Source organism: Lissotriton vulgaris, chromosome 1_1 (assembly GCF_964263255.1).
Source record: "Lissotriton vulgaris chromosome 1_1, aLisVul1.2, whole genome shotgun sequence".
Taxonomy (NCBI): Eukaryota; Metazoa; Chordata; class Amphibia; order Caudata; family Salamandridae; genus Lissotriton; species Lissotriton vulgaris.
In genome coordinates, this window is record NC_141685.1 from 860,550,175 (window position 1) to 860,622,263 (window position 72,089).

The window sequence follows — 72,089 nt, forward strand, 5'->3', positions numbered from 1 at the left end:
CGGGCTGGGCTGTGCAGGGCTGAGCTGGGCTGGGCTGGGCTGGGCTGGGCTGGGCTGGGCTGGGCTGGGCCTGCCCTGGCACTGTGAATTTAATCACCCACCTTCTTCCTTTGAGGAACGCTCACGAACGCCCACGAACGCCCTTGTTCTGTATACAGGCTGACAGCAGGCAATTTAGGACCCTGCTAAATGAGGGTGATGTCCCCATGTGCTTCCTTTGAGTGGCAAAATCCTTCGTCTAAGGCAGGTGGGCTTTTTTAAAATTTGGTTGAAGACCATATGTTGGAGGTGGTATCACGGCACAAGCCGCCGACCGTCTCAGAAGAAAGTGTGCATGGGAGGATATTATTTGCATAGGACAGCCCTCTTCTCAGTCCCATTCTTATGCTGCAGTTGCCATGAAGTGTTACTAGAGGGCAGCAGTATGAACAAAAGAGCACACTGAGGCTTTTCTTCTGCTTGCTGACATGATTCTTGTTCATGGTGGTCTTGCAGGGCCTAAAGAGTGAAGGACTGCGTTGACTGAGGGGATGAGGAATGGCAGGCCTGTATTTGTGGTGAAGGGGGAATAATTAGAAGGTAAACAGCAATATGAAAACGTCAAAGCATATATGTTTGCTGAGTGATTGAGTCTGTGTGTCGCGTGTCTCTTTGAAGGGAGATGTGAGAAAGGAATAGCAGCACCGTAGACTTCAGATGGGAGAGAGCAAGCAAGGATGAATATTACCCTCAAATCCAAATACTTACAGTACCTCAAAGATGACAAGTGCGATATGATGTTCTGCAATTGTAAGGATTTGCCATGTGTGGTACATAAATATGCATGGTTAGTGAGGTTTTTCCCAGAATGTGAGTATCGTTAGGCTGGCAAATGTCAGGCACTCCTTTGGGAGTATGAGGCCAAGAAAAAATTTGGGAAGTTTGCTACAGTCATCTGTAGGATCGAAAGACACTGGGGAATCCTTACAGAGGGAGCCAGGCTGCACAAAATGTGATAACAGTTGGACAGAAATCTTTAGCAGGGACTTTTGTCTACCCCCAATGTGGGACCAGGACCGCAGTACCTCTGTGTCTCTGAAACATATGTTGACCTCTGCACACCACCATCTCAATACCCCTCAAATGTTCCCTCCTGGTACCCCAGCTTTGGTAGTGCATCAACCAGGTTTCAATCATTTGAGTGACCACAAGCACCCTTCCTATGTGCCTTCCATTTACATTCAGTCAGTAACCTAGCTGCTTCGTTCGCTGTTCAATCTCAAGTGACAGTTGGATGCACATCGCAGGGGTATACAGACATTTACCGTACTGTACAGCCCCTCTCAGTACAGCCAGACTACACTTCTTAAAATCATGAAACATGTTTTGCCCAACAGTAAGGCCAGGCCTTTCCTCTGTAGTTCATAGCCAACGTAAGGAGGAAAAAATCAACTGAAGAGCATGCCAAAATTCTCTACAGACACTGCCAATCCTCACACTTCTGCCTATTTGCATGCCGAGGTTATTCACTATGACCCACCAAACCAATTGCCAACAGTAGCCTCTCCCTGCCTCATTCGTATGCTCCGATGCCACCTTTATTTAGCAAGTGTTAGTGCTCTCGGATTTTGTAGTGCGATTCGCTATAGCCTCTGTTTTCAACAGAAATGTCCTAAAGGTACCTATACCAATCTGCCGGGTGGGGAGGAAGGGGGCTGCTGCTGCTGGCAGTAACATTTTGGGGCACCCGACCTGCAAAAATACAGCCACATGCTCCTTGTTTTACCTTTCAATACCATAACTGCAGAAGAATCGTATGGTGACCCCTGTTGGTAATAGAAACTGTCAAACAGCATCTTGCCTCCCCCCCGTTGCCCCTAACCATTTGGGGTACACCCCATGAGGGAGGATCAGAGCAATAAAAACTAATGGTAGCCCCCCCAAAAAGTACCTGGAAGCCATGCCATTCTGTGCACCTCATCGCCTTCACGTTGCGCCCAAGCACCTTTTAATACTGAACCCCCCATTTTTGACTGCCCCCTCCCAACAGAAATCAGAGAGTATAGGGGGGTGCAGTAAAAAAGTATTTGCACTTTCCCACAATAAGTCAGGATCCTACTCCACCTATTCCTCTGCTCTCTGACCCCACCCATATACCCCTCCTCTCTGACCCCACCCACTCTGACTAGGCTGCTCCTGAACCCCTCCTCTCTGACCCCACCGACTCTGACTTGGCTCCTCCTATACCCCTCCTCTCCGACCGAGCTCCTCCTATACCCCTCCTCTCTCACCCAGCTCCTCCTATACCCCTCCTCTCTGACCCCACCCACTCTGACTAGGCTCCTCCTATACCCCTCCTATCCGACCCAGCTCCTCCTATACCCCTCCTCTCCGACCCAGCTCCTCCTACACCCCTCCTCTCTGACCCCACCCACTCTGACTAGGCTGCTCCTGAACCCCTCATCTCTGACCCCACCCACTCTGACTAGGCTCCTCCTATACCCCTCCTCTCCGACCGAGCTCCTCCTATACCCCTCCTCTCTCACCCAGCTCCTCCTATACCCCTCCCCTCTGACCCCACCCACTCACTACTTACCAACCAACCTGCAATCCCTCATTCACTACGCATGATTCCACTCTTACACAACACACAGACACATTTTACTTACCAATTGGCCCTTTAGGCCCACCTCCAACTTACCTCTGCTCTGCCACCATCAGTCACCTGGTGCCGAACCCGGGATTTGAACCCTGGTTGCCTGGATGGAAGGCAGGCACTTACCCACTGGACCACACTGGTTTCCATGTAAGTAGCCTATCAAATTGTCCTTATGTCATGGTCATCCTTTTCATGTGCAATGGATGCCGCAGGGAAGGACACCAAGGCCTGTATGTTGCTTATAGTTACTTCTGCAATCCTCTAGACCACCAAGGAGCTATAGCTCAAAGGTAAGTCTTGTACCTTTGGTGGGGACAGCCCTCACAGGCCAGGGTTCGAATCTTGCCAATGCTGTAGAAGTATCCCAAGGTGGAAATTTTCAAAAAGTGAATAGTTTTTTTTTTTTGCAAATTTTTTTTTTACTTGGTAACAGAGGAGAAAAGTGGACACTCTTTTTGGCATGTGTGTCCCGAAATTTCAAATGTTTGCCCTCATGACCTTCTACCAACCGCCCTATCTCTCAAGTAGGTGCAATAGGGACAAGGCCTTATCTTCCTTTATCAATGTCTTCATTCTTTGTCCTTTAAGTTTGGTGAATTGCAGAGTGCAATTGTGGTATTGGGGGTTATAACTGAGCACAAGAATAAGAGGAAGGGGCTACACTTGTTGTAAAATAGGTTGGATGATGGTGATTTTTTATTTTGGTGTGAGCCACTTGCTCAAATCAGGGGTTTTGTGTCAGTGAGCTTGGATAGAAATAAAGGTCAAGTATGAGCTCTGGCTAATGAAATGATGGGTCAAGTTTGAGGCAAGCTAGAGTCCATTTATTAGGTGCAATAAGAAGCTACAAAGATTGTTTCCTTTAAGAGACAGACAAGGGCAGAGTCAAGCCTTTGCTCTAATAGGTCTGCATCATGCCTGCTGCAGGATGTGAAGGAATGGACCTCCACAGCAGTGCGCTGTGCCGGGCTGGGCTGTGCAGGGCTGAGCTGGGCTGGGCAGGGCTTGGCTGGGCCTGCCCTGGCACTGTGAATTTAATCACCCACCTCCTTCCTTTGAGGAACGCTCACGAACGCCCACGAACGCCCTTGTTCTGTATACAGGCTGACAGCAGGCAATTTAGGACCCTGCTAAATGAGGGTGATGTCCCCATGTGCTTCCTTTGAGTGGCAAAATCCTTCGTCTAAGGCAGGTGGGCTTTTTTAAAATTTGGTTGAAGACCATATGTTGGAGGTGGTATCACGGCACAAGCCGCCGACCGTCTCAGAAGAAAGTGTGCATGGGAGGATATTATTTGCATAGGACAGCCCTCTTCTCAGTCCCATTCTTATGCTGCAGTTGCCATGAAGTGTTACTAGAGGGCAGCAGTATGAACAAAAGAGCACACTGAGGCTTTTCTTCTGCTTGCTGACATGATTCTTGTTCATGGTGGTCTTGCAGGGCCTAAAGAGTGAAGGACTGCGTTGACTGAGGGGATGAGGAATGGCAGGCCTGTATTTGTGGTGAAGGGGGAATAATTAGAAGGTAAACAGCAATATGAAAACGTCAAAGCATATATGTTTGCTGAGTGATTGAGTCTGTGTGTCGCGTGTCTCTTTGAAGGGAGATGTGAGAAAGGAATAGCAGCACCGTAGACTTCAGATGGGAGAGAGCAAGCAAGGATGAATATTACCCTCAAATCCAAATACTTACAGTACCTCAAAGATGACAAGTGCGATATGATGTTCTGCAATTGTAAGGATTTGCCATGTGTGGTACATAAATATGCATGGTTAGTGAGGTTTTTCCCAGAATGTGAGTATCGTTAGGCTGGCAAATGTCAGGCACTCCTTTGGGAGTATGAGGCCAAGAAAAAATTTGGGAAGTTTGCTACAGTCATCTGTAGGATCGAAAGACACTGGGGAATCCTTACAGAGGGAGCCAGGCTGCACAAAATGTGATAACAGTTGGACAGAAATCTTTAGCAGGGACTTTTGTCTACCCCCAATGTGGGACCAGGACCGCAGTACCTCTGTGTCTCTGAAACATATGTTGACCTCTGCACACCACCATCTCAATACCCCTCAAATGTTCCCTCCTGGTACCCCAGCTTTGGTAGTGCATCAACCGGGTTTCAATCATTTGAGTGACCACAAGCACCCTTCCTATGTGCCTTCCATTTACATTCAGTCAGTAACCCAGCTGCTTCGTTCGCTGTTCAATCTCAAGTGACAGTTGGATGCACATCGCAGGGGTATACAGACATTTACCGTACTGTACAGCCCCTCTCAGTACAGCCAGACTACACTTCTTAAAATCATGAAACATGTTTTGCCCAACAGTAAGGCCAGGCCTTTCCTCTGTAGTTCATAGCCAACGTAAGGAGGAAAAAATCAACTGAAGAGCATGCCAAAATTCTCTACAGACACTGCCAATCCTCACACTTCTGCCTATTTGCATGCCGAGGTTATTCACTATGACCCACCAAACCAATTGCCAACAGTAGCCTCTCCCTGCCTCATTCGTATGCTCCGATGCCACCTTTATTTAGCAAGTGTTAGTGCTCTCGGATTTTGTAGTGCGATTCGCTATAGCCTCTGTTTTCAACAGAAATGTCCTAAAGGTACCTATACCAATCTGCCGGGTGGGGAGGAAGGGGGCTGCTGCTGCTGGCAGTAACATTTTGGGGCACCCGACCTGCAAAAATACAGCCACATGCTCCTTGTTTTACCTTTCAATACCATAACTGCAGAAGAATCGTATGGTGACCCCTGTTGGTAATAGAAACTGTCAAACAGCATCTTGCCTCCCCCCCCGTTGCCCCTAACCATTTGGGGTACACCCCATGAGGGAGGATCAGAGCAATAAAAACTAATGGTAGCCCCCCCAAAAAGTACCTGGAAGCCATGCCATTCTGTGCACCTCATCGCCTTCACGTTGCGCCCAAGCACCTTTTAATACTGAACCCCCCATTTTTGACTGCCCCCTCCCAACAGAAATCAGAGAGTATAGGGGGGTGCAGTAAAAAAGTATTTGCACTTTCCCACAATAAGTCAGGATCCTACTCCACCTATTCCTCTGCTCTCTGACCCCACCCATATACCCCTCCTCTCTGACCCCACCCACTCTGACTAGGCTGCTCCTGAACCCCTCCTCTCTGACCCCACCCACTCTGACTTGGCTCCTCCTATACCCCTCCTCTCCGACCGAGCTCCTCCTATACCCCTCCTCTCTGACCCAGCTCCTCCTACACCCCTCCTCTCTGACCCCACCCACTCTGACTAGGCTCCTCCTATACCCCTCCTATCCGACCCAGCTCCTCCTATACCCCTCCTCTCTGACCCAGCTCCTCCTACACCCCTCCTCTCTGACCCCACCCACTCTGACTAGGCTGCTCCTGAACCCCTCATCTCTGACCCCACCCACTCTGACTAGGCTCCTCCTATACCCCTCCTCTCCGACCGAGCTCCTCCTATACCCCTCCTCTCTCACCCAGCTCCTCCTATACCCCTCCCCTCTGACCCCACCCACTCACTACTTACCAACCAACCTGCAATCCCTCATTCACTAGGCATGATTCCACTCTTACACAACACACAGACACATTTTACTTACCAATTGGCCCTTTAGGCCCACCTCCAACTTACCTCTGCTCTGCCACCATCAGTCACCTGGTGCCGAACCCGGGATTTGAACCCTGGTTGCCTGGATGGAAGGCAGGCACTTACCCACTGGACCACACTGGTTTCCATGTAAGTAGCCTATCAAATTGTCCTTATGTCATGGTCATCCTTTTCATGTGCAATGGATGCCGCAGGGAAGGACACCAAGGCCTGTATGTTGCTTATAGTTACTACTGCAATCCTCTAGACCACCAAGGAGCTATAGTTCAAAGGTAAGTCTTGTACCTTTGGTGGGGACAGCCCTCACAGGCCAGGGTTCGAATCCTGCCAATGCTGTAGAAGTATCCCAAGGTGGAAATTTTCAAAAAGTGAATAGTTTTTTTTTTTTGCAAATTTTTTTTTTACTTGGTAACAGAGGAGAAAAGTGGACACTCTTTTTGGCATGTGTGTCCCGAAATTTCAAATGTTTTCCCTCATGACCTTCTACCAACCGCCCTATCTCTCAAGTAGGTGCAATAGGGACAAGGCCTTATCTTCCTTTATCAATGTCTTCATTCTTTGTCCTTTAAGTTTGGTGAATTGCACAGTGCAATTGTGGTATTGGGGGTTATAACTGAGCACAAGAATAAGAGGAAGGGGCTACACTTGTTGTAAAATAGGTTGGATGATGGTGATGTTTTATTTTGGTGTGAGCCACTTGCTCAAATCAGGGGTTTTGTGTCAGTGAGCTTGGATAGAAATAAAGGTCAAGAATGAGCTCTGGCTAATGAAATGATGGGTCAAGTTTGAGGCAAGCTAGAGTCCATTTATTAGGTGCAATAAGAAGCTACAAAGATTGTTTCCTATAAGAGACAAATAAAGGGCAGAGTCAAGCCTTTGCTCTAATAGGTCTGCATCATGCCTGCTGCAGGATGTGAAGGAATGGACCTCCACAGCAGTGCGCTGTGCCGGGCTGGGCTGTGCAGGGCTGAGCTGGGCTGGGCTGGGCTTGGCTGGGCCTGCCCTGGCACTGTGAATTTAATCACCCACCTCCTTCCTTTGAGGAACGCTCACGAACGCCCACGAACGCCCTTGTTCTGTATACAGGCTGACAGCAGGCAATTTAGGACCCTGCTAAATGAGGGTGATGTCCCCATGTGCTTCCTTTGAGTGGCAAAATCCTTCGTCTAAGGCAGGTGGGCTTTTTTAAAATTTGGTTGAAGACCATATGTTGGAGGTGGTATCACGGCACAAGCCGCCGACCGTCTCAGAAGAAAGTGTGCATGGGAGGATATTATTTGCATAGGACAGCCCTCTTCTCAGTCCCATTCTTATGCTGCAGTTGCCATGAAGTGTTACTAGAGGGCAGCAGTATGAACAAAAGAGCACACTGAGGCTTTTCTTCTGCTTGCTGACATGATTCTTGTTCATGGTGGTCTTGCAGGGCCTAAAGAGTGAAGGACTGCGTTGACTGAGGGGATGAGGAATGGCAGGCCTGTATTTGTGGTGAAGGGGGAATAATTAGAAGGTAAACAGCAATATGAAAACGTCAAAGCATATATGTTTGCTGAGTGATTGAGTCTGTGTGTCGCGTGTCTCTTTGAAGGGAGATGTGAGAAAGGAATAGCAGCACCGTAGACTTCAGATGGGAGAGAGCAAGCAAGGATGAATATTACCCTCAAATCCAAATACTTACAGTACCTCAAAGATGACAAGTGCGATATGATGTTCTGCAATTGTAAGGATTTGCCATGTGTGGTACATAAATATGCATGGTTAGTGAGGTTTTTCCCAGAATGTGAGTATCGTTAGGCTGGCAAATGTCAGGCACTCCTTTGGGAGTATGAGGCCAAGAAAAAATTTGGGAAGTTTGCTACAGTCATCTGTAGGATCGAAAGACACTGGGGAATCCTTACAGAGGGAGCCAGGCTGCACAAAATGTGATAACAGTTGGACAGAAATCTTTAGCAGGGACTTTTGTCTACCCCCAATGTGGGACCAGGACCGCAGTACCTCTGTGTCTCTGAAACATATGTTGACCTCTGCACACCACCATCTCAATACCCCTCAAATGTTCCCTCCTGGTACCCCAGCTTTGGTAGTGCATCAACCGGGTTTCAATCATTTGAGTGACCACAAGCACCCTTCCTATGTGCCTTCCATTTACATTCAGTCAGTAACCCAGCTGCTTCGTTCGCTGTTCAATCTCAAGTGACAGTTGGATGCACATCGCAGGGGTATACAGACATTTACCGTACTGTACAGCCCCTCTCAGTACAGCCAGACTACACTTCTTAAAATCATGAAACATGTTTTGCCCAACAGTAAGGCCAGGCCTTTCCTCTGTAGTTCATAGCCAACGTAAGGAGGAAAAAATCAACTGAAGAGCATGCCAAAATTCTCTACAGACACTGCCAATCCTCACACTTCTGCCTATTTGCATGCCGAGGTTATTCACTATGACCCACCAAACCAATTGCCAACAGTAGCCTCTCCCTGCCTCATTCGTATGCTCCGATGCCACCTTTATTTAGCAAGTGTTAGTGCTCTCGGATTTTGTAGTGCGATTCGCTATAGCCTCTGTTTTCAACAGAAATGTCCTAAAGGTACCTATACCAATCTGCCGGGTGGGGAGGAAGGGGGCTGCTGCTGCTGGCAGTAACATTTTGGGGCACCCGACCTGCAAAAATACAGCCACATGCTCCTTGTTTTACCTTTCAATACCATAACTGCAGAAGAATCGTATGGTGACCCCTGTTGGTAATAGAAACTGTCAAACAGCATCTTGCCTCCCCCCCCGTTGCCCCTAACCATTTGGGGTACACCCCATGAGGGAGGATCAGAGCAATAAAAACTAATGGTAGCCCCCCCAAAAAGTACCTGGAAGCCATGCCATTCTGTGCACCTCATCGCCTTCACGTTGCGCCCAAGCACCTTTTAATACTGAACCCCCCATTTTTGACTGCCCCCTCCCAACAGAAATCAGAGAGTATAGGGGGGTGCAGTAAAAAAGTATTTGCACTTTCCCACAATAAGTCAGGATCCTACTCCACCTATTCCTCTGCTCTCTGACCCCACCCATATACCCCTCCTCTCTGACCCCACCCACTCTGACTAGGCTGCTCCTGAACCCCTCCTCTCTGACCCCACCCACTCTGACTTGGCTCCTCCTATACCCCTCCTCTCCAACCGAGCTCCTCCTATACCCCTCCTCTCTCACCCAGCTCCTCCTATACCCCTCCTCTCTGACCCCACCCACTCTGACTAGGCTCCTCCTATACCCCTCCTATCCGACCCAGCTCCTCCTATACCCCTCCTCTCTGACCCAGCTCCTCCTACACCCCTCCTCTCTGACCCCACCCACTCTGACTAGGCTGCTCCTGAACCCCTCATCTCTGACCCCACCCACTCTGACTAGGCTCCTCCTATACCCCTCCTCTCCGACCGAGCTCCTCCTATACCCCTCCTCTCTCACCCAGCTCCTCCTATACCCCTCCCCTCTGACCCCACCCACTCACTACTTACCAACCAACCTGCAATCCCTCATTCACTAGGCATGATTCCACTCTTACACAACACACAGACACATTTTACTTACCAATTGGCCCTTTAGGCCCACCTCCAACTTACCTCTGCTCTGCCACCATCAGTCACCTGGTGCCGAACCCGGGATTTGAACCCTGGTTGCCTGGATGGAAGGCAGGCACTTACCCACTGGACCACACTGGTTTCCATGTAAGTAGCCTATCAAATTGTCCTTATGTCATGGTCATCCTTTTCATGTGCAATGGATGCCGCAGGGAAGGACACCAAGGCCTGTATGTTGCTTATAGTTACTACTGCAATCCTCTAGACCACCAAGGAGCTATAGCTCAAAGGTAAGTCTTGTACCTTTGGTGGGGACAGCCCTCACAGGCCAGGGTTCGAATCCTGCCAATGCTGTAGAAGTATCCCAAGGTGGAAATTTTCAAAAAGTGAATAGTTTTTTTTTTTTGCAAATTTTTTTTTTACTTGGTAACAGAGGAGAAAAGTGGACACTCTTTTTGGCATGTGTGTCCCGAAATTTCAAATGTTTTCCCTCATGACCTTCTACCAACCGCCCTATCTCTCAAGTAGGTGCAATAGGGACAAGGCCTTATCTTCCTTTATCAATGTCTTCATTCTTTGTCCTTTAAGTTTGGTGAATTGCACAGTGCAATTGTGGTATTGGGGGTTATAACTGAGCACAAGAATAAGAGGAAGGGGCTACACTTGTTGTAAAATAGGTTGGATGATGGTGATGTTTTATTTTGGTGTGAGCCACTTGCTCAAATCAGGGGTTTTGTGTCAGTGAGCTTGGATAGAAATAAAGGTCAAGTATGAGCTCTGGCTAATGAAATGATGGGTCAAGTTTGAGGCAAGCTAGAGTCCATTTATTAGGTGCAATAAGAAGCTACAAAGATTGTTTCCTATAAGAGACAAATAAAGGGCAGAGTCAAGCCTTTGCTCTAATAGGTCTGCATCATGCCTGCTGCAGGATGTGAAGGAATGGACCTCCACAGCAGTGCGCTGTGCCGGGCTGGGCTGTGCAGGGCTGAGCTGGGCTGGGCTGGGCTGGGCTGGGCTGGGCTGGGCTGGGCCTGCCCTGGCACTGTGAATTTAATCACCCACCTCCTTCCTTTGAGGAACGCTCACGAACGCCCACGAACGCCCTTGTTCTGTATACAGGCTGACAGCAGGCAATTTAGGACCCTGCTAAATGAGGGTGATGTCCCCATGTGCTTCCTTTGAGTGGCAAAATCCTTCGTCTAAGGCAGGTGGGCTTTTTTAAAATTTGGTTGAAGACCATATGTTGGAGGTGGTATCACGGCACAAGCCGCCGACCGTCTCAGAAGAAAGTGTGCATGGGAGGATATTATTTGCATAGGACAGCCCTCTTCTCAGTCCCATTCTTATGCTGCAGTTGCCATGAAGTGTTACTAGAGGGCAGCAGTATGAACAAAAGAGCACACTGAGGCTTTTCTTCTGCTTGCTGACATGATTCTTGTTCATGGTGGTCTTGCAGGGCCTAAAGAGTGAAGGACTGCGTTGACTGAGGGGATGAGGAATGGCAGGCCTGTATTTGTGGTGAAGGGGGAATAATTAGAAGGTAAACAGCAATATGAAAACGTCAAAGCATATATGTTTGCTGAGTGATTGAGTCTGTGTGTCGCGTGTCTCTTTGAAGGGAGATGTGAGAAAGGAATAGCAGCACCGTAGACTTCAGATGGGAGAGAGCAAGCAAGGATGAATATTACCCTCAAATCCAAATACTTACAGTACCTCAAAGATGACAAGTGCGATATGATGTTCTGCAATTGTAAGGATTTGCCATGTGTGGTACATAAATATGCATGGTTAGTGAGGTTTTTCCCAGAATGTGAGTATCGTTAGGCTGGCAAATGTCAGGCACTCCTTTGGGAGTATGAGGCCAAGAAAAAATTTGGGAAGTTTGCTACAGTCATCTGTAGGATCGAAAGACACTGGGGAATCCTTACAGAGGGAGCCAGGCTGCACAAAATGTGATAACAGTTGGACAGAAATCTTTAGCAGGGACTTTTGTCTACCCCCAATGTGGGACCAGGACCGCAGTACCTCTGTGTCTCTGAAACATATGTTGACCTCTGCACACCACCATCTCAATACCCCTCAAATGTTCCCTCCTGGTACCCCAGCTTTGGTAGTGCATCAACCAGGTTTCAATCATTTGAGTGACCACAAGCACCCTTCCTATGTGCCTTCCATTTACATTCAGTCAGTAACCTAGCTGCTTCGTTCGCTGTTCAATCTCAAGTGACAGTTGGATGCACATCGCAGGGGTATACAGACATTTACCGTACTGTACAGCCCCTCTCAGTACAGCCAGACTACACTTCTTAAAATCATGAAACATGTTTTGCCCAACAGTAAGGCCAGGCCTTTCCTCTGTAGTTCATAGCCAACGTAAGGAGGAAAAAATCAACTGAAGAGCATGCCAAAATTCTCTACAGACACTGCCAATCCTCACACTTCTGCCTATTTGCATGCCGAGGTTATTCACTATGACCCACCAAACCAATTGCCAACAGTAGCCTCTCCCTGCCTCATTCGTATGCTCCGATGCCACCTTTATTTAGAAAGTGTTAGTGCTCTCGGATTTTGTAGTGCGATTCGCTATAGCCTCTGTTTTCAACAGAAATGTCCTAAAGGTACCTATACCAATCTGCCGGGTGGGGAGGAAGGGGGCTGCTGCTGCTGGCAGTAACATTTTGGGGCACCCGACCTGCAAAAATACAGCCACATGCTCCTTGTTTTACCTTTCAATACCATAACTGCAGAAGAATCGTATGGTGACCCCTGTTGGTAATAGAAACTGTCAAACAGCATCTTGCCTCCCCCCCCCGTTGCCCCTAACCATTTGGGGTACACCCCATGAGGGAGGATCAGAGCAATAAAAACTAATGGTAGCCCCCCCAAAAAGTACCTGGAAGCCATGCCATTCTGTGCACCTCATCGCCTTCACGTTGCGCCCAAGCACCTTTTAATACTGAACCCCCCATTTTTGACTGCCCCCTCCCAACAGAAATCAGAGAGTATAGGGGGGTGCAGTAAAAAAGTATTTGCACTTTCCCACAATAAGTCAGGATCCTACTCCACCTATTCCTCTGCTCTCTGACCCCACCCATATACCCCTCCTCTCTGACCCCACCCACTCTGACTAGGCTGCTCCTGAACCCCTCCTCTCTGACCCCACCAACTCTGACTTGGCTCCTCCTATACCCCTCCTCTCCGACCGAGCTCCTCCTATACCCCTCCTCTCTCACCCAGCTCCTCCTATACCCCTCCTCTCTGACCCCACCCACTCTGACTAGGCTCCTCCTATACCCCTCCTATCCGACCCAGCTCCTCCTATACCCCTCCTCTCTGACCCAGCTCCTCCTACACCCCTCCTCTCTGACCCCACCCACTCTGACTAGGCTGCTCCTGAACCCCTCATCTCTGACCCCACCCACTCTGACTAGGCTCCTCCTATACCCCTCCTCTCCGACCGAGCTCCTCCTATACCCCTCCTCTCTCACCCAGCTCCTCCTATACCCCTCATCTCTGACCCCACCCACTCTGACTAGGCTCCTCCTATACCCCTCCTCTCCGACCGAGCTCCTCCTATACCCCTCCTCTCTCACCCAGCTCCTCCTATACCCCTCCCCTCTGACCCCACCCACTCACTACTTACCAACCAACCTGCAATCCCTCATTCACTACGCATGATTCCACTCTTACACAACACACAGACACATTTTACTTACCAATTGGCCCTTTAGGCCCACCTCCAACTTACCTCTGCTCTGCCACCATCAGTCACCTGGTGCCGAACCCGGGATTTGAACCCTGGTTGCCTGGATGGAAGGCAGGCACTTACCCACTGGACCACACTGGTTTCCATGTAAGTAGCCTATCAAATTGTCCTTATGTCATGGTCATCCTTTTCATGTGCAATGGATGCCGCAGGGAAGGACACCAAGGCCTGTATGTTGCTTATAGTTACTACTGCAATCCTCTAGACCACCAGGGAGCTATAGCTCAAAGGTAAGTCTTGTACCTTTGGTGGGGACAGCCCTCACAGGCCAGGGTTCGAATCTTGCCAATGCTGTAGAAGTATCCCAAGGTGGAAATTTTCAAAAAGTGAATAGTTTTTTTTTTTTGCAAATTTTTTTTTTACTTGGTAACAGAGGAGAAAAGTGGACACTCTTTTTGGCATGTGTGTCCCGAAATTTCAAATGTTTGCCCTCATGACCTTCTACCAACCGCCCTATCTCTCAAGTAGGTGCAATAGGGACAAGGCCTTATCTTCCTTTATCAATGTCTTCATTCTTTGTCCTTTAAGTTTGGTGAATTGCAGAGTGCAATTGTGGTATTGGGGGTTATAACTGAGCACAAGAATAAGAGGAAGGGGCTACACTTGTTGTAAAATAGGTTGGATGATGGTGATTTTTTATTTTGGTGTGAGCCACTTGCTCAAATCAGGGGTTTTGTGTCAGTGAGCTTGGATAGAAATAAAGGTCAAGTATGAGCTCTGGCTAATGAAATGATGGGTCAAGTTTGAGGCAAGCTAGAGTCCATTTATTAGGTGCAATAAGAAGCTACAAAGATTGTTTCCTTTAAGAGACAGACAAGGGCAGAGTCAAGCCTTTGCTCTAATAGGTCTGCATCATGCCTGCTGCAGGATGTGAAGGAATGGACCTCCACAGCAGTGCGCTGTGCCGGGCTGTGCAGGGCTGAGCTGGGCTGGGCTGGGCTTGGCTGGGCCTGCCCTGGCACTGTGAATTTAATCACCCACCTCCTTCCTTTGAGGAACGCTCACGAACGCCCTTGTTCTGTATACAGGCTGACAGCAGGCAATTTAGGACCCTGCTAAATGAGGGTGATGTCCCCATGTGCTTCCTTTGAGTGGCAAAATCCTTCGTCTAAGGCAGGTGGGCTTTTTTAAAATTTGGTTGAAGACCATATGTTGGAGGTGGTATCACGGCACAAGCCGCCGACCGTCTCAGAAGAAAGTGTGCATGGGAGGATATTATTTGCATAGGACAGCCCTCTTCTCAGTCCCATTCTTATGCTGCAGTTGCCATGAAGTGTTACTAGAGGGCAGCAGTATGAACAAAAGAGCACACTGAGGCTTTTCTTCTGCTTGCTGACATGATTCTTGTTCATGGTGGTCTTGCAGGGCCTAAAGAGTGAAGGACTGCGTTGACTGAGGGGATGAGGAATGGCAGGCCTGTATTTGTGGTGAAGGGGGAATAATTAGAAGGTAAACAGCAATATGAAAACGTCAAAGCATATATGTTTGCTGAGTGATTGAGTCTGTGTGTCGCGTGTCTCTTTGAAGGGAGATGTGAGAAAGGAATAGCAGCACCGTAGACTTCAGATGGGAGAGAGCAAGCAAGGATGAATATTACCCTCAAATCCAAATACTTACAGTACCTCAAAGATGACAAGTGCGATATGATGTTCTGCAATTGTAAGGATTTGCCATGTGTGGTACATAAATATGCATGGTTAGTGAGGTTTTTCCCAGAATGTGAGTATCGTTAGGCTGGCAAATGTCAGGCACTCCTTTGGGAGTATGAGGCCAAGAAAAAATTTGGGAAGTTTGCTACAGTCATCTGTAGGATCGAAAGACACTGGGGAATCCTTACAGAGGGAGCCAGGCTGCACAAAATGTGATAACAGTTGGACAGAAATCTTTAGCAGGGACTTTTGTCTACCCCCAATGTGGGACCAGGACCGCAGTACCTCTGTGTCTCTGAAACATATGTTGACCTCTGCACACCACCATCTCAATACCCCTCAAATGTTCCCTCCTGGTACCCCAGCTTTGGTAGTGCATCAACCAGGTTTCAATCATTTGAGTGACCACAAGCACCCTTCCTATGTGCCTTCCATTTACATTCAGTCAGTAACCTAGCTGCTTCGTTCGCTGTTCAATCTCAAGTGACAGTTGGATGCACATCGCAGGGGTATACAGACATTTACCGTACTGTACAGCCCCTCTCAGTACAGCCAGACTACACTTCTTAAAATCATGAAACATGTTTTGCCCAACAGTAAGGCCAGGCCTTTCCTCTGTAGTTCATAGCCAACGTAAGGAGGAAAAAATCAACTGAAGAGCATGCCAAAATTCTCTACAGACACTGCCAATCCTCACACTTCTGCCTATTTGCATGCCGAGGTTATTCACTATGACCCACCAAACCAATTGCCAACAGTAGCCTCTCCCTGCCTCATTCGTATGCTCCGATGCCAACTTTATTTAGCAAGTGTTAGTGCTCTCGGATTTTGTAGTGCGATTCGCTATAGCCTCTGTTTTCAACAGAAATGTCCTAAAGGTACCTATACCAATCTGCCGGGTGGGGAGGAAGGGGGCTGCTGCTGCTGGCAGTAACATTTTGGGGCACCCGACCTGCAAAAATACAGCCACATGCTCCTTGTTTTACCTTTCAATACCATAACTGCAGAAGAATCGTATGGTGACCCCTGTTGGTAATAGAAACTGTCAAACAGCATCTTGCCTCCCCCCCCGTTGCCCCTAACCATTTGGGGTACACCCCATGAGGGAGGATCAGAGCAATAAAAACTAATGGTAGCCCCCCCAAAAAGTACCTGGAAGCCATGCCATTCTGTGCACCTCATCGCCTTCACGTTGCGCCCAAGCACCTTTTAATACTGAACCCCCCATTTTTGACTGCCCCCTCCCAACAGAAATCAGAGAGTATAGGGGGGTGCAGTAAAAAAGTATTTGCACTTTCCCACAATAAGTCAGGATCCTACTCCACCTATTCCTCTGCTCTCTGACCCCACCCATATACCCCTCCTCTCTGACCCCACCCACTCTGACTAGGCTGCTCCTGAACCCCTCCTCTCTGACCCCACCCACTCTGACTAGGCTCCTCCTATACCCCTCCTATCCGACCCAGCTCCTCCTATACCCCTCCTCTCCGACCGAGCTCCTCCTATACCCCTCCTCTCTGACCCCACCCACTCTGACTAGGCTCCTCCTATACCCCTCCTATCCAACCCAGCTCCTCCTATACCCCTCCTCTCTGACCCAGCTCCTCCTACACCCCTCCTCTCTGACCCCACCCACTCTGACTAGGCTGCTCCTGAACCCCTCATCTCTGACCCCACCCACTCTGACTAGGCTCCTCCTATACCCCTCCTCTCCGACCGAGCTCCTCCTATACCCCTCCTCTCTCACCCAGCTCCTCCTATACCCCTCCCCTCTGACCCCACCCACTCACTACTTACCAACCAACCTGCAATCCCTCATTCACTAGGCATGATTCCACTCTTACACAACACACAGACACATTTTACTTACCAATTGGCCCTTTAGGCCCACCTCCAACTTACCTCTGCTCTGCCACCATCAGTCACCTGGTGCTGAACCCGGGATTTGAACCCTGGTTGCCTGGATGGAAGGCAGGCACTTACCCACTGGACCACACTGGTTTCCATGTAAGTAGCCTATCAAATTGTCCTTATGTCATGGTCATCCTTTTCATGTGCAATGGATGCCGCAGGGAAGGACACCAAGGCCTGTATGTTGCTTATAGTTACTACTGCAATCCTCTAGACCACCAAGGAGCTATAGCTCAAAGGTAAGTCTTGTACCTTTGGTGGGGACAGCCCTCACAGGCCAGGGTTCGAATCCTGCCAATGCTGTAGAAGTATCCCAAGGTGGAAATTTTCAAAAAGTGAATAGTTTTTTTTTTTTGCAAATTTTTTTTTTACTTGGTAACAGAGGAGAAAAGTGGACACTCTTTTTGGCATGTGTGTCCCGAAATTTCAAATGTTTTCCCTCATGACCTTCTACCAACCGCCCTATCTCTCAAGTAGGTGCAATAGGGACAAGGCCTTATCTTCCTTTATCAATGTCTTCATTCATTGTCCTTTAAGTTTGGTGAATTGCACAGTGCAATTGTGGTATTGGGGGTTATAACTGAGCACAAGAATAAGAGGAAGGGGCTACACTTGTTGTAAAATAGGTTGGATGATGGTGATGTTTTATTTTGGTGTGAGCCACTTGCTCAAATCAGGGGTTTTGTGTCAGTGAGCTTGGATAGAAATAAAGGTCAAGTATGAGCTCTGGCTAATGAAATGATGGGTCAAGTTTGAGGCAAGCTAGAGTCCATTTATTAGGTGCAATAAGAAGCTACAAAGATTGTTTCCTTTAAGAGACAGACAAGGGCAGAGTCAAGCCTTTGCTCTAATAGGTCTGCATCATGCCTGCTGCAGGATGTGAAGGAATGGACCTCCACAGCAGTGCGCTGTGCCGGGCTGGGCTGTGCATGGCTGAGCTGAGCTGGGCTGGGCTGGGCTGGGCTGGGCCTGCCCTGGCACTGTGAATTTAATCACCCACCTCCTTCCTTTGAGGAACGCTCACGAACGCCCATGAACGCCCTTGTTCTGTATACAGGCTGACAGCAGGCAATTTAGGACCCTGCTAAATGAGGGTGATGTCCCCATGTGCTTCCTTTGAGTGGCAAAATCCTTCGTCTAAGGCAGGTGGGCTTTTTTAAAATTTGGTTGAAGACCATATGTTGGAGGTGGTATCACGGCACAAGCCGCCGACCGTCTCAGAAGAAAGTGTGCATGGGAGGATATTATTTGCATAGGACAGCCCTCTTCTCAGTCCCATTCTTATGCTGCAGTTGCCATGAAGTGTTACTAGAGGGCAGCAGTATGAACAAAAGAGCACACTGAGGCTTTTCTTCTGCTTGCTGACATGATTCTTGTTCATGGTGGTCTTGCAGGGCCTAAAGAGTGAAGGACTGCGTTGACTGAGGGGATGAGGAATGGCAGGCCTGTATTTGTGGTGAAGGGGGAATAATTAGAAGGTAAACAGCAATATGAAAACATCAAAGCATATATGTTTGCTGAGTGATTGAGTCTGTGTGTCGCGTGTCTCTTTGAAGGGAGATGTGAGAAAGGAATAGCAGCACCGTAGACTTCAGATGGGAGAGAGCAAGCAAGGATGAATATTACCCTCAAATCCAAATACTTACAGTACCTCAAAGATGACAAGTGCGATATGATGTTCTGCAATTGTAAGGATTTGCCATGTGTGGTACATAAATATGCATGGTTAGTGAGGTTTTTCCCAGAATGTGAGTATCGTTAGGCTGGCAAATGTCAGGCACTCCTTTGGGAGTATGAGGCCAAGAAAAAATTTGGGAAGTTTGCTACAGTCATCTGTAGGATCGAAAGACACTGGGGAATCCTTACAGAGGGAGCCAGGCTGCACAAAATGTGATAACAGTTGGACAGAAATCTTTAGCAGGGACTTTTGTCTACCCCCAATGTGGGACCAGGACCGCAGTACCTCTGTGTCTCTGAAACATATGTTGACCTCTGCACACCACCATCTCAATACCCCTCAAATGTTCCCTCCTGGTACCCCAGCTTTGGTAGTGCATCAACCGGGTTTCAATCATTTGAGTGACCACAAGCACCCTTCCTATGTGCCTTCCATTTACATTCAGTCAGTAACCCAGCTGCTTCGTTCGCTGTTCAATCTCAAGTGACAGTTGGATGCACATCGCAGGGGTATACAGACATTTACCGTACTGTACAGCCCCTCTCAGTACAGCCAGACTACACTTCTTAAAATCATGAAACATGTTTTGCCCAACAGTAAGGCCAGGCCTTTCCTCTGTAGTTCATAGCCAACGTAAGGAGGAAAAAATCAACTGAAGAGCATGCCAAAATTCTCTACAGACACTGCCAATCCTCACACTTCTGCCTATTTGCATGCCGAGGTTATTCACTATGACCCACCAAACCAATTGCCAACAGTAGCCTCTCCCTGCCTCATTCGTATGCTCCGATGCCACCGTTATTTAGCAAGTGTTAGTTCTCTCGGATTTTGTAGTGCGATTCGCTATAGCCTCTGTTTTCAACAGAAATGTCCTAAAGGTACCTATACCAATCTGCCGGGTGGGGAGGAAGGGGGCTGCTGCTGCTGGCAGTAACATTTTGGGGCACCCGACCTGCAAAAATACAGCCACATGCTCCTTGTTTTACCTTTCAATACCATAACTGCAGAAGAATCGTATGGTGACCCCTGTTGGTATTAGAAACTGTCAAACAGCATCTTGCCTCCCCCCCCGTTGCCCCTAACCATTTGGGGTACACCCCATGAGGGAGGATCAGAGCAATAAAAACTAATGGTAGCCCCCCCAAAAAGTACCTGGAAGCCATGCCATTCTGTGCACCTCATCGCCTTCACGTTGCGCCCAAGCACCTTTTAATACTGAACCCCCCATTTTTGACTGCCCCCTCCCAACAGAAATCAGAGAGTATAGGGGGGTGCAGTAAAAAAGTATTTGCACTTTCCCACAATAAGTCAGGATCCTACTCCACCTATTCCTCTGCTCTCTGACCCCACCCATATACCCCTCCTCTCTGACCCCACCCACTCTGACTAGGCTGCTCCTGAACCCCTCCTCTCTGACCCCACCCACTCTGACTTGGCTCCTCCTATACCCCTCCTCTCCGACCAAGCTCCTCCTATACCCCTCCTCTCTCACCCAGCTCCTCCTATACCCCTCCTCTCTGACCCCACCCACTCTGACTAGGCTCCTCCTATACCCCTCCTCTCTGACCCAGCTCCTCCTACACCCCTCCTCTCTGACCCCACCCACTCTGACTAGGCTGTTCCTGAACCCCTCATCTCTGACCCCACCCACTCTGACTAGGCTCCTCCTATACCCCTCCTCTCCGACCGAGCTCCTCCTATACCCCTCCTCTCTCACCCAGCTCCTCCTCAACCCCTCCCCTCTGACCCCACCCACTCACTACTTACCAACCAACCTGCAATCCCTCATTCACTAGGCATGATTCCACTCTTACACAACACACAGACACATTTTACTTACCAATTGGCCCTTTAGGACCACCTCCAACTTACCTCTGCTCTGCCACCATCAGTCACCTGGTGCCGAACCCGGGATTTGAACCCTGGTTGCCTGGATGGAAGGCAGGCACTTACCCACTGGACCACACTGGTTTCCATGTAAGTAGCCTATCAAATTGTCCTTATGTCATGGTCATCCTTTTCATGTGCAATGGATGCCGCAGGGAAGGACACCAAGGCCTGTATGTTGCTTATAGTTACTACTGCAATCCTCTAGACCACCAAGGAGCTATAGCTCAAAGGTAAGTCTTGTACCTTTGGTGGGGACAGCCCTCACAGGCCAGGGTTCGAATCCTGCCAATGCTGTAGAAGTATCCCAAGGTGGAAATTTTCAAAAAGTGAATAGTTTTTTTTTTTGCAATTTTTTTTTTTACTTGGTAACAGAGGAGAAAAGTGGACACTCTTTTTGGCATGTGTGTCCCGAAATTTCAAATGTTTTCCCTCATGACCTTCTACCAACCGCCCTATCTCTCAAGTAGGTGCAATAGGGACAAGGCCTTATCTTCCTTTATCAATGTCTTCATTCTTTGTCCTTTAAGTTTGGTGAATTGCAGAGTGCAATTGTGGTATTGGGGGTTATAACTGAGCACAAGAATAAGAGGAAGGGGCTACACTTGTTGTAAAATAGGTTGGATGATGGTGATTTTTTATTTTGGTGTGAGCCACTTGCTCAAATCAGGGGTTTTGTGTCAGTGAGCTTGGATAGAAATAAAGGTCAAGTATGAGCTCTGGCTAATGAAATGATGGGTCAAGTTTGAGGCAAGCTAGAGTCCATTTATTAGGTGCAATAAGAAGCTACAAAGATTGTTTCCTTTAAGAGACAGACAAGGGCAGAGTCAAGCCTTTGCTCTAATAGGTCTGCATCATGCCTGCTGCAGGATGTGAAAGAATGGACCTCTGAAATCAAAGGAGAGAGCAAGGGATATTGTCACTAGGAAGTGACAAGAGATACCTCCTATTCCCCTGATAGGAATAATTATGCAAACAAAAAGAAGGAGTATCCCCAATGTCAGGTTTTTTGAGGAAAAAACTTTCGGAGGGTAAGTTGTTTGGCAAAAAAAGGAAAAAAGTCAACCTTTTTGATAGGAAACCCCTCACTCACCACCTAGTGGTGACTTGCTTCATCATCGGGGTCCACCCTGGTGACCTAGCGTCACCAGGATGTGCTTCGACACCTGGGTTACAGTGGAGCAGGTTGTGACTGTCTGTGCAAAAAAAGGGTGTTAAAAATTGTCCCGGTTTAACTTAAAATCAATCTTTATTATAAAGTAATCAGAACAATGTTAAAAATTACTAGCGAGATACTCCTTGGTGAGTTACGGCCAAGGTATCTCTATATGTGTCTGAGTGGTTTGGTCGACATGTTTCTACCATCAGGGCAGTAGCCCGGTATTCTTCAGGACCAAAAACAGGTGGATGGGAGGTGAGTGCCCCCTAAAAGGCACACCCTCTCCTAATCCCCTGTGAACCAACTGGAAAAATTACCAGTGGTGAATGTGCTCTTTTAAAATAAAGAGAGCTGGTTGCAAAAAAAGAAGAAAAAGAGACCTGTAGGGAAAAGCAAAAGAGTACTGATTTCAGTAGAATTTTTATACTTTCCTGTAACGTCGTGAAGTGTCTCTGTGATACGATTAATCATGCCAGGGGACGTGCCCTCCGAGTGATCAAGTATTGTGTTCAATACGGGTGATTTGGCAGGGGAGTATTCTCCGAGCGTGCACTCTTATCAATAGGTGCTCGTGTTTGTCATGCAGTACATTATAGTTGCCTTCATAGAGATATATACGGGCATGCACTTCATTTCAAATGCATACACACTCGATTTGTCATTCGTCTCATTCAGCCATCTAATGTCTATTGTGCCCAGTGAGTTTCAGCGGGCGTTTCTAGGTAGGTGTGGCAGGTAGTGGCGTGTCCTCGTATGTGCATTAATACTAGGTAGTGCCAGGAGTTTTACTACGTCGTGCCAGTAATTTGTACCTAATTACAAACAAAACACACAAACATATAACATGTAGGAGTGCGCGCAGATTCCATGGTTCAAACACAGGGCTTACTTGTTATAAGCCTCTAGATTACTTCAACGGGCAGGGGGTAGGTTCTTCTAACCGCCAAACTTATTTCTAAAATGGCACGAAAGATAATAGTGGAGTGAGTGGATCGAGCGAGGAGCCCGGTAGGGATCGAAATGGTTCTAGATCCTCGATTCCATTTCTGTAGGAAATGCGAGGTGCATTCTACTTACAGTTTGCGGGAGATTTAAACGGCCATTCACCTACTCCTATCCTCCTCTGCTCGGCTAGTGGTGCCGTGCGGGAGTTCTTCCGTTAAATGAGAAAATCTCTTCCGGGAAGGGCGGGGTGCCGTGCGCCGGAGGGGGAGGAGTTACGGGGCGGGTCATGATGACGCGGAATACGCGTGTTTTGGTAAACAAAGTGCGTCCCGGTTGCTGAGCAACGATCGGGATGGTTTAGGTGATTTGGAATATGGGATGCTCCAATTTGATGGGCATTAGCGTCCTGATGTCAGGCCCAGGACCATTGTCACGCGGTAAACGTTTACCGCGTGACAATGGTCCTGGGCCTGACATCAGGACGCTAATGCCCATCAAATTGGAGCATCCCATATTCCAAATCACCTAAACCATCCCGATCGTTGCTCAGCAACCGGGACGCACTTTGTTTACCAAAACACGCGTATTCCGCGTCATCAGGACCCGCCCCGTAACTCCTCCCCCTCCGGCGCACGGCACCCCGCCCTTCCCGGAAGAGATTTTCTCATTTAACGGAAGAACTCCCGCACGGCACCACTAGCCGAGCAGAGGAGGATAGGAGTAGGTGAATGGCCGTTTAAATCTCCCGCAAACTGTAAGTAGAATGCACCTCGCATTTCCTACAGAAATGGAATCGAGGATCTAGAACCATTTCGATCCCTACCGGGCTCCTCGCTCGATCCACTCACTCCACTATTATCTTTCGTGCCATTTTAGAAATAAGTTTGGCGGTTAGAAGAACCTACCCCCTGCCCGTTGAAGTAATCTAGAGGCTTATAACAAGTAAGCCCTGTGTTTGAACCATGGAATCTGCGCGCACTCCTACATGTTATATGTTTGTGTGTTTTGTTTGTAATTAGGTACAAATTACTGGCACGACGTAGTAAAACTCCTGGCACTACCTAGTATTAATGCACATACGAGGACACGCCACTACCTGCCACACCTACCTAGAAACGCCCGCTGAAACTCACTGGGCACAATAGACATTAGATGGCTGAATGAGACGAATGACAAATCGAGTGTGTATGCATTTGAAATGAAGTGCATGCCCGTATATATCTCTATGAAGGCAACTATAATGTACTGCATGACAAACACGAGCACCTATTGATAAGAGTGCACGCTCGGAGAATACTCCCCTGCCAAATCACCCGTATTGAACACAGTACTTGATCACTCGGAGGGCACGTCCCCTGGCATGATTAATCGTATCACAGAGACACTTCACGACGTTACAGGAAAGTATAAAAATTCTACTGAAATCAGTACTCTTTTGCTTTTCCCTACAGGTCTCTTTTTCTTCTTTTTTTGCAACCAGCTCTCTTTATTTTAAAAGAGCACATTCACCACTGGTAATTTTTCCAGTTGGTTCACAGGGGATTAGGAGAGGGTGTGCCTTTTAGGGGGCACTCACCTCCCATCCACCTGTTTTTGGTCCTGAAGAATACCGGGCTACTGCCCTGATGGTAGAAACATGTCAACCAAACCACTCAGACACATATAGAGATACCTTGGCCGTAACTCACCAAGGAGTATCTCGCTAGTAATTTTTAACATTGTTCTGATTACTTTATAATAAAGATTGATTTTAAGTTAAACCGGGACAATTTTTAACACCCTTTTTTTGCACAGACAGTCACAACCTGCTCCACTGTAACCCAGGTGTCGAAGCACATCCTGGTGACGCTAGGTCACCAGGGTGGACCCCGATGATGAAGCAAGTCACCACTAGGTGGTGAGTGAGGGGTTTCCTATCAAAAAGGTTGACTTTTTTCCTTTTTTTGCCAAACAACTTACCCTCCGAAAGTTTTTTCCTCAAAAAACCTGACATTGGGGATACTCCTTCTTTTTGTTTGCATAAAGAATGGACCTCCACAGCAGTGCGCTGTGCCGGGCTGGGCTGGGCTGTGCAGGGCTGAGCTGGGCTGGGCTGGGCTGGGCTGGGCCTGCCCTGGCACTGTGAATTTAATCACCCACCTCCTTCCTTTGAGGAACGCTCACGAACGCCCACGAACGCCCTTGTTCTGTATACAGGCTGACAGCAGGCAATTTAGGACCCTGCTAAATGAGGGTGATGTCCCCATGTGCTTCCTTTGAGTGGCAAAATCCTTCGTCTAAGGCAGGTGGGCTTTTTTAAAATTTGGTTGAAGACCATATGTTGGAGGTGGTATCACGGCACAAGCCGCCGACCGTCTCAGAAGAAAGTGTGCATGGGAGGATATTATTTGCACAGGACAGCCCTCTTCTCAGTCCCATTCTTATGCTGCAGTTGCCATGAAGTGTTACTAGAGGGCAGCAGTATGAACAAAAGAGCACACTGAGGCTTTTCTTCTGCTTGCTGACATGATTCTTGTTCATGGTGGTCTTGCAGGGCCTAAAGAGTGAAGGACTGCGTTGACTGAGGGGATGAGGAATGGCAGGCCTGTATTTGTGGTGAAGGGGGAATAATTAGAAGGTAAACAGCAATATGAAAACGTCAAAGCATATATGTTTGCTGAGTGATTGAGTCTGTGTGTCGCGTGTCTCTTTGAAGGGAGATGTGAGAAAGGAATAGCAGCACCGTAGACTTCAGATGGGAGAGAGCAAGCAAGGATGAATATTACCCTCAAATCCAAATACTTACAGTACCTCAAAGATGACAAGTGCGATATGATGTTCTGCAATTGTAAGGATTTGCCATGTGTGGTACATAAATATGCATGGTTAGTGAGGTTTTTCCCAGAATGTGAGTATCGTTAGGCTGGCAAATGTCAGGCACTCCTTTGGGAGTATGAGGCCAAGAAAAAATTTGGGAAGTTTGCTACAGTCATCTGTAGGATCGAAAGACACTGGGGAATCCTTACAGAGGGAGCCAGGCTGCACAAAATGTGATAACAGTTGGACAGAAATCTTTAGCAGGGACTTTTGTCTACCCCCAATGTGGGACCAGGACCGCAGTACCTCTGTGTCTCTGAAACATATGTTGACCTCTGCACACCACCATCTCAATACCCCTCAAATGTTCCCTCCTGGTACCCCAGCTTTGGTAGTGCATCAACCGGGTTTCAATCATTTGAGTGACCACAAGCACCCTTCCTATGTGCCTTCCATTTACATTCAGTCAGTAACCCAGCTGCTTCGTTCGCTGTTCAATCTCAAGTGACAGTTGGATGCACATCGCAGGGGTATACAGACATTTACCGTACTGTACAGCCCCTCTCAGTACAGCCAGACTACACTTCTTAAAATCATGAAACATGTTTTGCCCAACAGTAAGGCCAGGCCTTTCCTCTGTAGTTCATAGCCAACGTAAGGAGGAAAAAATCAACTGAAGAGCATGCCAAAATTCTCTACAGACACTGCCAATCCTCACACTTCTGCCTATTTGCATGCCGAGGTTATTCACTATGACCCACCAAACCAATTGCCAACAGTAGCCTCTCCCTGCCTCATTCGTATGCTCCGATGCCACCTTTATTTAGCAAGTGTTAGTGCTCTCGGATTTTGTAGTGCGATTCGCTATAGCCTCTGTTTTCAACAGAAATGTCCTAAAGGTACCTATACCAATCTGCCGGGTGGGGAGGAAGGGGGCTGCTGCTGCTGGCAGTAACATTTTGGGGCACCCGACCTGCAAAAATACAGCCACATGCTCCTTGTTTTACCTTTCAATACCATAACTGCAGAAGAATCGTATGGTGACCCCTGTTGGTAATAGAAACTGTCAAACAGCATCTTGCCTCCCCCCCCGTTGCCCCTAACCATTTGGGGTACACCCCATGAGGGAGGATCAGAGCAATAAAAACTAATGGTAGCCCCCCCAAAAAGTACCTGGAAGCCATGCCATTCTGTGCACCTCATCGCCTTCACGTTGCGCCCAAGCACCTTTTAATACTGAACCCCCCATTTTTGACTGCCCCCTCCCAACAGAAATCAGAGAGTATAGGGGGGTGCAGTAAAAAAGTATTTGCACTTTCCCACAATAAGTCAGGATCCTACTCCACCTATTCCTCTGCTCTCTGACCCCACCCATATACCCCTCCTCTCTGACCCCACCCACTCTGACTAGGCTGCTCCTGAACCCCTCCTCTCTGACCCCACCCACTCTGACTTGGCTCCTCCTATACCCCTCCTCTCCAACCGAGCTCCTCCTATACCCCTCCTCTCTCACCCAGCTCCTCCTATACCCCTCCTCTCTGACCCCACCCACTCTGACTAGGCTCCTCCTATACCCCTCCTATCCGACCCAGCTCCTCCTATACCCCTCCTCTCTGACCCAGCTCCTCCTACACCCCTCCTCTCTGACCCCACCCACTCTGACTAGGCTGCTCCTGAACCCCTCATCTCTGACCCCACCCACTCTGACTAGGCTCCTCCTATACCCCTCCTCTCCGACCGAGCTCCTCCTATACCCCTCCTCTCTCACCCAGCTCCTCCTATACCCCTCCCCTCTGACCCCACCCACTCACTACTTACCAACCAACCTGCAATCCCTCATTCACTAGGCATGATTCCACTCTTACACAACACACAGACACATTTTACTTACCAATTGGCCCTTTAGGCCCACCTCCAACTTACCTCTGCTCTGCCACCATCAGTCACCTGGTGCCGAACCCGGGATTTGAACCCTGGTTGCCTGGATGGAAGGCAGGCACTTACCCACTGGACCACACTGGTTTCCATGTAAGTAGCCTATCAAATTGTCCTTATGTCATGGTCATCCTTTTCATGTGCAATGGATGCCGCAGGGAAGGACACCAAGGCCTGTATGTTGCTTATAGTTACTACTGCAATCCTCTAGACCACCAAGGAGCTATAGCTCAAAGGTAAGTCTTGTACCTTTGGTGGGGACAGCCCTCACAGGCCAGGGTTCGAATCCTGCCAATGCTGTAGAAGTATCCCAAGGTGGAAATTTTCAAAAAGTGAATAGTTTTTTTTTTTTGCAAATTTTTTTTTTACTTGGTAACAGAGGAGAAAAGTGGACACTCTTTTTGGCATGTGTGTCCCGAAATTTCAAATGTTTTCCCTCATGACCTTCTACCAACCGCCCTATCTCTCAAGTAGGTGCAATAGGGACAAGGCCTTATCTTCCTTTATCAATGTCTTCATTCTTTGTCCTTTAAGTTTGGTGAATTGCACAGTGCAATTGTGGTATTGGGGGTTATAACTGAGCACAAGAATAAGAGGAAGGGGCTACACTTGTTGTAAAATAGGTTGGATGATGGTGATGTTTTATTTTGGTGTGAGCCACTTGCTCAAATCAGGGGTTTTGTGTCAGTGAGCTTGGATAGAAATAAAGGTCAAGTATGAGCTCTGGCTAATGAAATGATGGGTCAAGTTTGAGGCAAGCTAGAGTCCATTTATTAGGTGCAATAAGAAGCTACAAAGATTGTTTCCTATAAGAGACAAATAAAGGGCAGAGTCAAGCCTTTGCTCTAATAGGTCTGCATCATGCCTGCTGCAGGATGTGAAGGAATGGACCTCCACAGCAGTGCGCTGTGCCGGGCTGGGCTGTGCAGGGCTGAGCTGGGCTGGGCTGGGCTGGGCTGGGCTGGGCTGGGCTGGGCCTGCCCTGGCACTGTGAATTTAATCACCCACCTCCTTCCTTTGAGGAACGCTCACGAACGCCCACGAACGCCCTTGTTCTGTATACAGGCTGACAGCAGGCAATTTAGGACCCTGCTAAATGAGGGTGATGTCCCCATGTGCTTCCTTTGAGTGGCAAAATCCTTCGTCTAAGGCAGGTGGGCTTTTTTAAAATTTGGTTGAAGACCATATGTTGGAGGTGGTATCACGGCACAAGCCGCCGACCGTCTCAGAAGAAAGTGTGCATGGGAGGATATTATTTGCATAGGACAGCCCTCTTCTCAGTCCCATTCTTATGCTGCAGTTGCCATGAAGTGTTACTAGAGGGCAGCAGTATGAACAAAAGAGCACACTGAGGCTTTTCTTCTGCTTGCTGACATGATTCTTGTTCATGGTGGTCTTGCAGGGCCTAAAGAGTGAAGGACTGCGTTGACTGAGGGGATGAGGAATGGCAGGCCTGTATTTGTGGTGAAGGGGGAATAATTAGAAGGTAAACAGCAATATGAAAACGTCAAAGCATATATGTTTGCTGAGTGATTGAGTCTGTGTGTCGCGTGTCTCTTTGAAGGGAGATGTGAGAAAGGAATAGCAGCACCGTAGACTTCAGATGGGAGAGAGCAAGCAAGGATGAATATTACCCTCAAATCCAAATACTTACAGTACCTCAAAGATGACAAGTGCGATATGATGTTCTGCAATTGTAAGGATTTGCCATGTGTGGTACATAAATATGCATGGTTAGTGAGGTTTTTCCCAGAATGTGAGTATCGTTAGGCTGGCAAATGTCAGGCACTCCTTTGGGAGTATGAGGCCAAGAAAAAATTTGGGAAGTTTGCTACAGTCATCTGTAGGATCGAAAGACACTGGGGAATCCTTACAGAGGGAGCCAGGCTGCACAAAATGTGATAACAGTTGGACAGAAATCTTTAGCAGGGACTTTTGTCTACCCCCAATGTGGGACCAGGACCGCAGTACCTCTGTGTCTCTGAAACATATGTTGACCTCTGCACACCACCATCTCAATACCCCTCAAATGTTCCCTCCTGGTACCCCAGCTTTGGTAGTGCATCAACCAGGTTTCAATCATTTGAGTGACCACAAGCACCCTTCCTATGTGCCTTCCATTTACATTCAGTCAGTAACCTAGCTGCTTCGTTCGCTGTTCAATCTCAAGTGACAGTTGGATGCACATCGCAGGGGTATACAGACATTTACCGTACTGTACAGCCCCTCTCAGTACAGCCAGACTACACTTCTTAAAATCATGAAACATGTTTTGCCCAACAGTAAGGCCAGGCCTTTCCTCTGTAGTTCATAGCCAACGTAAGGAGGAAAAAATCAACTGAAGAGCATGCCAAAATTCTCTACAGACACTGCCAATCCTCACACTTCTGCCTATTTGCATGCCGAGGTTATTCACTATGACCCACCAAACCAATTGCCAACAGTAGCCTCTCCCTGCCTCATTCGTATGCTCCGATGCCACCTTTATTTAGAAAGTGTTAGTGCTCTCGGATTTTGTAGTGCGATTCGCTATAGCCTCTGTTTTCAACAGAAATGTCCTAAAGGTACCTATACCAATCTGCCGGGTGGGGAGGAAGGGGGCTGCTGCTGCTGGCAGTAACATTTTGGGGCACCCGACCTGCAAAAATACAGCCACATGCTCCTTGTTTTACCTTTCAATACCATAACTGCAGAAGAATCGTATGGTGACCCCTGTTGGTAATAGAAACTGTCAAACAGCATCTTGCCTCCCCCCCCCGTTGCCCCTAACCATTTGGGGTACACCCCATGAGGGAGGATCAGAGCAATAAAAACTAATGGTAGCCCCCCCAAAAAGTACCTGGAAGCCATGCCATTCTGTGCACCTCATCGCCTTCACGTTGCGCCCAAGCACCTTTTAATACTGAACCCCCCATTTTTGACTGCCCCCTCCCAACAGAAATCAGAGAGTATAGGGGGGTGCAGTAAAAAAGTATTTGCACTTTCCCACAATAAGTCAGGATCCTACTCCACCTATTCCTCTGCTCTCTGACCCCACCCATATACCCCTCCTCTCTGACCCCACCCACTCTGACTAGGCTGCTCCTGAACCCCTCCTCTCTGACCCCACCAACTCTGACTTGGCTCCTCCTATACCCCTCCTCTCCGACCGAGCTCCTCCTATACCCCTCCTCTCTCACCCAGCTCCTCCTATACCCCTCCTCTCTGACCCCACCCACTCTGACTAGGCTCCTCCTATACCCCTCCTATCCGACCCAGCTCCTCCTATACCCCTCCTCTCTGACCCAGCTCCTCCTACACCCCTCCTCTCTGACCCCACCCACTCTGACTAGGCTGCTCCTGAACCCCTCATCTCTGACCCCACCCACTCTGACTAGGCTCCTCCTATACCCCTCCTCTCCGACCGAGCTCCTCCTATACCCCTCCTCTCTCACCCAGCTCCTCCTATACCCCTCATCTCTGACCCCACCCACTCTGACTAGGCTCCTCCTATACCCCTCCTCTCCGACCGAGCTCCTCCTATACCCCTCCTCTCTCACCCAGCTCCTCCTATACCCCTCCCCTCTGACCCCACCCACTCACTACTTACCAACCAACCTGCAATCCCTCATTCACTACGCATGATTCCACTCTTACACAACACACAGACACATTTTACTTACCAATTGGCCCTTTAGGCCCACCTCCAACTTACCTCTGCTCTGCCACCATCAGTCACCTGGTGCCGAACCCGGGATTTGAACCCTGGTTGCCTGGATGGAAGGCAGGCACTTACCCACTGGACCACACTGGTTTCCATGTAAGTAGCCTATCAAATTGTCCTTATGTCATGGTCATCCTTTTCATGTGCAATGGATGCCGCAGGGAAGGACACCAAGGCCTGTATGTTGCTTATAGTTACTACTGCAATCCTCTAGACCACCAGGGAGCTATAGCTCAAAGGTAAGTCTTGTACCTTTGGTGGGGACAGCCCTCACAGGCCAGGGTTCGAATCTTGCCAATGCTGTAGAAGTATCCCAAGGTGGAAATTTTCAAAAAGTGAATAGTTTTTTTTTTTTGCAAATTTTTTTTTTACTTGGTAACAGAGGAGAAAAGTGGACACTCTTTTTGGCATGTGTGTCCCGAAATTTCAAATGTTTGCCCTCATGACCTTCTACCAACCGCCCTATCTCTCAAGTAGGTGCAATAGGGACAAGGCCTTATCTTCCTTTATCAATGTCTTCATTCTTTGTCCTTTAAGTTTGGTGAATTGCAGAGTGCAATTGTGGTATTGGGGGTTATAACTGAGCACAAGAATAAGAGGAAGGGGCTACACTTGTTGTAAAATAGGTTGGATGATGGTGATTTTTTATTTTGGTGTGAGCCACTTGCTCAAATCAGGGGTTTTGTGTCAGTGAGCTTGGATAGAAATAAAGGTCAAGTATGAGCTCTGGCTAATGAAATGATGGGTCAAGTTTGAGGCAAGCTAGAGTCCATTTATTAGGTGCAATAAGAAGCTACAAAGATTGTTTCCTTTAAGAGACAGACAAGGGCAGAGTCAAGCCTTTGCTCTAATAGGTCTGCATCATGCCTGCTGCAGGATGTGAAGGAATGGACCTCCACAGCAGTGCGCTGTGCCGGGCTGTGCAGGGCTGAGCTGGGCTGGGCTGGGCTTGGCTGGGCCTGCCCTGGCACTGTGAATTTAATCACCCACCTCCTTCCTTTGAGGAACGCTCACGAACGCCCTTGTTCTGTATACAGGCTGACAGCAGGCAATTTAGGACCCTGCTAAATGAGGGTGATGTCCCCATGTGCTTCCTTTGAGTGGCAAAATCCTTCGTCTAAGGCAGGTGGGCTTTTTTAAAATTTGGTTGAAGACCATATGTTGGAGGTGGTATCACGGCACAAGCCGCCGACCGTCTCAGAAGAAAGTGTGCATGGGAGGATATTATTTGCATAGGACAGCCCTCTTCTCAGTCCCATTCTTATGCTGCAGTTGCCATGAAGTGTTACTAGAGGGCAGCAGTATGAACAAAAGAGCACACTGAGGCTTTTCTTCTGCTTGCTGACATGATTCTTGTTCATGGTGGTCTTGCAGGGCCTAAAGAGTGAAGGACTGCGTTGACTGAGGGGATGAGGAATGGCAGGCCTGTATTTGTGGTGAAGGGGGAATAATTAGAAGGTAAACAGCAATATGAAAACGTCAAAGCATATATGTTTGCTGAGTGATTGAGTCTGTGTGTCGCGTGTCTCTTTGAAGGGAGATGTGAGAAAGGAATAGCAGCACCGTAGACTTCAGATGGGAGAGAGCAAGCAAGGATGAATATTACCCTCAAATCCAAATACTTACAGTACCTCAAAGATGACAAGTGCGATATGATGTTCTGCAATTGTAAGGATTTGCCATGTGTGGTACATAAATATGCATGGTTAGTGAGGTTTTTCCCAGAATGTGAGTATCGTTAGGCTGGCAAATGTCAGGCACTCCTTTGGGAGTATGAGGCCAAGAAAAAATTTGGGAAGTTTGCTACAGTCATCTGTAGGATCGAAAGACACTGGGGAATCCTTACAGAGGGAGCCAGGCTGCACAAAATGTGATAACAGTTGGACAGAAATCTTTAGCAGGGACTTTTGTCTACCCCCAATGTGGGACCAGGACCGCAGTACCTCTGTGTCTCTGAAACATATGTTGACCTCTGCACACCACCATCTCAATACCCCTCAAATGTTCCCTCCTGGTACCCCAGCTTTGGTAGTGCATCAACCAGGTTTCAATCATTTGAGTGACCACAAGCACCCTTCCTATGTGCCTTCCATTTACATTCAGTCAGTAACCTAGCTGCTTCGTTCGCTGTTCAATCTCAAGTGACAGTTGGATGCACATCGCAGGGGTATACAGACATTTACCGTACTGTACAGCCCCTCTCAGTACAGCCAGACTACACTTCTTAAAATCATGAAACATGTTTTGCCCAACAGTAAGGCCAGGCCTTTCCTCTGTAGTTCATAGCCAACGTAAGGAGGAAAAAATCAACTGAAGAGCATGCCAAAATTCTCTACAGACACTGCCAATCCTCACACTTCTGCCTATTTGCATGCCGAGGTTATTCACTATGACCCACCAAACCAATTGCCAACAGTAGCCTCTCCCTGCCTCATTCGTATGCTCCGATGCCAACTTTATTTAGCAAGTGTTAGTGCTCTCGGATTTTGTAGTGCGATTCGCTATAGCCTCTGTTTTCAACAGAAATGTCCTAAAGGTACCTATACCAATCTGCCGGGTGGGGAGGAAGGGGGCTGCTGCTGCTGGCAGTAACATTTTGGGGCACCCGACCTGCAAAAATACAGCCACATGCTCCTTGTTTTACCTTTCAATACCATAACTGCAGAAGAATCGTATGGTGACCCCTGTTGGTAATAGAAACTGTCAAACAGCATCTTGCCTCCCCCCCCGTTGCCCCTAACCATTTGGGGTACACCCCATGAGGGAGGATCAGAGCAATAAAAACTAATGGTAGCCCCCCCAAAAAGTACCTGGAAGCCATGCCATTCTGTGCACCTCATCGCCTTCACGTTGCGCCCAAGCACCTTTTAATACTGAACCCCCCATTTTTGACTGCCCCCTCCCAACAGAAATCAGAGAGTATAGGGGGGTGCAGTAAAAAAGTATTTGCACTTTCCCACAATAAGTCAGGATCCTACTCCACCTATTCCTCTGCTCTCTGACCCCACCCATATACCCCTCCTCTCTGACCCCACCCACTCTGACTAGGCTGCTCCTGAACCCCTCCTCTCTGACCCCACCCACTCTGACTAGGCTCCTCCTATACCCCTCCTATCCGACCCAGCTCCTCCTATACCCCTCCTCTCCGACCGAGCTCCTCCTATACCCCTCCTCTCTGACCCCACCCACTCTGACTAGGCTCCTCCTATACCCCTCCTATCCAACCCAGCTCCTCCTATACCCCTCCTCTCTGACCCAGCTCCTCCTACACCCCTCCTCTCTGACCCCACCCACTCTGACTAGGCTGCTCCTGAACCCCTCATCTCTGACCCCACCCACTCTGACTAGGCTCCTCCTATACCCCTCCTCTCCGACCGAGCTCCTCCTATACCCCTCCTCTCTCACCCAGCTCCTCCTATACCCCTCCCCTCTGACCCCACCCACTCACTACTTACCAACCAACCTGCAATCCCTCATTCACTAGGCATGATTCCACTCTTACACAACACACAGACACATTTTACTTACCAATTGGCCCTTTAGGCCCACCTCCAACTTACCTCTGCTCTGCCACCATCAGTCACCTGGTGCTGAACCCGGGATTTGAACCCTGGTTGCCTGGATGGAAGGCAGGCACTTACCCACTGGACCACACTGGTTTCCATGTAAGTAGCCTATCAAATTGTCCTTATGTCATGGTCATCCTTTTCATGTGCAATGGATGCCGCAGGGAAGGACACCAAGGCCTGTATGTTGCTTATAGTTACTACTGCAATCCTCTAGACCACCAAGGAGCTATAGCTCAAAGGTAAGTCTTGTACCTTTGGTGGGGACAGCCCTCACAGGCCAGGGTTCGAATCCTGCCAATGCTGTAGAAGTATCCCAAGGTGGAAATTTTCAAAAAGTGAATAGTTTTTTTTTTTTGCAAATTTTTTTTTTACTTGGTAACAGAGGAGAAAAGTGGACACTCTTTTTGGCATGTGTGTCCCGAAATTTCAAATGTTTTCCCTCATGACCTTCTACCAACCGCCCTATCTCTCAAGTAGGTGCAATAGGGACAAGGCCTTATCTTCCTTTATCAATGTCTTCATTCATTGTCCTTTAAGTTTGGTGAATTGCACAGTGCAATTGTGGTATTGGGGGTTATAACTGAGCACAAGAATAAGAGGAAGGGGCTACACTTGTTGTAAAATAGGTTGGATGATGGTGATGTTTTATTTTGGTGTGAGCCACTTGCTCAAATCAGGGGTTTTGTGTCAGTGAGCTTGGATAGAAATAAAGGTCAAGTATGAGCTCTGGCTAATGAAATGATGGGTCAAGTTTGAGGCAAGCTAGAGTCCATTTATTAGGTGCAATAAGAAGCTACAAAGATTGTTTCCTTTAAGAGACAGACAAGGGCAGAGTCAAGCCTTTGCTCTAATAGGTCTGCATCATGCCTGCTGCAGGATGTGAAGGAATGGACCTCCACAGCAGTGCGCTGTGCCGGGCTGGGCTGTGCATGGCTGAGCTGAGCTGGGCTGGGCTGGGCTGGGCTGGGCCTGCCCTGGCACTGTGAATTTAATCACCCACCTCCTTCCTTTGAGGAACGCTCACGAACGCCCATGAACGCCCTTGTTCTGTATACAGGCTGACAGCAGGCAATTTAGGACCCTGCTAAATGAGGGTGATGTCCCCATGTGCTTCCTTTGAGTGGCAAAATCCTTCGTCTAAGGCAGGTGGGCTTTTTTAAAATTTGGTTGAAGACCATATGTTGGAGGTGGTATCACGGCACAAGCCGCCGACCGTCTCAGAAGAAAGTGTGCATGGGAGGATATTATTTGCATAGGACAGCCCTCTTCTCAGTCCCATTCTTATGCTGCAGTTGCCATGAAGTGTTACTAGAGGGCAGCAGTATGAACAAAAGAGCACACTGAGGCTTTTCTTCTGCTTGCTGACATGATTCTTGTTCATGGTGGTCTTGCAGGGCCTAAAGAGTGAAGGACTGCGTTGACTGAGGGGATGAGGAATGGCAGGCCTGTATTTGTGGTGAAGGGGGAATAATTAGAAGGTAAACAGCAATATGAAAACATCAAAGCATATATGTTTGCTGAGTGATTGAGTCTGTGTGTCGCGTGTCTCTTTGAAGGGAGATGTGAGAAAGGAATAGCAGCACCGTAGACTTCAGATGGGAGAGAGCAAGCAAGGATGAATATTACCCTCAAATCCAAATACTTACAGTACCTCAAAGATGACAAGTGCGATATGATGTTCTGCAATTGTAAGGATTTGCCATGTGTGGTACATAAATATGCATGGTTAGTGAGGTTTTTCCCAGAATGTGAGTATCGTTAGGCTGGCAAATGTCAGGCACTCCTTTGGGAGTATGAGGCCAAGAAAAAATTTGGGAAGTTTGCTACAGTCATCTGTAGGATCGAAAGACACTGGGGAATCCTTACAGAGGGAGCCAGGCTGCACAAAATGTGATAACAGTTGGACAGAAATCTTTAGCAGGGACTTTTGTCTACCCCCAATGTGGGACCAGGACCGCAGTACCTCTGTGTCTCTGAAACATATGTTGACCTCTGCACACCACCATCTCAATACCCCTCAAATGTTCCCTCCTGGTACCCCAGCTTTGGTAGTGCATCAACCGGGTTTCAATCATTTGAGTGACCACAAGCACCCTTCCTATGTGCCTTCCATTTACATTCAGTCAGTAACCCAGCTGCTTCGTTCGCTGTTCAATCTCAAGTGACAGTTGGATGCACATCGCAGGGGTATACAGACATTTACCGTACTGTACAGCCCCTCTCAGTACAGCCAGACTACACTTCTTAAAATCATGAAACATGTTTTGCCCAACAGTAAGGCCAGGCCTTTCCTCTGTAGTTCATAGCCAACGTAAGGAGGAAAAAATCAACTGAAGAGCATGCCAAAATTCTCTACAGACACTGCCAATCCTCACACTTCTGCCTATTTGCATGCCGAGGTTATTCACTATGACCCACCAAACCAATTGCCAACAGTAGCCTCTCCCTGCCTCATTCGTATGCTCCGATGCCACCGTTATTTAGCAAGTGTTAGTTCTCTCGGATTTTGTAGTGCGATTCGCTATAGCCTCTGTTTTCAACAGAAATGTCCTAAAGGTACCTATACCAATCTGCCGGGTGGGGAGGAAGGGGGCTGCTGCTGCTGGCAGTAACATTTTGGGGCACCCGACCTGCAAAAATACAGCCACATGCTCCTTGTTTTACCTTTCAATACCATAACTGCAGAAGAATCGTATGGTGACCCCTGTTGGTATTAGAAACTGTCAAACAGCATCTTGCCTCCCCCCCCGTTGCCCCTAACCATTTGGGGTACACCCCATGAGGGAGGATCAGAGCAATAAAAACTAATGGTAGCCCCCCCAAAAAGTACCTGGAAGCCATGCCATTCTGTGCACCTCATCGCCTTCACGTTGCGCCCAAGCACCTTTTAATACTGAACCCCCCATTTTTGACTGCCCCCTCCCAACAGAAATCAGAGAGTATAGGGGGGTGCAGTAAAAAAGTATTTGCACTTTCCCACAATAAGTCAGGATCCTACTCCACCTATTCCTCTGCTCTCTGACCCCACCCATATACCCCTCCTCTCTGACCCCACCCACTCTGACTAGGCTGCTCCTGAACCCCTCCTCTCTGACCCCACCCACTCTGACTTGGCTCCTCCTATACCCCTCCTCTCCGACCAAGCTCCTCCTATACCCCTCCTCTCTCACCCAGCTCCTCCTATACCCCTCCTCTCTGACCCCACCCACTCTGACTAGGCTCCTCCTATACCCCTCCTCTCTGACCCAGCTCCTCCTACACCCCTCCTCTCTGACCCCACCCACTCTGACTAGGCTGTTCCTGAACCCCTCATCTCTGACCCCACCCACTCTGACTAGGCTCCTCCTATACCCCTCCTCTCCGACCGAGCTCCTCCTATACCCCTCCTCTCTCACCCAGCTCCTCCTCAACCCCTCCCCTCTGACCCCACCCACTCACTACTTACCAACCAACCTGCAATCCCTCATTCACTAGGCATGATTCCACTCTTACACAACACACAGACACATTTTACTTACCAATTGGCCCTTTAGGACCACCTCCAACTTACCTCTGCTCTGCCACCATCAGTCACCTGGTGCCGAACCCGGGATTTGAACCCTGGTTGCCTGGATGGAAGGCAGGCACTTACCCACTGGACCACACTGGTTTCCATGTAAGTAGCCTATCAAATTGTCCTTATGTCATGGTCATCCTTTTCATGTGCAATGGATGCCGCAGGGAAGGACACCAAGGCCTGTATGTTGCTTATAGTTACTACTGCAATCCTCTAGACCACCAAGGAGCTATAGCTCAAAGGTAAGTCTTGTACCTTTGGTGGGGACAGCCCTCACAGGCCAGGGTTCGAATCCTGCCAATGCTGTAGAAGTATCCCAAGGTGGAAATTTTCAAAAAGTGAATAGTTTTTTTTTTTGCAATTTTTTTTTTTACTTGGTAACAGAGGAGAAAAGTGGACACTCTTTTTGGCATGTGTGTCCCGAAATTTCAAATGTTTTCCCTCATGACCTTCTACCAACCGCCCTATCTCTCAAGTAGGTGCAATAGGGACAAGGCCTTATCTTCCTTTATCAATGTCTTCATTCTTTGTCCTTTAAGTTTGGTGAATTGCAGAGTGCAATTGTGGTATTGGGGGTTATAACTGAGCACAAGAATAAGAGGAAGGGGCTACACTTGTTGTAAAATAGGTTGGATGATGGTGATTTTTTATTTTGGTGTGAGCCACTTGCTCAAATCAGGGGTTTTGTGTCAGTGAGCTTGGATAGAAATAAAGGTCAAGTATGAGCTCTGGCTAATGAAATGATGGGTCAAGTTTGAGGCAAGCTAGAGTCCATTTATTAGGTGCAATAAGAAGCTACAAAGATTGTTTCCTTTAAGAGACAGACAAGGGCAGAGTCAAGCCTTTGCTCTAATAGGTCTGCATCATGCCTGCTGCAGGATGTGAAAGAATGGACCTCTGAAATCAAAGGAGAGAGCAAGGGATATTGTCACTAGGAAGTGACAAGAGATACCTCCTATTCCCCTGATAGGAATAATTATGCAAACAAAAAGAAGGAGTATCCCCAATGTCAGGTTTTTTGAGGAAAAAACTTTCGGAGGGTAAGTTGTTTGGCAAAAAAAGGAAAAAAGTCAACCTTTTTGATAGGAAACCCCTCACTCACCACCTAGTGGTGACTTGCTTCATCATCGGGGTCCACCCTGGTGACCTAGCGTCACCAGGATGTGCTTCGACACCTGGGTTACAGTGGAGCAGGTTGTGACTGTCTGTGCAAAAAAAGGGTGTTAAAAATTGTCCCGGTTTAACTTAAAATCAATCTTTATTATAAAGTAATCAGAACAATGTTAAAAATTACTAGCGAGATACTCCTTGGTGAGTTACGGCCAAGGTATCTCTATATGTGTCTGAGTGGTTTGGTCGACATGTTTCTACCATCAGGGCAGTAGCCCGGTATTCTTCAGGACCAAAAACAGGTGGATGGGAGGTGAGTGCCCCCTAAAAGGCACACCCTCTCCTAATCCCCTGTGAACCAACTGGAAAAATTACCAGTGGTGAATGTGCTCTTTTAAAATAAAGAGAGCTGGTTGCAAAAAAAGAAGAAAAAGAGACCTGTAGGGAAAAGCAAAAGAGTACTGATTTCAGTAGAATTTTTATACTTTCCTGTAACGTCGTGAAGTGTCTCTGTGATACGATTAATCATGCCAGGGGACGTGCCCTCCGAGTGATCAAGTATTGTGTTCAATACGGGTGATTTGGCAGGGGAGTATTCTCCGAGCGTGCACTCTTATCAATAGGTGCTCGTGTTTGTCATGCAGTACATTATAGTTGCCTTCATAGAGATATATACGGGCATGCACTTCATTTCAAATGCATACACACTCGATTTGTCATTCGTCTCATTCAGCCATCTAATGTCTATTGTGCCCAGTGAGTTTCAGCGGGCGTTTCTAGGTAGGTGTGGCAGGTAGTGGCGTGTCCTCGTATGTGCATTAATACTAGGTAGTGCCAGGAGTTTTACTACGTCGTGCCAGTAATTTGTACCTAATTACAAACAAAACACACAAACATATAACATGTAGGAGTGCGCGCAGATTCCATGGTTCAAACACAGGGCTTACTTGTTATAAGCCTCTAGATTACTTCAACGGGCAGGGGGTAGGTTCTTCTAACCGCCAAACTTATTTCTAAAATGGCACGAAAGATAATAGTGGAGTGAGTGGATCGAGCGAGGAGCCCGGTAGGGATCGAAATGGTTCTAGATCCTCGATTCCATTTCTGTAGGAAATGCGAGGTGCATTCTACTTACAGTTTGCGGGAGATTTAAACGGCCATTCACCTACTCCTATCCTCCTCTGCTCGGCTAGTGGTGCCGTGCGGGAGTTCTTCCGTTAAATGAGAAAATCTCTTCCGGGAAGGGCGGGGTGCCGTGCGCCGGAGGGGGAGGAGTTACGGGGCGGGTCATGATGACGCGGAATACGCGTGTTTTGGTAAACAAAGTGCGTCCCGGTTGCTGAGCAACGATCGGGATGGTTTAGGTGATTTGGAATATGGGATGCTCCAATTTGATGGGCATTAGCGTCCTGATGTCAGGCCCAGGACCATTGTCACGCGGTAAACGTTTACCGCGTGACAATGGTCCTGGGCCTGACATCAGGACGCTAATGCCCATCAAATTGGAGCATCCCATATTCCAAATCACCTAAACCATCCCGATCGTTGCTCAGCAACCGGGACGCACTTTGTTTACCAAAACACGCGTATTCCGCGTCATCAGGACCCGCCCCGTAACTCCTCCCCCTCCGGCGCACGGCACCCCGCCCTTCCCGGAAGAGATTTTCTCATTTAACGGAAGAACTCCCGCACGGCACCACTAGCCGAGCAGAGGAGGATAGGAGTAGGTGAATGGCCGTTTAAATCTCCCGCAAACTGTAAGTAGAATGCACCTCGCATTTCCTACAGAAATGGAATCGAGGATCTAGAACCATTTCGATCCCTACCGGGCTCCTCGCTCGATCCACTCACTCCACTATTATCTTTCGTGCCATTTTAGAAATAAGTTTGGCGGTTAGAAGAACCTACCCCCTGCCCGTTGAAGTAATCTAGAGGCTTATAACAAGTAAGCCCTGTGTTTGAACCATGGAATCTGCGCGCACTCCTACATGTTATATGTTTGTGTGTTTTGTTTGTAATTAGGTACAAATTACTGGCACGACGTAGTAAAACTCCTGGCACTACCTAGTATTAATGCACATACGAGGACACGCCACTACCTGCCACACCTACCTAGAAACGCCCGCTGAAACTCACTGGGCACAATAGACATTAGATGGCTGAATGAGACGAATGACAAATCGAGTGTGTATGCATTTGAAATGAAGTGCATGCCCGTATATATCTCTATGAAGGCAACTATAATGTACTGCATGACAAACACGAGCACCTATTGATAAGAGTGCACGCTCGGAGAATACTCCCCTGCCAAATCACCCGTATTGAACACAGTACTTGATCACTCGGAGGGCACGTCCCCTGGCATGATTAATCGTATCACAGAGACACTTCACGACGTTACAGGAAAGTATAAAAATTCTACTGAAATCAGTACTCTTTTGCTTTTCCCTACAGGTCTCTTTTTCTTCTTTTTTTGCAACCAGCTCTCTTTATTTTAAAAGAGCACATTCACCACTGGTAATTTTTCCAGTTGGTTCACAGGGGATTAGGAGAGGGTGTGCCTTTTAGGGGGCACTCACCTCCCATCCACCTGTTTTTGGTCCTGAAGAATACCGGGCTACTGCCCTGATGGTAGAAACATGTCAACCAAACCACTCAGACACATATAGAGATACCTTGGCCGTAACTCACCAAGGAGTATCTCGCTAGTAATTTTTAACATTGTTCTGATTACTTTATAATAAAGATTGATTTTAAGTTAAACCGGGACAATTTTTAACACCCTTTTTTTGCACAGACAGTCACAACCTGCTCCACTGTAACCCAGGTGTCGAAGCACATCCTGGTGACGCTAGGTCACCAGGGTGGACCCCGATGATGAAGCAAGTCACCACTAGGTGGTGAGTGAGGGGTTTCCTATCAAAAAGGTTGACTTTTTTCCTTTTTTTGCCAAACAACTTACCCTCCGAAAGTTTTTTCCTCAAAAAACCTGACATTGGGGATACTCCTTCTTTTTGTTTGCATAAAGAATGGACCTCCACAGCAGTGCGCTGTGCCGGGCTGGGCTGGGCTGTGCAGGGCTGAGCTGGGCTGGGCTGGGCTGGGCTGGGCCTGCCCTGGCACTGTGAATTTAATCACCCACCTCCTTCCTTTGAGGAACGCTCACGAACGCCCACGAACGCCCTTGTTCTGTATACAGGCTGACAGCAGGCAATTTAGGACCCTGCTAAATGAGGGTGATGTCCCCATGTGCTTCCTTTGAGTGGCAAAATCCTTCGTCTAAGGCAGGTGGGCTTTTTTAAAATTTGGTTGAAGACCATATGTTGGAGGTGGTATCACGGCACAAGCCGCCGACCGTCTCAGAAGAAAGTGTGCATGGGAGGATATTATTTGCACAGGACAGCCCTCTTCTCAGTCCCATTCTTATGCTGCAGTTGCCATGAAGTGTTACTAGAGGGCAGCAGTATGAACAAAAGAGCACACTGAGGCTTTTCTTCTGCTTGCTGACATGATTCTTGTTCATGGTGGTCTTGCAGGGCCTAAAGAGTGAAGGACTGCGTTGACTGAGGGGATGAGGAATGGCAGGCCTGTATTTGTGGTGAAGGGGGAATAATTAGAAGGTAAACAGCAATATGAAAACGTCAAAGCATATATGTTTGCTGAGTGATTGAGTCTGTGTGTCGCGTGTCTCTTTGAAGGGAGATGTGAGAAAGGAATAGCAGCACCGTAGACTTCAGATGGGAGAGAGCAAGCAAGGATGAATATTACCCTCAAATCCAAATACTTACAGTACCTCAAAGATGACAAGTGCGATATGATGTTCTGCAATTGTAAGGATTTGCCATGTGTGGTACATAAATATGCATGGTTAGTGAGGTTTTTCCCAGAATGTGAGTATCGTTAGGCTGGCAAATGTCAGGCACTCCTTTGGGAGTATGAGGCCAAGAAAAAATTTGGGAAGTTTGCTACAGTCATCTGTAGGATCGAAAGACACTGGGGAATCCTTACAGAGGGAGCCAGGCTGCACAAAATGTGATAACAGTTGGACAGAAATCTTTAGCAGGGACTTTTGTCTACCCCCAATGTGGGACCAGGACCGCAGTACCTCTGTGTCTCTGAAACATATGTTGACCTCTGCACACCACCATCTCAATACCCCTCAAATGTTCCCTCCTGGTACCCCAGCTTTGGTAGTGCATCAACCGGGTTTCAATCATTTGAGTGACCACAAGCACCCTTCCTATGTGCCTTCCATTTACATTCAGTCAGTAACCCAGCTGCTTCGTTCGCTGTTCAATCTCAAGTGACAGTTGGATGCACATCGCAGGGGTATACAGACATTTACCGTACTGTACAGCCCCTCTCAGTACAGCCAGACTACACTTCTTAAAATCATGAAACATGTTTTGCCCAACAGTAAGGCCAGGCCTTTCCTCTGTAGTTCATAGCCAACGTAAGGAGGAAAAAATCAACTGAAGAGCATGCCAAAATTCTCTACAGACACTGCCAATCCTCACACTTCTGCCTATTTGCATGCCGAGGTTATTCACTATGACCCACCAAACCAATTGCCAACAGTAGCCTCTCCCTGCCTCATTCGTATGCTCCGATGCCACCTTTATTTAGCAAGTGTTAGTGCTCTCGGATTTTGTAGTGCGATTCGCTATAGCCTCTGTTTTCAACAGAAATGTCCTAAAGGTACCTATACCAATCTGCCGGGTGGGGAGGAAGGGGGCTGCTGCTGCTGGCAGTAACATTTTGGGGCACCCGACCTGCAAAAATACAGCCACATGCTCCTTGTTTTACGTTTCAATACCATAACTGCAGAAGAATCGTATGGTGACCCCTGTTGGTAATAGAAACTGTCAAACAGCATCTTGCCTCCCCCCCCGTTGCCCCTAACCATTTGGGGTACACCCCATGAGGGAGGATCAGAGCAATAAAAACTAATGGTAGCCCCCCCAAAAAGTACCTGGAAGCCATGCCATTCTGTGCACCTCATCGCCTTCACGTTGCGCCCAAGCACCTTTTAATACTGAACCCCCCATTTTTGACTGCCCCCTCCCAACAGAAATCAGAGAGTATAGGGGGGTGCAGTAAAAAAGTATTTGCACTTTCCCACAATAAGTCAGGATCCTACTCCACCTATTCCTCTGCTCTCTGACCCCACCCATATACCCCTCCTCTCTGACCCCACCCACTCTGACTAGGCTGCTCCTGAACCCCTCCTCTCTGACCCCACCCACTCTGACTTGGCTCCTCCTATACCCCTCCTCTCCGACCGAGCTCCTCCTATACCCCTCCTCTCTCACCCAGCTCCTCCTATACCCCTCCTCTCTGACCCCACCCACTCTGACTAGGCTCCTCCTATACCCCTCCTATCCGACCCAGCTCCTCCTATACCCCTCCTCTCTGACCCAGCTCCTCCTACACCCCTCCTCTCTGACCCCACCCACTCTGACTAGGCTGCTCCTGAACCCCTCATCTCTGACCCCACCCACTCTGACTAGGCTGCTCCTGAACCCCTCCCCTCTGACCCCACCCACTCACTACTTACCAACCAACCTGCAATCCCTCATTCACTAGGCATGATTCCACTCTTACACAACACACAGACACATTTTACTTACCAATTGGCCCTTTAGGCCCACCTCCAACTTACCTCTGCTCTGCCACCATCAGTCACCTGGTGCCGAACCCGGGATTTGAACCCTGGTTGCCTGGATGGAAGGCATGCACTTACCCACTGGACCACACTGGTTTCCATGTAAGTAGCCTATCAAATTGTCCTTATGTCATGGTCATCCTTTTCATGTGCAATGGATGCCGCAGGGAAGGACACCAAGGCCTGTATGTTGCTTATAGTTACTACTGCAATCCTCTAGACCACCAAGGAGCTATAGCTCAAAGGTAAGTCTTGTACCTTTGGTGGGGACAGCCCTCACAGGCCAGGGTTCGAATCCTGCCAATGCTGTAGAAGTATCCCAAGGTGGAAATTTTCAAAAAGTGAATAGTTTTTTTTTTTTGCAAATTTTTTTTTTACTTGGTAACAGAGGAGAAAAGTGGACACTCTTTTTGGCATGTGTGTCCCGAAATTTCAAATGTTTTCCCTCATGACCTTCTACCAACCGCCCTATCTCTCAAGTAGGTGCAATAGGGACAAGGCCTTATCTTCCTTTATCAATGTCTTCATTCTTTGTCCTTTAAGTTTGGTGAATTGCAGAGTGCAATTGTGGTATTGGGGGTTATAACTGAGCACAAGAATAAGAGGAAGGGGCTACACTTGTTGTAAAATAGGTTGGATGATGGTGATTTTTTATTTTGGTGTGAGCCACTTGCTCAAATCAGGGGTTTTGTGTCAGTGAGCTTGGATAGAAATAAAGGTCAAGTATGAGCTCTGGCTAATGAAATGATGGGTCAAGTTTGAGGCAAGCTAGAGTCCATTTATTAGGTGCAATAAGAAGCTACAAAGATTGTTTCCTTTAAGAGACAGACAAGGGCAGAGTCAAGCCTTTGCTCTAATAGGTCTGCATCATGCCTGCTGCAGGATGTGAAAGAATGGACCTCCACAGCAGTGCGCTGTGCCGGGCTGGGCTGGGCTGTGCAGGGCTGAGCTGGGCTGGGCTGGGCTGGGCTGGGCCTGCCCTGGCACTGTGAATTTAATCACCCACCTCCTTCCTTTGAGGAACGCTCATGAACGCCCACGAACGCCCTTGTTCTGTATACAGGCTGACAGCAGGCAATTTAGGACCCTGCTAAATGAGGGTGATGTCCCCATGTGCTTCCTTTGAGTGGCAAAATCCTTCGTCTAAGGCAGGTGGGCTTTTTTAAAATTTGGTTGAAGACCATATGTTGGAGGTGGTATCACGGCACAAGCCGCCGACCGTCTCAGAAGAAAGTGTGCATGGGAGGATATTATTTGCATAGGACAGCCCTCTTCTCAGTCCCATTCTTATGCTGCAGTTGCCATGAAGTGTTACTAGAGGGCAGCAGTATGAACAAAAGAGCACACTGAGGCTTTTCTTCTGCTTGCTGACATGATTCTTGTTCATGGTGGTCTTGCAGGGCCTAAAGAGTGAAGGACTGCGTTGACTGAGGGGATGAGGAATGGCAGGCCTGTATTTGTGGTGAAGGGGGAATAATTAGAAGGTAAACAGCAATATGAAAACGTCAAAGCATATATGTTTGCTGAGTGATTGAGTCTGTGTGTCGCGTGTCTCTTTGAAGGGAGATGTGAGAAAGGAATAGCAGCACCGTAGACTTCAGATGGGAGAGAGCAAGCAAGGATGAATATTACCCTCAAATCCAAATACTTACAGTACCTCAAAGATGACAAGTGCGATATGATGTTCTGCAATTGTAAGGATTTGCCATGTGTGGTACATAAATATGCATGGTTAGTGAGGTTTTTCCCAGAATGTGAGTATCGTTAGGCTGGCAAATGTCAGGCACTCCTTTGGGAGTATGAGGCCAAGAAAAAATTTGGGAAGTTTGCTACAGTCATCTGTAGGATCGAAAGACACTGGGGAATCCTTACAGAGGGAGCCAGGCTGCACAAAATGTGATAACAGTTGGACAGAAATCTTTAGCAGGGACTTTTGTCTACCCCCAATGTGGGACCAGGACCGCAGTACCTCTGTGTCTCTGAAACATATGTTGACCTCTGCACACCACCATCTCAATACCCCTCAAATGTTCCCTCCTGGTACCCCAGCTTTGGTAGTGCATCAACCGGGTTTCAATCATTTGAGTGACCACAAGCACCCTTCCTATGTGCCTTCCATTTACATTCAGTCAGTAACCCAGCTGCTTCGTTCGCTGTTCAATCTCAAGTGACAGTTGGATGCACATCGCAGGGGTATACAGACATTTACCGTACTGTACAGCCCCTCTCAGTACAGCCAGACTACACTTCTTAAAATCATGAAACATGTTTTGCCCAACAGTAAGGCCAGGCCTTTCCTCTGTAGTTCATAGCCAACGTAAGGAGGAAAAAATCAACTGAAGAGCATGCCAAAATTCAATACAGACACTGCCAATCCTCACACTTCTGCCTATTTGCATGCCGAGGTTATTCACTATGACCCACCAAACCAATTGCCAACAGTAGCCTCTCCCTGCCTCATTCGTATGCTCCGATGCCACCTTTATTTAGCAAGTGTTAGTGCTCTCGGATTTTGTAGTGCGATTCGCTATAGCCTCTGTTTTCAACAGAAATGTCCTAAAGGTACCTATACCAATCTGCCGGGTGGGGAGGAAGGGGGCTGCTGCTGCTGGCAGTAACATTTTGGGGCACCCGACCTGCAAAAATACAGCCACATGCTCCTTGTTTTACGTTTCAATACCATAACTGCAGAAGAATCGTATGGTGACCCCTGTTGGTAATAGAAACTGTCAAACAGCATCTTGCCTCCCCCCCCGTTGCTCCTAACCATTTGGGGTACACCCCATGAGGGAGGATCAGAGCAATAAAAACTAATGGTAGCCCCCCCAAAAAGTACCTGGAAGCCATGCCATTCTGTGCACCTCATCGCCTTCACGTTGCGCCCAAGCACCTTTTAATACTGAACCCCCCATTTTTGACTGCCCCCTCCCAACAGAAATCAGAGAGTATAGGGGGGTGCAGTAAAAAAGTATTTGCACTTTCCCACAATAAGTCAGGATCCTACTCCACCTATTCCTCTGCTCTCTGACCCCACCCATATACCCCTCCTCTCTGACCCCACCCACTCTGACTAGGCTGCTCCTGAACCCCTCCTCTCTGACCCCACCCACTCTGACTTGGCTCCTCCTATACCCCTCCTCTCCGACCGAGCTCCTCCTATACCCCTCCTCTCTCACCCAGCTCCTCCTATACCCCTCCTCTCTGACCCCACCCACTCTGACTAGGCTCCTCCTATACCCCTCCTATCTGACCCAGCTCCTCCTATACCCCTCCTCTCTGACCCAGCTCCTCCTACACCCCTCCTCTCTGACCCCACCCACTCTGACTAGGCTGCTCCTGAACCCCTCATCTCTGACCCCACCCACTCTGACTAGGCTGCTCCTGAACCCCTCCCCTCTGACCCCACCCACTCACTACTTACCAACCAACCTGCAATCCCTCATTCACTAGGCATGATTCCACTCTTACACAACACACAGACACATTTTACTTACCAATTGGCCCTTTAGGCCCACCTCCAACTTACCTCTGCTCTGCCACCATCAGTCACCTGGTGCCGAACCCAGGATTTGAACCCTGGTTGCCTGGATGGAAGGCAGGCACTTACCCACTGGACCACACTGGTTTCCATGTAAGTAGCCTATCAAATTGTCCTTATGTCATGGTCATCCTTTTCATGTGCAATGGATGCCGCAGGGAAGGACACCAAGGCCTGTATGTTGCTTATAGTTACTACTGCAATCCTCTAGACCACCAAGGAGCTATAGCTCAAAGGTAAGTCTTGTACCTTTGGTGGGGACAGCCCTCACAGGCCAGGGTTCGAATCCTGCCAATGCTGTAGAAGTATCCCAAGGTGGAAATTTTCAAAAAGTGAATAGTTTTTTTTTTTTGCAAATTTTTTTTTTACTTGGTAACAGAGGAGAAAAGTGGACACTCTTTTTGGCATGTGTGTCCCGAAATTTCAAATGTTTTCCCTCATGACCTTCTACCAACCGCCCTATCTCTCAAGTAGGTGCAATAGGGACAAGGCCTTATCTTCCTTTATCAATGTCTTCATTCTTTGTCCTTTAAGTTTGGTGAATTGCAGAGTGCAATTGTGGTATTGGGGGTTATAACTGAGCACAAGAATAAGAGGAAGGGGCTACACTTGTTGTAAAATAGGTTGGATGATGGTGATTTTTTATTTTGGTGTGAGCCACTTGCTCAAATCAGGGGTTTTGTGTCAGTGAGCTTGGATAGAAATAAAGGTCAAGTATGAGCTCTGGCTAATGAAATGATGGGTCAAGTTTGAGGCAAGCTAGAGTCCATTTATTAGGTGCAATAAGAAGCTACAAAGATTGTTTCCTTTAAGAGACAGACAAGGGCAGAGTCAAGCCTTTGCTCTAATAGGTCTGCATCATGCCTGCTGCAGGATGTGAAGGAATGGACCTCCACAGCAGTGCGCTGTGCCGGGCTGGGCTGTGCAGGGCTGAGCTGGGCCTGCCCTGGCACTGTGAATTTAATCACCCACCTCCTTCCTTTGAGGAACGCTCACGAACGCCCACGAACGCCCTTGTTCTGTATACAGGCTGACAGCAGGCAATTTAGGACCCTGCTAAATGAGGGTGATGTCCCCATGTGCTTCCTTTGAGTGGCAAAATCCTTCGTCTAAGGCAGGTGGGCTTTTTTAAAATTTGGTTGAAGACCATATGTTGGAGGTGGTATCACGGCACAAGCCGCCGACCGTCTCAGAAGAAAGTGTGCATGGGAGGATATTATTTGCATAGGACAGCCCTCTTCTCAGTCCCATTCTTATGCTGCAGTTGCCATGAAGTGGTACTAGAGGGCAGCAGTATGAACAAAAGAGCACACTGAGGCTTTTCTTCTGCTCGCTGACATGATTCTTGTTCATGGTGGTCTTGCAGGGCCTAAAGAGTGAAGGACTGCGTTGACTGAGGGGATGAGGAATGGCAGGCCTGTATTTGTGGTGAAGGGGGAATAATTAGAAGGTAAACAGCAATATGAAAACGTCAAAGCATATATGTTTGCTGAGTGATTGAGTCTGTGTGTCGCGTGTCTCTTTGAAGGGAGATGTGAGAAAGGAATAGCAGCACCGTAGACTTCAGATGGGAGAGAGCAAGCAAGGATGAATATTACCCTCAAATCCAAATACTTACAGTACCTCAAAGATGACAAGTGCGATATGATGTTCTGCAATTGTAAGGATTTGCCATGTGTGGTACATAAATATGCATGGTTAGTGAGGTTTTTCCCAGAATGTGAGTATCGTTAGGCTGGCAAATGTCAGGCACTCCTTTGGGAGTATGAGGCCAAGAAAAAATTTGGGAAGTTTGCTACAGTCATCTGTAGGATCGAAAGACACTGGGGAATCCTTACAGAGGGAGCCAGGCTGCACAAAATGTGATAACAGTTGGACAGAAATCTTTAGCAGGGACTTTTGTCTACCCCCAATGTGGGACCAGGACCGCAGTACCTCTGTGTCTCTGAAACATATGTTGACCTCTGCACACCACCATCTCAATACCCCTCAAATGTTCCCTCCTGGTACCCCAGCTTTGGTAGTGCATCAACCGGGTTTCAATCATTTGAGTGACCACAAGCACCCTTCCTATGTGCCTTCCATTTACATTCAGTCAGTAACCCAGCTGCTTCGTTCGCTGTTCAATCTCAAGTGACAGTTGGATGCACATCGCAGGGGTATACAGACATTTACCGTACTGTACAGCCCCTCTCAGTACAGCCAGACTACACTTCTTAAAATCATGAAACATGTTTTGCCCAACAGTAAGGCCAGGCCTTTCCTCTGTAGTTCATAGCCAACGTAAGGAGGAAAAAATCAACTGAAGAGCATGCCAAAATTCTCTACAGACACTGCCAATCCTCACACTTCTGCCTATTTGCATGCCGAGGTTATTCACTATGACCCACCAAACCAATTGCCAACAGTAGCCTCTCCCTGCCTCATTCGTATGCTCCGATGCCACCGTTATTTAGCAAGTGTTAGTGCTCTCGGATTTTGTAGTGCGATTCGCTATAGCCTCTGTTTTCAATAGAAATGTCCTAAAGGTACCTATACCAATCTGCCGGGTGGGGAGGAAGGGGGCTGCTGCTGCTGGCAGTAACATTTTGGGGCACCCAACCTGCAAAAATACAGCCACATGCTCCTTGTTTTACCTTTCAATACCATAACTGCAGAAGAATCGTATGGTGACCCCTGTTGGTATTAGAAACTGTCAAACAGCATCTTGCCTCCCCCCCCGTTGCCCCTAACCATTTGGGGTACACCCCATGAGGGAGGATCAGAGCAATAAAAACTAATGGTAGCCCCCCCAAAAAGTACCTGGAAGCCATGCCATTCTGTGCACCTCATCGCCTTCACGTTGCGCCCAAGCACCTTTTAATACTGAACCCCCCATTTTTGACTGCCCCCTCCCAACAGAAATCAGAGAGTATAGGGGGGTGCAGTAAAAAAGTATTTGCACTTTCCCACAATAAGTCAGGATCCTACTCCACCTATTCCTCTGCTCTCTGACCCCACCCATATACCCCTCCTCTCTGACCCCACCCACTCTGACTAGGCTGCTCCTGAACCCCTCCTCTCTGACCCCACCCACTCTGACTAGGCTCCTCCTATACCCCTCCTATCCGACCCAGCTCCTCCTACACCCCTCCTCTCTGACCCCACCCACTCTGACTAGGCTGCTCCTGAACCCCTCATCTCTGACCCCACCCACTCTGACTAGGCTCCTCCTATACCCCTCCTCTCTCACCCAGCTCCTCCTATACCCCTCCCCTCTGACCCCACCCACTCACTACTTACCAACCAACCTGCAATTCCTCATTCACTAGGCATGATTCCACTCTTACACAACACACAGACACATTTTACTTACCAATTGGCCCTTTAGGCCCACCTCCAACTTACCTCTGCTCTGCCACCATCAGTCACCTGGTGCCGAACCCGGGATTTGAACCCTGGTTGCCTGGATGGAAGGCAGGCACTTACCCACTGGACCACACTGGTTTCCATGTAAGTAGCCTATCAAATTGTCCTTATGTCATGGTCATCCTTTTCATGTGCAATGGATGCCGCAGGGAAGGACACCAAGGCCTGTATGTTGCTTATAGTTACTACTGCAATCCTCTAGACCACCAAGGAGCTATAGCTCAAAGGTAAGTCTTGTACCTTTGGTGGGGACAGCCCTCACAGGCCAGGGTTCGAATCCTGCCAATGCTGTAGAAGTATCCCAAGGTGGAAATTTTCAAAAAGTGAATAGTTTTTTTTTTTGCAATTTTTTTTTTTACTTGGTAACAGAGGAGAAAAGTGGACACTCTTTTTGGCATGTGTGTCCCGAAATTTCAAATGTTTTCCCTCATGACCTTCTACCAACCGCCCTATCTCTCAAGTAGGTGCAATAGGGACAAGGCCTTATCTTCCTTTATCAATGTCTTCATTCTTTGTCCTTTAAGTTTGGTGAATTGCAGAGTGCAATTGTGGTATTGGGGGTTATAACTGAGCACAAGAATAAGAGGAAGGGGCTACACTTGTTGTAAAATAGGTTGGATGATGGTGATTTTTTATTTTGGTGTGAGCCACTTGCTCAAATCAGGGGTTTTGTGTCAGTGAGCTTGGAAAGAAATAAAGGTCAAGTATGAGCTCTGGCTAATGAAATGATGGGTCAAGTTTGAGGCAAGCTAGAGTCCATTTATTAGGTGCAATAAGAAGCTACAAAGATTGTTTCCTTTAAGAGACAGACAAGGGCAGAGTCAAGCCTTTGCTCTAATAGGTCTGCATCATGCCTGCTGCAGGATGTGAAGGAATGGACCTCCACAGCAGTGCGCTGTGCCGGGCTGGGCTGTGCAGGGCTGAGCTGGGCCTGCCCTGGCACTGTGAATTTAATCACCCACCTCCTTCCTTTGAGGAACGCTCACGAACGCCCACGAACGCCCTTGTTCTGTATACAGGCTGACAGCAGGCAATTTAGGACCCTGCTAAATGAGGGTGATGTCCCCATGTGCTTCCTTTGAGTGGCAAAATCCTTCGTCTAAGGCAGGTGGGCTTTTTTAAAATTTGGTTGAAGACCATATGTTGGAGGTGGTATCACGGCACAAGCCGCCGACCGTCTCAGAAGAAAGTGTGCATGGGAGGATATTATTTGCATAGGACAGCCCTCTTCTCAGTCCCATTCTTATGCTGCAGTTGCCATGAAGTGTTACTAGAGGGCAGCAGTATGAACAAAAGAGCACACTGAGGCTTTTCTTCTGCTTGCTGACATGATTCTTGTTCATGGTGGTCTTGCAGGGCCTAAAGAGTGAAGGACTGCGTTGACTGAGGGGATGAGGAATGGCAGGCCTGTATTTGTGGTGAAGGGGGAATAATTAGAAGGTAAACAGCAATATGAAAACGTCAAAGCATATATGTTTGCTGAGTGATTGAGTCTGTGTGTCGCGTGTCTCTTTGAAGGGAGATGTGAGAAAGGAATAGCAGCACCGTAGACTTCAGATGGGAGAGAGCAAGCAAGGATGAATATTACCCTCAAATCCAAATACTTACAGTACCTCAAAGATGACAAGTGCGATATGATGTTCTGCAATTGTAAGGATTTGCCATGTGTGGTACATAAATATGCATGGTTAGTGAGGTTTTTCCCAGAATGTGAGTATCGTTAGGCTGGCAAATGTCAGGCACTCCTTTGGGAGTATGAGGCCAAGAAAAAATTTGGGAAGTTTGCTACAGTCATCTGTAGGATCGAAAGACACTGGGGAATCCTTACAGAGGGAGCCAGGCTGCACAAAATGTGATAACAGTTGGACAGAAATCTTTAGCAGGGACTTTTGTCTACCCCCAATGTGGGACCAGGACCGCAGTACCTCTGTGTCTCTGAAACATATGTTGACCTCTACACACCACCATCTCAATACCCCTCAAATGTTCCCTCCTGGTACCCCAGCTTTGGTAGTGCATCAACCGGGTTTCAATCATTTGAGTGACCACAAGCACCCTTCCTATGTGCCTTCCATTTACATTCAGTCAGTAACCCAGCTGCTTCGTTCGCTGTTCAATCTCAAGTGACAGTTGGATGCACATCGCAGGGGTATACAGACATTTACCGTACGTACAGCCCCTCTCAGTACAGCCAGACTACACTTCTTAAAATCATGAAACATGTTTTGCCCAACAGTAAGGCCAGGCCTTTCCTCTGTAGTTCATAGCCAACGTAAGGAGGAAAAAATCAACTGAAGAGCATGCCAAAATTCTCTACAGACACTGCCAATCCTCACACTTCTGCCTATTTGCATGCCGAGGTTATTCACTATGACCCACCAAACCAATTGCCAACAGTAGCCTCTCCCTGCCTCATTCGTATGCTCCGATGCCACCGTTATTTAGCAAGTGTTAGTGCTCTCGGATTTTGTAGTGCGATTCGCTATAGCCTCTGTTTTCAACAGAAATGTCCTAAAGGTACCTATACCAATCTGCCGGGTGGGGAGGAAGGGGGCTGCTGCTGCTGGCAGTAACATTTTGGGGCACCCGACCTGCAAAAATACAGCCACATGCTCCTTGTTTTACCTTTCAATACCATAACTGCAGAAGAATCGTATGGTGACCCCTGTTGGTATTAGAAACTGTCAAACAGCATCTTGCCTCCCCCCCGTTGCCCCTAACCATTTGGGGTACACCCCATGAGGGAGGATCAGACCAATAAAAACTAATGGTAGCCCCCCCAAAAAGTACCTGGAAGCCATGCCATTCTGTGCACCTCATCGCCTTCACGTTGCGCCCAAGCACCTTTTAATACTGAACCCCCCATTTTTGACTGCCCCCTCCCAACAGAAATCAGAGAGTATAGGGGGGTGCAGTAAAAAAGTATTTGCACTTTCCCACAATAAGTCAGGATCCTACTCCACCTATTCCTCTGCTCTCTGACACCACCCATATACCCCTCCTCTCTGACCCCACCCACTCTGACTGGGCTGCTCCTGAACCCCTCCTCTCTGACCCCACCCACTCTGACTTGGCTCCTCCTATACCCCTCCTCTCCGACCGAGCTCCTCCTATACCCCTCCTCTCTCACCCAGCTCCTCCTATACCCCTCCTCTCTGACCCCACCCACTCTGACTAGGCTCCTCCTATACCCGTCCTATCCAACCCAGCTCCTCCTATACCCCTCCTCTCTGACCCAGCTCCTCCTACACCCCTCCTCTCTGACCCCACCCACTCTGACTAGGCTGCTCCTGAACACCTCATCTCTGACCCCACCCACTCTGACTAGGCTCCTCCTATACCCCTCCTCTCCGACCGAGCTCCTCCTATACCCCTCCTCTCTCACCCAGCTCCTCCTATACCCCTCCCCTCTGACCCCACCCACTCACTACTTACCAACCAACCTGCAATCCCTCATTCACTAGGCATGATTCCACTCTTACACAACACACAGACACATTTTACTTACCAATTGGCCCTTTAGGCCCACCTCCAACTTACCTCTGCTCTGCCACCATCAGTCACCTGGTGCCGAACCCGGGATTTGAACCCTGGTTGCCTGGATGGAAGGCAGGCACTTACCCACTGGACCACACTGGTTTCCATGTAAGTAGCCTATCAAATTGTCCTTATGTCATGGTCATCCTTTTCATGTGCAATGGATGCCGCAGGGAAGGACACCAAGGCCTGTATGTTGCTTATAGTTACTACTGCAATCCTCTAGACCACCAAGGAGCTATAGCTCAAAGGTAAGTCTTGTACCTTTGGTGGGGACAGCCCTCACAGGCCAGGGTTCGAATCCTGCCAATGCTGTAGAAGTATCCCAAGGTGGAAATTTTCAAAAAGTGAATAGTTTTTTTTTTTTGCAAATTTTTTTTTTACTTGGTAACAGAGGAGAAAAGTGGACACTCTTTTTGGCATGTGTGTCCCGAAATTTCAAATGTTTTCCCTCATGACCTTCTACCAACCGCCCTATCTCTCAAGTAGGTGCAATAGGGACAAGGCCTTATCTTCCTTTATCAATGTCTTCATTCTTTGTCCTTTAAGTTTGGTGAATTGCAGAGTGCAATTGTGGTATTGGGGGTTATAACTGAGCACAAGAATAAGAGGAAGGGGCTACACTTGTTGTAAAATAGGTTGGATGATGGTGATTTTTTATTTTGGTGTGAGCCACTTGCTCAAATCAGGGGTTTTGTGTCAGTGAGCTTGGATAGAAATAAAGGTCAAGTATGAGCTCTGGCTAATGAAATGATGGGTCAAGTTTGAGGCAAGCTAGAGTCCATTTATTAGGTGCAATAAGAAGCTACAAAGATTGTTTCCTTTAAGAGACAGACAAGGGCAGAGTCAAGCCTTTGCTCTAATAGGTCTGCATCATGCCTGCTGCAGGATGTGAAGGAATGGACCTCCACAGCAGTGCGCTGTGCCGGGCTGGGCTGTGCAGGGCTGAGCTGGGCCTGCCCTGGCACTGTGAATTTAATCACCCACCTCCTTCCTTTGAGGAACGCTCACGAACGCCCACGAACGCCCTTGTTCTGTATACAGGCTGACAGCAGGCAATTTAGGACCCTGCTAAATGAGGGTGATGTCCCCATGTGCTTCCTTTGAGTGGCAAAATCCTTCGTCTAAGGCAGGTGGGCTTTTTTAAAATTTGGTTGAAGACCATATGTTGGAGGTGGTATCACGGCACAAGCCGCCGACCGTCTCAGAAGAAAGTGTGCATGGGAGGATATTATTTGCATAGGACAGCCCTCTTCTCAGTCCCATTCTTATGCTGCAGTTGCCATGAAGTGGTACTAGAGGGCAGCAGTATGAACAAAAGAGCACACTGAGGCTTTTCTTCTGCTCGCTGACATGATTCTTGTTCATGGTGGTCTTGCAGGGCCTAAAGAGTGAAGGACTGCGTTGACTGAGGGGATGAGGAATGGCAGGCCTGTATTTGTGGTGAAGGGGGAATAATTAGAAGGTAAACAGCAATATGAAAACGTCAAAGCATATATGTTTGCTGAGTGATTGAGTCTGTGTGTCGCGTGTCTCTTTGAAGGGAGATGTGAGAAAGGAATAGCAGCACCGTAGACTTCAGATGGGAGAGAGCAAGCAAGGATGAATATTACCCTCAAATCCAAATACTTACAGTACCTCAAAGATGACAAGTGCGATATGATGTTCTGCAATTGTAAGGATTTGCCATGTGTGGTACATAAATATGCATGGTTAGTGAGGTTTTTCCCAGAATGTGAGTATCGTTAGGCTGGCAAATGTCAGGCACTCCTTTGGGAGTATGAGGCCAAGAAAAAATTTGGGAAGTTTGCTACAGTCATCTGTAGGATCGAAAGACACTGGGGAATCCTTACAGAGGGAGCCAGGCTGCACAAAATGTGATAACAGTTGGACAGAAATCTTTAGCAGGGACTTTTGTCTACCCCCAATGTGGGACCAGGACCGCAGTACCTCTGTGTCTCTGAAACATATGTTGACCTCTGCACACCACCATCTCAATACCCCTCAAATGTTCCCTCCTGGTACCCCAGCTTTGGTAGTGCATCAACCGGGTTTCAATCATTTGAGTGACCACAAGCACCCTTCCTATGTGCCTTCCATTTACATTCAGTCAGTAACCCAGCTGCTTCGTTCGCTGTTCAATCTCAAGTGACAGTTGGATGCACATCGCAGGGGTATACAGACATTTACCGTACTGTACAGCCCCTCTCAGTACAGCCAGACTACACTTCTTAAAATCATGAAACATGTTTTGCCCAACAGTAAGGCCAGGCCTTTCCTCTGTAGTTCATAGCCAACGTAAGGAGGAAAAAATCAACTGAAGAGCATGCCAAAATTCTCTACAGACACTGCCAATCCTCACACTTCTGCCTATTTGCATGCCGAGGTTATTCACTATGACCCACCAAACCAATTGCCAACAGTAGCCTCTCCCTGCCTCATTCGTATGCTCCGATGCCACCGTTATTTAGCAAGTGTTAGTGCTCTCGGATTTTGTAGTGCGATTCGCTATAGCCTCTGTTTTCAATAGAAATGTCCTAAAGGTACCTATACCAATCTGCCGGGTGGGGAGGAAGGGGGCTGCTGCTGCTGGCAGTAACATTTTGGGGCACCCAACCTGCAAAAATACAGCCACATGCTCCTTGTTTTACCTTTCAATACCATAACTGCAGAAGAATCGTATGGTGACCCCTGTTGGTATTAGAAACTGTCAAACAGCATCTTGCCTCCCCCCCCGTTGCCCCTAACCATTTGGGGTACACCCCATGAGGGAGGATCAGAGCAATAAAAACTAATGGTAGCCCCCCCAAAAAGTACCTGGAAGCCATGCCATTCTGTGCACCTCATCGCCTTCACGTTGCGCCCAAGCACCTTTTAATACTGAACCCCCCATTTTTGACTGCCCCCTCCCAACAGAAATCAGAGAGTATAGGGGGGTGCAGTAAAAAAGTATTTGCACTTTCCCACAATAAGTCAGGATCCTACTCCACCTATTCCTCTGCTCTCTGACCCCACCCATATACCCCTCCTCTCTGACCCCACCCACTCTGACTAGGCTGCTCCTGAACCCCTCCTCTCTGACCCCACCCACTCTGACTAGGCTCCTCCTATACCCCTCCTATCCGACCCAGCTCCTCCTACACCCCTCCTCTCTGACCCCACCCACTCTGACTAGGCTGCTCCTGAACCCCTCATCTCTGACCCCACCCACTCTGACTAGGCTCCTCCTATACCCCTCCTCTCTCACCCAGCTCCTCCTATACCCCTCCCCTCTGACCCCACCCACTCACTACTTACCAACCAACCTGCAATTCCTCATTCACTAGGCATGATTCCACTCTTACACAACACACAGACACATTTTACTTACCAATTGGCCCTTTAGGCCCACCTCCAACTTACCTCTGCTCTGCCACCATCAGTCACCTGGTGCCGAACCCGGGATTTGAACCCTGGTTGCCTGGATGGAAGGCAGGCACTTACCCACTGGACCACACTGGTTTCCATGTAAGTAGCCTATCAAATTGTCCTTATGTCATGGTCATCCTTTTCATGTGCAATGGATGCCGCAGGGAAGGACACCAAGGCCTGTATGTTGCTTATAGTTACTACTGCAATCCTCTAGACCACCAAGGAGCTATAGCTCAAAGGTAAGTCTTGTACCTTTGGTGGGGACAGCCCTCACAGGCCAGGGTTCGAATCCTGCCAATGCTGTAGAAGTATCCCAAGGTGGAAATTTTCAAAAAGTGAATAGTTTTTTTTTTTGCAATTTTTTTTTTTACTTGGTAACAGAGGAGAAAAGTGGACACTCTTTTTGGCATGTGTGTCCCGAAATTTCAAATGTTTTCCCTCATGACCTTCTACCAACCGCCCTATCTCTCAAGTAGGTGCAATAGGGACAAGGCCTTATCTTCCTTTATCAATGTCTTCATTCTTTGTCCTTTAAGTTTGGTGAATTGCAGAGTGCAATTGTGGTATTGGGGGTTATAACTGAGCACAAGAATAAGAGGAAGGGGCTACACTTGTTGTAAAATAGGTTGGATGATGGTGATTTTTTATTTTGGTGTGAGCCACTTGCTCAAATCAGGGGTTTTGCGTCAGTGAGCTTGGATAGAAATAAAGGTCAAGTATGAGCTCTGGCTAATGAAATGATGGGTCAAGTTTGAGGCAAGCTAGAGTCCATTTATTAGGTGCAATAAGAAGCTACAAAGATTGTTTCCTTTAAGAGACAGACAAGGGCAGAGTCAAGCCTTTGCTCTAATAGGTCTGCATCATGCCTGCTGCAGGATGTGAAGGAATGGACCTCCACAGCAGTGCGCTGTGCCGGGCTGGGCTGTGCAGGGCTGAGCTGGGCCTGCCCTGGCACTGTGAATTTAATCACCCACCTCCTTCCTTTGAGGAACGCTCACGAACGCCCACGAACGCCCTTGTTCTGTATACAGGCTGACAGCAGGCAATTTAGGACCCTGCTAAATGAGGGTGATGTCCCCATGTGCTTCCTTTGAGTGGCAAAATCCTTCGTCTAAGGCAGGTGGGCTTTTTTAAAATTTGGTTGAAGACCATATGTTGGAGGTGGTATCACGGCACAAGCCGCCGACCGTCTCAGAAGAAAGTGTGCATGGGAGGATATTATTTGCATAGGACAGCCCTCTTCTCAGTCCCATTCTTATGCTGCAGTTGCCATGAAGTGTTACTAGAGGGCAGCAGTATGAACAAAAGAGCACACTGAGGCTTTTCTTCTGCTTGCTGACATGATTCTTGTTCATGGTGGTCTTGCAGGGCCTAAAGAGTGAAGGACTGCGTTGACTGAGGGGATGAGGAATGGCAGGCCTGTATTTGTGGTGAAGGGGGAATAATTAGAAGGTAAACAGCAATATGAAAACGTCAAAGCATATATGTTTGCTGAGTGATTGAGTCTGTGTGTCGCGTGTCTCTTTGAAGGGAGATGTGAGAAAGGAATAGCAGCACCGTAGACTTCAGATGGGAGAGAGCAAGCAAGGATGAATATTACCCTCAAATCCAAATACTTACAGTACCTCAAAGATGACAAGTGCGATATGATGTTCTGCAATTGTAAGGATTTGCCATGTGTGGTACATAAATATGCATGGTTAGTGAGGTTTTTCCCAGAATGTGAGTATCGTTAGGCTGGCAAATGTCAGGCACTCCTTTGGGAGTATGAGGCCAAGAAAAAATTTGGGAAGTTTGCTACAGTCATCTGTAGGATCGAAAGACACTGGGGAATCCTTACAGAGGGAGCCAGGCTGCACAAAATGTGATAACAGTTGGACAGAAATCTTTAGCAGGGACTTTTGTCTACCCCCAATGTGGGACCAGGACCGCAGTACCTCTGTGTCTCTGAAACATATGTTGACCTCTACACACCACCATCTCAATACCCCTCAAATGTTCCCTCCTGGTACCCCAGCTTTGGTAGTGCATCAACCGGGTTTCAATCATTTGAGTGACCACAAGCACCCTTCCTATGTGCCTTCCATTTACATTCAGTCAGTAACCCAGCTGCTTCGTTCGCTGTTCAATCTCAAGTGACAGTTGGATGCACATCGCAGGGGTATACAGACATTTACCGTACGTACAGCCCCTCTCAGTACAGCCAGACTACACTTCTTAAAATCATGAAACATGTTTTGCCCAACAGTAAGGCCAGGCCTTTCCTCTGTAGTTCATAGCCAACGTAAGGAGGAAAAAATCAACTGAAGAGCATGCCAAAATTCTCTACAGACACTGCCAATCCTCACACTTCTGCCTATTTGCATGCCGAGGTTATTCACTATGACCCACCAAACCAATTGCCAACAGTAGCCTCTCCCTGCCTCATTCGTATGCTCCGATGCCACCGTTATTTAGCAAGTGTTAGTGCTCTCGGATTTTGTAGTGCGATTCGCTATAGCCTCTGTTTTCAACAGAAATGTCCTAAAGGTACCTATACCAATCTGCCGGGTGGGGAGGAAGGGGGCTGCTGCTGCTGGCAGTAACATTTTGGGGCACCCGACCTGCAAAAATACAGCCACATGCTCCTTGTTTTACCTTTCAATACCATAACTGCAGAAGAATCGTATGGTGACCCCTGTTGGTATTAGAAACTGTCAAACAGCATCTTGCCTCCCCCCCGTTGCCCCTAACCATTTGGGGTACACCCCATGAGGGAGGATCAGACCAATAAAAACTAATGGTAGCCCCCCCAAAAAGTACCTGGAAGCCATGCCATTCTGTGCACCTCATCGCCTTCACGTTGCGCCCAAGCACCTTTTAATACTGAACCCCCCATTTTTGACTGCCCCCTCCCAACAGAAATCAGAGAGTATAGGGGGGTGCAGTAAAAAAGTATTTGCACTTTCCCACAATAAGTCAGGATCCTACTCCACCTATTCCTCTGCTCTCTGACACCACCCATATACCCCTCCTCTCTGACCCCACCCACTCTGACTTGGCTCCTCCTATACCCCTCCTCTCCGACCGAGCTCCTCCTATACCCCTCCTCTCTCACCCAGCTCCTCCTATACCCCTCCTCTCTGACCCCACCCACTCTGACTAGGCTCCTCCTATACCCGTCCTATCCAACCCAGCTCCTCCTATACCCCTCCTCTCTGACCCAGCTCCTCCTACACCCCTCCTCTCTGACCCCACCCACTCTGACTAGGCTGCTCCTGAACACCTCATCTCTGACCCCACCCACTCTGACTAGGCTCCTCCTATACCCCTCCTCTCCGACCGAGCTCCTCCTATACCCCTCCTCTCTCACCCAGCTCCTCCTATACCCCTCCCCTCTGACCCCACCCACTCACTACTTACCAACCAACCTGCAATCCCTCATTCACTAGGCATGATTCCACTCTTACACAACACACAGACACATTTTACTTACCAATTGGCCCTTTAGGCCCACCTCCAACTTACCTCTGCTCTGCCACCATCAGTCACCTGGTGCCGAACCCGGGATTTGAACCCTGGTTGCCTGGATGGAAGGCAGGCACTTACCCACTGGACCACACTGGTTTCCATGTAAGTAGCCTATCAAATTGTCCTTATGTCATGGTCATCCTTTTCATGTGCAATGGATGCCGCAGGGAAGGACACCAAGGCCTGTATGTTGCTTATAGTTACTACTGCAATCCTCTAGACCACCAAGGAGCTATAGCTCAAAGGTAAGTCTTGTACCTTTGGTGGGGACAGCCCTCACAGGCCAGGGTTCGAATCCTGCCAATGCTGTAGAAGTATCCCAAGGTGGAAATTTTCAAAAAGTGAATAGTTTTTTTTTTTTGCAAATTTTTTTTTTACTTGGTAACAGAGGAGAAAAGTGGACACTCTTTTTGGCATGTGTGTCCCGAAATTTCAAATGTTTTCCCTCATGACCTTCTACCAACCGCCCTATCTCTCAAGTAGGTGCAATAGGGACAAGGCCTTATCTTCCTTTATCAATGTCTTCATTCTTTGTCCTTTAAGTTTGGTGAATTGCAGAGTGCAATTGTGGTATTGGGGGTTATAACTGAGCACAAGAATAAGAGGAAGGGGCTACACTTGTTGTAAAATAGGTTGGATGATGGTGATTTTTTATTTTGGTGTGAGCCACTTGCTCAAATCAGGGGTTTTGTGTCAGTGAGCTTGGATAGAAATAAAGGTCAAGTATGAGCTCTGGCTAATGAAATGATGGGTCAAGTTTGAGGCAAGCTAGAGTCCATTTATTAGGTGCAATAAGAAGCTACAAAGATTGTTTCCTTTAAGAGACAGACAAGGGCAGAGTCAAGCCTTTGCTCTAATAGGTCTGCATCATGCCTGCTGCAGGATGTGAAGGAATGGACCTCCACAGCAGTGCGCTGTGCCGGGCTGGGCTGTGCAGGGCTGAGCTGGGCTGGGCTGGGCTGGGCTGGGCCTGCCCTGGCACTGTGAATTTAATCACCCACCTCCTTCCTTTGAGGAACGCTCACGAACGCCCACGAACGCCCTTGTTCTGTATACAGGCTGACAGCAGGCAATTTAGGACCCTGCTAAATGAGGGTGATGTCCCCATGTGCTTCCTTTGAGTGGCAAAATCCTTCGTCTAAGGCAGGTGGGCTTTTTTAAAATTTGGTTGAAGACCATATGTTGGAGGTGGTATCACGGCACAAGCCGCCGACCGTCTCAGAAGAAAGTGTGCATGGGAGTATATTATTTGCATAGGACAGCCCTCTTCTCAGTCCCATTCTTATACTGCAGTTGCCATGAAGTGTTACTAGAGGGCAGCAGTATGAACAAAAGAGCACACTGAGGCTTTTCTTCTGCTTGCTGACATGATTCTTGTTCATGGTGGTCTTGCAGGGCCTAAAGAGTGAAGGACTGCGTTGACTGAGGGGATGAGGAATGGCAGGCCTGTATTTGTGGTGAAGGGGGAATAATTAGAAGGTAAACAGCAATATGAAAACGTCAAAGCATATATGTTTGCTGAGTGATTGAGTCTGTGTGTCGCGTGTCTCTTTGAAGGGAGATGTGAGAAAGGAATAGCAGCACCGTAGACTTCAGATGGGAGAGAGCAAGCAAGGATGAATATTACCCTCAAATCCAAATACTTACAGTACCTCAAAGATGACAAGTGCGATATGATGTTCTGCAATTGTAAGGATTTGCCATGTGTGGTACATAAATATGCATGGTTAGTGAGGTTTTTCCCAGAATGTGAGTATCGTTAGGCTGGCAAATGTCAGGCACTCCTTTGGGAGTATGAGGCCAAGAAAAAATTTGGGAAGTTTGCTACAGTCATCTGTAGGATCGAAAGACACTGGGGAATCCTTACAGAGGGAGCGAGGCTGCACAAAATGTGATAACAGTTGGACAGAAATCTTTAGCAGGGACTTTTGTCTACCCCCAATGTGGGACCAGGACCGCAGTACCTCTGTGTCTCTGAAACATATGTTGACCTCTGCACACCACCATCTCAATACCCCTCAAATGTTCCCTCCTGGTACCCCAGCTTTGGTAGTGCATCAACCGGGTTTCAATCATTTGAGTGACCACAAGCACCCTTCCTATGTGCCTTCCATTTACATTCAGTCAGTAACCCAGCTGCTTCGTTCGCTGTTCAATCTCAAGTGACAGTTGGATGCACATCGCAGGGGTATACAGGCATTTACCGTACTGTACAGCCCCTCTCAGTACAGCCAGACTACACTTCTTAAAATCATGAAACATGTTTTGCCCAACAGTAAGGCCAGGCCTTTCCTCTGTAGTTCATAGCCAACGTAAGGAGGAAACAATCAACTGAAGAGCATGCCAAAATTCTCTACAGACACTGCCAATCCTCACACTTCTGCCTATTTGCATGCCGAGGTTATTCACTATGACCCACCAAACCAATTGCCAACAGTAGCCTCTCCCTGCCTCATTCGTATGCTCCGATGCCACCTTTATTTAGCAAGTGTTAGTGCTCTCGGATTTTGTAGTGCGATTCGCTATAGCCTCTGTTTTCAACAGAAATGTCCTAAAGGTACCTATACCAATCTGCCGGGTGGGGAGGAAGGGGGCTGCTGCTGCTGGCAGTAACATTTTGGGGCACCGACCTGCAAAAATACAGCCACATGCTCCTTGTTTTACCTTTCAATACCATAACTGCAGAAGAATCGTATGGTGACCCCTGTTGGTAATAGAAACTGTCAAACAGCATCTTGCCTCCCCCCCCGTTGCCCCTAACCATTTGGGGTACACCCCATGAGGGAGGATCAGAGCAATAAAAACTAATGGTAGCCCCCCCAAAAAGTACCTGGAAGCCATGCCATTCTGTGCACCTCATCGCCTTCACGTTGCGCCCAAGCACCTTTTAATACTGAACCCCCCATTTTTGACTGCCCCCTCCCAACAGAAATCAGAGAGTATAGGGGGGTGCAGTAAAAAAGTATTTGCACTTTCCCACAATAAGTCAGGATCCTACTCCACCGCTCTCTGACCCCACCCATATACCCCTCCTCTCTGACCCCACCCACTCTGACTAGGCTGCTCCTGAACCCCTCCTCTCTGACCCCACCCACTCTGACTTGGCTCCTCCTATACCCCTCCTCTCCGACCGAGCTCCTCCTATACCCCTCCTCTCTCACCCAGCTCCTCCTATACCCCTCCTCTCTGACCCCACCCACTCTGACTAGGCTCCTCCTATACCCCTCCTATCCGACCCAGCTCCTCCTATACCCCTCCTCTCTGACCCAGCTCCTCCTACACCCCTCCTCTCTGACCCCACCCACTCTGACTAGGCTGCTCCTGAACCCCTCCCCTCTGACCCCACCCACTCACTACTTACCAACCAACCTGCAATCCCTCATTCACTAGGCATGATTCCACTCTTACACAACACACAGACACATTTTACTTACCAATTGGCCCTTTAGGCCCACCTCCAACTTACCTCTGCTCTGCCACCATCAGTCACCTGGTGCCGAACCCGGGATTTGAACCCTGGTTGCCTGGATGGAAGGCAGGCACTTACCCACTGGACCACACTGGTTTCCATGTAAGTAGCCTATCAAATTGTCCTTATGTCATGGTCATCCTTTTCATGTGCAATGGATGCCGCAGGGAAGGACACCAAGGCCTGTATGTTGCTTATAGTTACTACTGCAATCCTCTAGACCACCAAGGAGCTATAGCTCAAAGGTAAGTCTTGTACCTTTGGTGGGGACAGCCCTCACAGGCCAGGGTTCGAATCCTGCCAATGCTGTAGAAGTATCCCAAGGTGGAAATTTTCAAAAAGTGAATAGTTTTTTTTTTTGCAAATTTTTTTTTTACTTGGTAACAGAGGAGAAAAGTGGACACTCTTTTTGGCATGTGTGTCCCGAAATTTCAAATGTTTTCCCTCATGACCTTCTACCAACCGCCCTATCTCTCAAGTAGGTGCAATAGGGACAAGGCCTTATCTTCCTTTATCAATGTCTTCATTCTTTGTCCTTTAAGTTTGGTGAATTGCAGAGTGCAATTGTGGTATTGGGGGTTATAACTGAGCACAAGAATAAGAGGAAGGGGCTACACTTGTTGTAAAATAGGTTGGATGATGGTGATTTTTTATTTTGGTGTGAGCCACTTGCTCAAATCAGGGGTTTTGTGTCAGTGAGCTTGGATAGAAATAAAGGTCAAGTATGAGCTCTGGCTAATGAAATGATGGGTCAAGTTTGAGGCAAGCTAGAGTCCATTTATTAGGTGCAATAAGAAGCTACAAAGATTGTTTCCTTTAAGAGACAGACAAGGGCAGAGTCAAGCCTTTGCTCTAATAGGTCTGCATCATGCCTGCTGCAGGATGTGAAGGAATGGACCTCCACAGCAGTGCGCTGTGCCGGGCTGGGCTGTGCAGGGCTGAGCTGGGCTGGGCTGGGCTGGGCTGGGCCTGCCCTGGCACTGTGAATTTAATCACCCACCTCCTTCCTTTGAGGAACGCTCACGAACGCCCACGAACGCCCTTGTTCTGTATACAGGCTGACAGCAGGCAATTTAGGACCCTGCTAAATGAGGGTGATGTCCCCATGTGCTTCCTTTGAGTGGCAAAATCCTTCGTCTAAGGCAGGTGGGCTTTTTTAAAATTTGGTTGAAGACCATATGTTGGAGGTGGTATCACGGCACAAGCCGCCGACCGTCTCAGAAGAAAGTGTGCATGGGAGGATATTATTTGCATAGGACAGCCCTCTTCTCAGTCCCATTCTTATGCTGCAGTTGCCATGAAGTGTTACTAGAGGGCAGCAGTATGAACAAAAGAGCACACTGAGGCTTTTCTTCTGCTTGCTGACATGATTCTTGTTCATGGTGGTCTTGCAGGGCCTAAAGAGTGAAGGACTGCGTTGACTGAGGGGATGAGGAATGGCAGGCCTGTATTTGTAGTGAAGGGGGAATAATTAGAAGGTAAACAGCAATATGAAAACGTCAAAGCATATATGTTTGCTGAGTGATTGAGTCTGTGTGTCGCGTGTCTCTTTGAAGGGAGATGTGAGAAAGGAATAGCAGCACCGTAGACTTCAGATGGGAGAGAGCAAGCAAGGATGAATATTACCCTCAAATCCAAATACTTACAGTACCTCAAAGATGACAAGTGCGATATGATGTTCTGCAATTGTAATGATTTGCCATGTGTGGTACATAAATATGCATGGTTAGTGAGGTTTTTCCCAGAATGTGAGTATCGTTAGGCTGGCAAATGTCAGGCACTCCTTTGGGAGTATGAGGCCAAGAAAAAATTTGGGAAGTTTGCTACAGTCATCTGTAGGATCGAAAGACACTGGGGAATCCTTACAGAGGGAGCCAGGCTGCACAAAATGTGATAACAGTTGGACAGAAATCTTTAGCAGGGACTTTTGTCTACCCCCAATGTGGGACCAGGACCGCAGTACCTCTGTGTCTCTGAAACATATGTTGACCTCTGCACACCACCATCTCAATACCCCTCAAATGTTCCCTCCTGGTACCCCAGCTTTGGTAGTGCATCAACCGGGTTTCAATCATTTGAGTGACCACAAGCACCCTTCCTATGTGCCTTCCATTTACATTCAGTCAGTAACCCAGCTGCTTCGTTCGCTGTTCAATCTCAAGTGACAGTTGGATGCACATCGCAGGGGTATACAGACATTTACCGTACTGTACAGCCCCTCTCAGTACAGCCAGACTACACTTCTTAAAATCATGAAACATGTTTTGCCCAACAGTAAGGCCAGGCCTTTCCTCTGTAGTTCATAGCCAACGTAAGGAGGAAAAAATCAACTGAAGAGCATGCCAAAATTCTCTACAGACACTGCCAATCCTCACACTTCTGCCTATTTGCATGCCGAGGTTATTCACTATGACCCACCAAACCAATTGCCAACAGTAGCCTCTCCCTGCCTCATTCGTATGCTCCGATGCCACCTTTATTTAGCAAGTGTTAGTGCTCTCGGATTTTGTAGTGCGATTCGCTATAGCCTCTGTTTTCAACAGAAATGTCCTAAAGGTACCTATACCAATCTGCCGGGTGGGGAGGAAGGGGGCTGCTGCTGCTGGCAGTAACATTTTGGGGCACCCGACCTGCAAAAATACAGCCACATGCTCCTTGTTTTACCTTTCAATACCATAACTGCAGAAGAATCGTATGGTGACCCCTGTTGGTAATAGAAACTGTCAAACAGCATCTTGCCTCCCCCCCCGTTGCCCCTAACCATTTGGGGTACACCCCATGAGGGAGGATCAGAGCAATAAAAACTAATGGTAGCCCCCCCAAAAAGTACCTGGAAGCCATGCCATTCTGTGCACCTCATCGCCTTCACGTTGCGCCCAAGCACCTTTTAATACTGAACCCCCCATTTTTGACTGCCCCCTCCCAACAGAAATCAGAGAGTATAGGGGGGTGCAGTAAAAAAGTATTTGCACTTTCCCACAATAAGTCAGGATCCTACTCCACCTATTCCTCTGCTCTCTGACCCCACCCACTCTGACTAGGCTGCTCCTGAACCCCTCCTCTCTGACCCCACCCACTCTGACTTGGCTCCGCCTATACCCCTCCTCTCCGACCGAGCTCCTCCTATACCCCTCCTCTCTCACCCAGCTCCTCCTATACCCCTCCTCTCTGACCCCACCCACTCTGACTAGGCTCCTCCTATACCCCTCCTATCTGACCCAGCTCCTCCTATACCCCTCCTCTCTGACCCAGCTCCTCCTACACCCCTCCTCTCTGACCCCACCCACTCTGACTAGGCTGCTCCTGAACCCCTCATCTCTGACCCCACCCACTCTGACTAGGCTCCTCCTATACCCCTCCTCTCTGACCGAGCTCCTCCTATACCCCTCCTCTCTCACCCAGCTCCTCCTATACCCCTCCCCTCTGACCCCACCCACTCACTACTTACCAACCAACCTGCAATCCCTCATTCACTAGGCATGATTCCACTCTTACACAACACACAGACACATTTTACTTACCAATTGGCCCTTTAGGCCCACCTCCAACTTACCTCTGCTCTGCCACCATCAGTCACCTGGTGCCGAACCCGGGATTTGAACCCTGGTTGCCTGGATGGAAGGCAGGCACTTACCCACTGGACCACACTGGTTTCCATGTAAGTAGCCTATCAAATTGTCCTTATGTCATGGTCATCCTTTTCATGTGCAATGGATGCCGCAGGGAAGGACACCAAGGCCTGTATGTTGCTTATAGTTACTACTGCAATCCTCTAGACCACCAAGGAGCTATAGCTCAAAGGTAAGTCTTGTACCTTTGGTGGGGACAGCCCTCACAGGCCAGGGTTCGAATCCTGCCAATGCTGTAGAAGTATCCCAAGGTGGAAATTTTCAAAAAGTGAATAGTTTTTTTTTTTTGCAAATTTTTTTTTTACTTGGTAACAGAGGAGAAAAGTGGACACTCTTTTTGGCATGTGTGTCCCGAAATTTCAAATGTTTTCCCTCATGACCTTCTACCAACCGCCCTATCTCTCAAGTAGGTGCAATAGGGACAAGGCCTTATCTTCCTTTATCAATGTCTTCATTCTTTGTCCTTTAAGTTTGGTGAATTGCAGAGTGCAATTGTGGTATTGGGGGTTATAACTGAGCACAAGAATAAGAGGAAGGGGCTACACTTGTTGTAAAATAGGTTGGATGATGGTGATTTTTTATTTTGGTGTGAGCCACTTGCTCAAATCAGGGGTTTTGTGTCAGTGAGCTTGGATAGAAATAAAGGTCAAGTATGAGCTCTGGCTAATGAAATGATGGGTCAAGTTTGAGGCAAGCTAGAGTCCATTTATTAGGTGCAATAAGAAGCTACAAAGATTGTTTCCTTTAAGAGACAGACAAGGGCAGAGTCAAGCCTTTGCTCTAATAGGTCTGCATCATGCCTGCTGCAGGATGTGAAGGAATGGACCTCCACAGCAGTGCGCTGTGCCGGGCTGGGCTGTGCAGGGCTGAGCTGGGCCTGCCCTGGCACTGTGAATTTAATCACCCACCTCCTTCCTTTGAGGAACTTTGAGGAACGCTCACGAACGCCCACGAACGCCCTTGTTCTGTATACAGGCTGACAGCAGGCAATTTAGGACCCTGCTAAATGAGGGTGATGTCCCCATGTGCTTCCTTTGAGTGGCAAAATCCTTCGTCTAAGGCAGGTGGGCTTTTTTAAAATTTGGTTGAAGACCATATGTTGGAGGTGGTATCACGGCACAAGCCGCCGACCGTCTCAGAAGAAAGTGTGCATGGGAGGATATTATTTGCATAGGACAGCCCTCTTCTCAGTCCCATTCTTATGCTGCAGTTGCCATGAAGTGTTACTAGAGGGCAGCAGTATGAACAAAAGAGCACACTGAGGATTTTCTTCTGCTTGCTGACATGATTCTTGTTCATGGTGGTCTTGCAGGGCCTAAAGAGTGAAGGACTGCGTTGACTGAGGGGATGAGGAATGGCAGGCCTGTATTTGTGGTGAAGGGGGAATAATTAGAAGGTAAACAGCAATATGAAAACGTCAAAGCATATATGTTTGCTGAGTGATTGAGTCTGTGTGTCGCGTGTCTCTTTGAAGGGAGATGTGAGAAAGGAATAGCAGCACCGTAGACTTCAGATGGGAGAGAGCAAGCAAGGATGAATATTACCCTCAAATCCAAATACTTACAGTACCTCAAAGATGACAAGTGCGATATGATGTTCTGCAATTGTAAGGATTTGCCATGTGTGGTACATAAATATGCATGGTTAGTGAGGTTTTTCCCAGAATGTGAGTATCGTTAGGCTGGCAAATGTCAGGCACTCCTTTGGGAGTATGAGGCCAAGAAAAAATTTGGGAAGTTTGCTACAGTCATCTGTAGGATCGAAAGACACTGGGGAATCCTTACAGAGGGAGCCAGGCTGCACAAAATGTGATAACAGTGGGACAGAAATCTTTAGCAGGGACTTTTGTCTACCCCCAATGTGGGACCAGGACCGCAGTACCTCTGTGTCTCTGAAACATATGTTGACCTCTGCACACCACCATCTCAATACCCCTCAAATGTTCCCTCCTGGTACCCCAGCTTTGGTAGTGCATCAACCGGGTTTCAATCATTTGAGTGACCACAAGCACCCTTCCTATGTGCCTTCCATTTACATTCAGTCAGTAACCCAGCTGCTTCGTTCGCTGTTCAATCTCAAGTGACAGTTGGATGCACATCGCAGGGGTATACAGACACTTACCGTACTGTACAGCCCCTCTCAGTACAGCCAGACTACACTTCTTAAAATCATGAAACATGTTTTGCCCAACAGTAAGGCCAGGCCTTTCCTCTGTAGTTCATAGCCAACGTAAGGAGGAAAAAATCAACTGAAGAGCATGCCAAAATTCTCTACAGACACTGCCAATCCTCACACTTCTGCCTATTTGCATGCCGAGGTTATTCACTATGACCCACCAAACCAATTGCCAACAGTAGCCTCTCCCTGCCTCATTCGTATGCTCCGATGCCACCTTTATTTAGCAAGTGTTAGTGCTCTCGGATTTTGTAGTGCGATTCGCTATAGCCTCTG